Source organism: Salmo trutta, chromosome 13 (genome assembly GCF_901001165.1).
Source record: "Salmo trutta chromosome 13, fSalTru1.1, whole genome shotgun sequence".
NCBI lineage: Eukaryota > Metazoa > Chordata > Actinopteri > Salmoniformes > Salmonidae > Salmo > Salmo trutta.
In genome coordinates this window covers 51933231-52004282 of record NC_042969.1, presented here as the reverse complement: position 1 = coordinate 52004282, position 71052 = coordinate 51933231, and the positions used below count along the sequence as shown (strand labels likewise).

At 42.1% G+C, this 71052-nt stretch overlaps 4 protein-coding genes and 1 long non-coding RNA gene across 20 annotated transcripts; 4 read left to right on the top strand and 1 right to left on the bottom strand.

Annotated features, from left to right (window-relative positions):
- Positions 1 to 16889: 16889 nt before the first annotated feature.
- On the top strand, positions 16890 to 21376 carry LOC115205979 (NTPase KAP family P-loop domain-containing protein 1). Of its 7 annotated transcripts, XM_029772450.1 has the most exons (6): positions 16891 to 17043; positions 17345 to 17394; positions 18212 to 18253; positions 18358 to 18486; positions 18577 to 20342; positions 20929 to 21376. In XM_029772450.1, the coding sequence occupies exons 3-6, from the start codon at positions 18241 to 18243 to the stop codon at positions 21115 to 21117; spliced, it is 2097 nt and encodes a 698-aa protein (XP_029628310.1). In that variant the 5' UTR covers positions 16891 to 17043; positions 17345 to 17394; positions 18212 to 18240; the 3' UTR covers positions 21118 to 21376. The 7 variants fall into 7 exon arrangements, with proteins under 7 accessions (XP_029628307.1, XP_029628310.1, XP_029628313.1 ...); XM_029772447.1 differs by lacking the exon at positions 17345 to 17394 and having other exon boundaries at positions 16890 to 17043; XM_029772453.1 differs by lacking the exon at positions 17345 to 17394 and having other exon boundaries at positions 16891 to 17038.
- A 263-nt stretch (positions 21377 to 21639) lies between these two features.
- LOC115205981 (biogenesis of lysosome-related organelles complex 1 subunit 3-like) lies at positions 21640 to 22846 on the bottom strand. The gene is made up of 2 exons (XM_029772458.1): positions 22701 to 22846; positions 21640 to 22361 (listed from the first exon to the last, which is right to left on the bottom strand). The coding sequence occupies exon 2, from the start codon at positions 22346 to 22348 to the stop codon at positions 21749 to 21751; it is 600 nt and encodes a 199-aa protein (XP_029628318.1). The 5' UTR covers positions 22349 to 22361; positions 22701 to 22846; the 3' UTR covers positions 21640 to 21748.
- A 135-nt stretch (positions 22847 to 22981) lies between these two features.
- LOC115205980 (uncharacterized) lies at positions 22982 to 25813 on the top strand. Of its 4 annotated transcripts, none has more exons than XM_029772455.1 (4): positions 22982 to 23227; positions 24158 to 24627; positions 24745 to 25011; positions 25219 to 25813. In XM_029772455.1, the coding sequence occupies exons 2-4, from the start codon at positions 24216 to 24218 to the stop codon at positions 25740 to 25742; spliced, it is 1203 nt and encodes a 400-aa protein (XP_029628315.1). In that variant the 5' UTR covers positions 22982 to 23227; positions 24158 to 24215; the 3' UTR covers positions 25743 to 25813. The 4 variants fall into 4 exon arrangements, with proteins under 4 accessions (XP_029628315.1, XP_029628314.1, XP_029628316.1 ...); XM_029772454.1 differs by having other exon boundaries at positions 22982 to 23261; XM_029772456.1 differs by lacking the exon at positions 22982 to 23227 and adding an exon at positions 23275 to 23777.
- A 5005-nt stretch (positions 25814 to 30818) lies between these two features.
- LOC115205976 (mRNA decay activator protein ZFP36L1) lies at positions 30819 to 53074 on the top strand. 7 transcript variants are annotated; one of them, XR_003880716.1, is made up of 5 exons: positions 30819 to 30915; positions 31159 to 31250; positions 31398 to 31465; positions 38622 to 38805; positions 38978 to 40727. XR_003880716.1 is itself a non-coding variant. In XM_029772445.1 (4 exons), the coding sequence occupies exon 4, from the start codon at positions 50905 to 50907 to the stop codon at positions 51889 to 51891; it is 987 nt and encodes a 328-aa protein (XP_029628305.1). In that variant the 5' UTR covers positions 30819 to 30915; positions 31159 to 31250; positions 31398 to 31465; positions 50764 to 50904; the 3' UTR covers positions 51892 to 53074. The 7 variants fall into 7 exon arrangements, 3 of the variants coding, with proteins under 3 accessions (XP_029628305.1, XP_029628304.1, XP_029628303.1); XR_003880717.1 differs by lacking the exons at positions 38622 to 38805; positions 38978 to 40727 and adding an exon at positions 32518 to 33360; XR_003880719.1 differs by lacking the exons at positions 38622 to 38805; positions 38978 to 40727 and adding an exon at positions 31823 to 31860.
- Positions 53075 to 54091: 1017 nt separating this feature from the next.
- Positions 54092 to 58836, top strand: LOC115205977 (uncharacterized). The gene is made up of 2 exons (XR_003880720.1): positions 54092 to 54812; positions 58589 to 58836. It is a non-coding gene; the product is annotated as an uncharacterized LOC115205977 (long non-coding RNA).
- Positions 58837 to 71052: the final 12216 nt, after the last annotated feature.

Here is a 71052-nt window from a genome sequence, read left to right as displayed (position 1 = left end):
CATGCTGCCAAACATACCCTCGTAAAACTGACCATCCTACCGATCCTCGACTTCGGCGATGTCATTTACAAAATAGCCTCCAATACCCTACTCAATAAATTGGATGCAGTCTATCACAGTGCCATCCGTTTTGTCACCAACGCCCCATATGCTACCCACCACTGCGACCTGTACGCTGTCGTTGGCTGGCCCTCGCTTCATACTCGTCGCCAAACCCACTGGCTCCAGGTCATCTACAAGACCCTGCTAGGTAAAGTTCCCCCTTCTCTCAGCTCGCTGGTCACCATAGCAGCAGCCACCTGTAGCACGCGCTCCAGCAGGTATATCTCTCTGGTCACCCCCAAAGCCAATTCCTCCTTATGCCACCTCTCCTTCCAGTTCTCTGCTGCCAATGACTGGAAAGAACTACTAAAATCTCTAAAACTGGAAACGCTTGTCTCCCTCACTAGCTTTAAGCACCAGCTGTCAGAGCAGCTCACATATTACTGCACCTGTACATAGCCCATCTATAATTTAGCCCAAACAACTACCTCTTCCCCTACTGTATTTATTTATTTATTCATTTTGCTCCTTTGCACCCCATTATTTCTATTTCTACTTTGCACTTTCTTCCACTGCAAATCTACCATTCCAGTGTTTTACTTGCTATATTGTATTTACTTCGCCACCATTGCCTTTTTTGCCTTTACCTCCCTAATCTCACCTCATTTGCTCACTTTGTAGATAGACTTATTTTTCTACTATATTATTGATTGTATGTTTGTTTTACTCCATGTGTAACTCTGTGTTGTTGTATGTGTCAAACGGCTTGCTTTGTCTTGGCCAGGTCGCAATTGTAAATGAGAACTTGTTCTCAACTTGCCTACCTGGTTAAATAAAGGTGAAATAAAATAAAAATAAATCAATACAATTATGTTAGCACAGCTGAAAACTGTTGTTCTGATTAAAGAAGCAATAAACGGGCCTTCTTTAGAGTAGTTGAGTATCTGGAGCATCAGCATTTCTTCTGAAACTCATCAGTCTATTCTTGTCCTGAGAAATGAATGCTATTCCATTCGAGAAATTGCCAAGAAAATGAAGATCTCGTACAACGTTGTGTACTACTCCCTTCACAGAACAGCGCAAACTGGCACTAACCAGAATAGAAGGACGAGAGGGAGGCCCCGGTGCACAACTGAGCAAGAGGACAAGTACATTAGTGTGTCTAGTTTGAGAAACAGACACATCACAAGTCCTCAACTGGCAGCTTCATGAAATAGTTCCTGCAAAACACTAATCTCAATGTCAACAGCGAAGAGGCGACTCCAAGATGCTGGCCTTCTAGGCAGAGTTACAAAGAAAAGCATCCTGGAGTCATCTCTTCACTGTTCTTTTCTTTAAAAAACAAGGGCATTTCTAAGTGACCCCAAACTTTTGAACGGTAGTGTATATAAATAAAAACAAGATCAGGAAGTGGTGGGGGTGACATAATTGACACCACCCTGCCGTGCATCTGGCCCGCCCCATAGCTGTGGTGATAATTAGCAGGTGACTCAACACTACCCTGCGGCGATGACGTGGGACTCACGAGGCGTTGGAGATATGGTGTCGATCTTTTATTTTCCCCTCACTTTAATAGACCTGTAGAAAGTTTCTCAATTATTTTCTAGACATTAGAAAACTATGCATGAGTCTGCATAGGGAGTCTGTGAGTGACAAAGCCTGAGCCTCGGTGGACTACGCTGAAGTATTTATGTACAGGTGCTGTGGTTCTGAGTCTGCCCCTGGGATAATATTGTTATGTACAGTTTCAGGAAAAGTATGTTTCTCAGGGCCTGGGGGACTAGGGAATGTCAATGAGGGACTGGCAACTTCTCAACATGGAAATTGATCCACAGCTGTAGGTAGTAGACTGAAAGCTCCCAGTTGATCTGGCTCCACATCGTGAATGAAGTCTGTATATGTGCATTTCTGTCACTCGCTTTTCTGTCTTTCCCCCTTTTTCTACTTCCTCCTCTTTCCCGTTTTCCGTCTGTTTTCAGGAATCGGTACCATGGCCGATTCTATGTTGAATTATGTAGTTAGTAGTTATATTTCAATACCTCTGTATCTTGCTGTGGGGCACCAACTATAGATCAGTAAGTCTTGTAAGTCAAATATGTTTGGGGTTTTAGGCTGGGTTTCTGTATAAGCGCTTCTGATGTGTAAACATCTAATGATATAAAAATGGCTTAATAAATACATTTGATCTGATTTGTACATGTTGTTCTATAAATTATTAATTTGAGTTCGACCTTTCTCTGCTCACAAACATATTTTCTTTGAAGAAAGAAATCTCTTCTGGTCCATGGAATGTTTTCGTCTTCATTATACCTCATTGTGGTGTAATTAAGCAGGAGCTTGATACATTCTGTTTAGCCAACAATGCATGGTTATAGTATGCTTTGTTATGCTAACAGACCATATCTGGAAGTACAAACATGCTTGCTGCTTTCCCACAGTGCAGATGTGTGCACAAGTGCAGGCATATTACCTCTATTGTAGGAGAGTTAATTAGAATGCTTTAGTTCAGAAGCAGTCTCAGCAGTTTGAAGTAGAAAGGAAAACAACACGGCACAAGATTGTATAGAGATCAACATGTTTTAGTCATGGGTAAACTCATGACTAAAACGCACAACAAAAGCAATAAGGATCACTACTGCAGACTGCATTCTCAAGATAAAACCAAGCAGCTAAAAATGTAGTGGCGGCCTTGACGGGAGAGAAACATTTTAGTTTTAAAGTTAATTCCCTGCAATTCTACACATTTTGCCAAGGAGCTTAGAGAAAATGTTGCAGTTTTAAAGCAAGTTTTCTACAGTTCTACAGTTCTACACAGCCTTCCCTGTAGCTCAGTTGGTAGAGCATGGTGTTTGCAACACCAGGGTAGTGGGTTTGATTCCCACGGGGGGCCAGCACAGAAAAAAAATGTATGATATGTATGAAATTGTATGAAATGTATGCATTCACTACTGTAAGTCGCTCTGGATAAGAGCGTCTGCTAAATGACTAAAATGTAAAATGTAATAATATACTACAGTCTGAGACAATGTGACAGTATCAGATATGACAAGCCATCCAATAAGTGACTGATATATGTAAATGTGCCATACTCCCCTCAGGGTGGCAGGTAGCCTAGCGGTTAATTGCATTGGGCCAGTAACTGAGGTGTCGCTGGTTTGAATCCCTGAAAAATCTGTCTGTGCTCCTGAGCAAGGCACATAACCCTAATTTCTCCTGTAAGTCTCTCTGGATAAGAGTCTGCTAAATGTAACAACACAATTTCTATAGGCTCATGTTGAAGAATACAAGGTATAAATGTGTTATCCTACTTTGACCTGAATATATGAATGACTGACACATGGGGCCTCTCTACTGTATACTGTATGTCACCTCCTCTCATGCATATTGTCAGCTCAATGAACACCTTGTCTGGCCTCAGCCTGCCATTTCCTGACATGCTGTTCATTCTAATCATCTAGCCTACACCTCTGCCTCTCTTATAGGAGGAGAGGAGGTGACACATGAGGATCAGTCAGGCGAGGCAAGGAAGTGGATCCAGATCTACACCAGATGGATCCTGACAGGGGCATCACTGTGCCATCTGCAGAGTCTACAGTATATCTCCATGATGTGACCTGTTTGTGCCGGAGGCAAGGCAGCACAAGCAAGAAAAAAAGGTACTGAAAGGGGAATTCTTCCTTTCAAGGGAATCCTTTACAATACCAAATACGGAAAGGCTACAATTGAAGCTGACCCCTTTAGACGGGTTATAAGTGAGGCTGACACAGGGTTAAATGGGTTTCGGTCACTGGAAATGGCCAGTACAATTGCTGTTTTTGTCCCAGATGTTGAATTCTACCATTTTAATCTGGGAAAGAAATATTAGGCTACCAACATAAAAATATCAGATATTTTCTTTGTAATACACTGTTTTGTGATGTTATGAAGAGGGACAAATTGTTAATTGCTGAGTCCATTCACTGAATTCAAATAAAACTGTGTGATAGAATGATATTATGGGTTCTTGCTAGCTTTCCAATTGGCAATACTTTACAATGTCGCAAGGGGATGTTAGAGCATCAGCCATCTGCCATTGAACTAAGTGTGCCTTCGAGGTTGTGCCTGAAGCCTGCAGAGTACTGACACTTTGCCTCAGTAGCAGCATACCGTGTGGAAGTCTGGCGCCAGAGTCAACGCTGTCTGTACAGTGGAGCTCAGTGCCATAAACCATCACAGTGCCCTATAATGAGGGAAATGGACAGGGGAAATGGACACCTCATTAGTCCACGTCCTGCATCATTAATTTGAGCTTTTTGCCGGACTGAGATGAATGTCACGAATTAGCGTCATTAAAGCGTTGCTGTTATTCTCCATCACTGTGTAACCCGGACCCTAATTGAATCTAAAGGGGACTTCTAGGGCCCATTTAATTGTGGAGAGATGTTAAGAGAGGGTTATCATCAAACAGGTCTACATTAGTTTTTTATGTTAGTCTTTTTTCAAAAGAGGGATTAAGCTGAGGCTTACTGTGCCACTGCTTTTACAGTCAAGCAATTTCAGCGCAGGGTGATGAATGACTAGACTGATTCCAATGGCGAGAGGGACCATCAAACATGATCAGAATTTATGAGTCTGCATTTTAAATGAGATGTTTTTTCTTAATTTCATTGAGTACACTGTTCCTGTGATTTAAACTCTTGACACATTTCCTGGCATAGAGGATGTACAATTGAACATGTTAATATGCTTTTGAACGTTTGAGTAAAGTGCTGAAACATAGTCAAATGAAATGTTGAAAATAAGTAGCTCTAAAATGTAAATAATGAGACATGTCACCCAAAAACATGTTTAGATTTATACTGTGTTAAGTTTTATTTTAAACATTTACATTTTAGTCATTTAGCAGACACTCTTATCCAGAGCAATTAGGGTTAAGGACCTTGCTCAAGAGCACAGACAGATTTTTCACCTCGTCGGCTTGGGGATTCGAACCAGCAACCTTTTGGTTATTGGCCCAATGCTCTTAAATGCTAGGCTACCTGCCGTCCAAGAAACCAAGCAACCACAACCAAGCAACAACACTTTTATTTGGAAATGACCTGACGTTCTCTACAGAGCATAATAAAAGTGAACCAAACACCACAATCTGTTTATGGTTAAGAGAAAAATGAGTAATTTCCTTGAGTTATAATGTGCTGTAAATGTCAAAACCATTATGGCCATTTTACAGTAAATATTCTACAAATAAATAGCAGGTTCCACGCCCCAGGCCTGATATATGGTTTCTCTGTTTAATGCCACACATCAGTGTGAGAAGTATTGAGTACCTGTGTGGGTGTCAGGAAAGACAAAGCTTTCACAGCCAAGACCAAGTGAAACCTTGGCACCAATTGTTCATGAAAGCGGGCGAGTTCATATGGAGCAGACAATCATCTCCATTTCTTTCAAAAACCAATCAGGAAGGCAGGAACAACCTGCCTTTTGTGTTATAAAAGCTAATGCTTGATTAGCTTTGACACAACTAGCAAGTTTCTATCCAGGTTGGGTATGGTTTAATATCCGTTTGTGTAGAATGGTCTCTGACAACATTCAGGACTCTTCTTTCTGACTCCACTGTCATGGAGTGAAGTCTTACAGTGAATTCTTCGAAGCTTTGGTTTGTGAGATCCTTTCCTCAGGGGTAGTAGAGCAAACTACAACTACGTGTTGTTATCTAACTTTCATAGGTGCCTCGTCTTAGATTGCAAGGATCAATATAAGGACATGGCTCCATTTCTGAATATTTTATCAAGAGGCGGGTTGTACAATTCTAATCTGATGCTTATCAATTTTATACAAAGATGCCTGATTATCTAATGCTATATGAGTGTATATACAGTAGAAGTCTCACACACATTACATTCCTCTTACCATAGATAGAAATCTCAAGAGGCGCTCTCCTCTTCCTCAAAGCACCGGGTTGTTTCCATGGTGATAGAGCTGTCCCATGAAATCACGGCTGGGTGAAGAAGACAGGTCAATGGTGCCTGTGGCGTTTCAACAAGCACCCAGCATCGGTCTCACACACCTGTGCTGCTTGGAGGATGAGTAGGTCCCCAATTGGACAATGACTTGAAGAGGCTTCGCTTTGCATATAGCTCTCTAATGCTAGACAAAGTCCTGCAAAGGCCAATAAAGTGAGTTGAACTCCTTTATGTAACATATCAGTGGAAAAATGTGTGTGTCATATTTGCAATGCAAATGCTGCCTTTTGTGCAATGGCATGACAGTACATTGATCTTGGGTGTCTTTCGTGGGCCACCCAAAAGTACACAGAAAGCCTCTGTGAGGTTTGGTGCAAAGTTAGACAATGCGTTGTATCTTTTTCTCTCTAACCTAAAAATGCTACAATAAAATGGGTGATATATGATACTCATCTCTGTTTTTTGTGCGTCAGTATGCTGCAGGGAAGCCATATTTTTCTCCCTAGCTGTGGTCATTCCAGCTTGGTCAGGTATATTTTCACTGCACTCATCTCCCCTGCCGCAGAGAGTTTCCTTTCATTTGACCTCTCTGGCTCCTCTTTTACCCCACTGTTGCCATAACAACTATCCCACTGCGATTACTAGGAATGAGCAAGGTGCCCAGCCTGAGAAGGAGCCAGACGCAGCATCTCCAGACAGAAGTTCCCAGCGAGAGACACACGTAATTTTTATGACTTCTTCTCTTATGGGGATATTCTGGCTTGAGCCCAAGCCAGATGAGGAGTCAAAATTGGAATAAGGGTGTAGCTCAATGTGTCCCCAGGTAGAGAGATAATGTGGATGTGATTGATCCTGGCAGTCTTACAAGTCTGCACATATCAAGGTGATGGATTGGCAGCTCTCTGTCATGAGCTTTCCAAACACCATCACACTGGCCATGTAAACTGACCTCTGTTCAATCGAGTCGGTAGCTTGATAGTTCAATTGAGTTTAAACTGGTTTTGTTTTGTGTGTGGTGTGAATAGTGTTGACAGTTCCTGTGCAGCGGGGTCATGTCACATCCTCTTTGATGTGTCAAGTTAATTGGTTTTCTCCAAATACTTAAGTGGAAAACAAAAAAATGAGTTTGAAGCATCCTAACACCGCATTACCCTGTATCGAAAGATAAAAGTCAGTCAGAATATGTTTTCGCCAATCTCATATTCAAACACTCACTAAGCACATGTACATATGCAATATGAAGATGATTTGACTTCGTGAGTAGGGTTGCAAAGATACCGGTAATTTACCAAATTTTACCAAAGAATCTTCAGTAATTTTGGTAATTAACAGAAAATCTATGGAAACTTTGGTAATTTATACTTGAATAACTTTTAAAACATATTGGTGTCCATTTTTCCCATACGTTTCTAGTAGATAGACCATATAGTTCAAGAGGAAATAATCTAATTACTGAAAAAAAAGCATCTAATCAACAATGGCATTATTATCAATTACCTCTGCAACTCTCCCAACTATTGACATAACCCAGAAATGTTCCATACGCACAAAAAGCTTATTTGTTTCAATTGTTGTGCACAAATGTATCTACATCCCTGTTATTGAGCATTTCTCCATTGCCAAGATTATCCATCCACCTGACAGGTGTGGCATATCAAGGAGCTGATTAAACAGCATGATCATTACACAGGTGCACCTTGTGCTGGGGACAATAAAAGGTCACTCTAAAATGTGCTGTTTTGTCACACAACACAATGCCACAGATGTCTCAAGTTTTGAGGGATCGTGCAATTGGCATGCTGACTGCAGGAATGTCCACCAGAGTTGTTGCCATTGAATGTAATGCTAATTTCTCTACCATAAGCCGCCTCCAACATCCTTTTAGAGAATTTGGCAGTACATCCAACCAGCCTTACATCCACAGACCACGCATACTACGCTAGCCCAGGACCTCCACATTGGGCTTAATCACCTGCGGGATCGTCTTCGAGCAGCCACCCGGACAGCTGATGAAACTGTGGGTTTGCACAACTGAAGAGTTTTTGCACAAACTGTCTAAGGGAAGCTCATCTGCGTGCTTGTTTGGCGTCGTAAACGACTTCAGTGGGCAAATACTCACCTTCGATGGCTGCTGAAGGTGAGTATTTGAGTATTTGCCCACTGAAGTCATTTACGACGCCAAACATGCACGCAGATGAGCGGGTTACGGTATAGGCAGGCATAAGCTACGGATAAAAAACACAATTGCATTTTATTGATGGCAATTTGAATGCACAGAGATACCGTGATGAGATCCTAAGGCCTATTGTTATACCATTCATCCGCCGCCATCAGATCGTTTCAGCAAGATAATGCACAAGGATCTGTACACAATTCCTGGAAGCTGAAAATGTCCTAGTTCTTCCATGGCCTGCATACACACCAGACATGTCACCCATTGAGCATGTTTGGGATGCTCTGGATCGACGTGTATGACAGCGTGTTCCAGTTCCTGCCAATATCCAGGAACCTCGCAGAGCCATTGATGAGGAGTGGGACAACATTCCACAGGCCACAATCAACAGCCTGATCGACTCTATGGGAAGGAGATGTGCTGCATGAGGCAAATGGTAGTCACACCAGATACTGACCGGTTTTCTGATCAATACACCTACCTTTTTTTAAGGTATCTGTGACCAACAGATGCATATCTGTATTCCCAATTGACTGATTTCCTTATATAAACTGTAAATCAGGAAAATCTTTGAAATTGTTGCATATTGCGTTTCTATTTTTGTTCAGTGTATTTCACACATGATAAGGCCAAAGAGAGGGCTAGAGATAATTACAGACACCTATGATAATCTTAAGTACCCAAAAGGGCCACTGGATGTATTGTGATGGATTACATAAAATCCTTGAAATATACCAAAATTCTGGTAGTTTACTGGTAATCTTCCAGTAATATACCCTTCCTTTGCAAATTGCGACCCTATTCATCAGCAATTACATAATAAGGCAGGATTTCCATGATATTCTGATGAATGTTTATTCAATTCAACGCTCTTACAATATGACGTATTTCAAAAGCAGCTATTTTGATTTGTAGACCGATGCCACATACTGCACGTTGTAGTTTTGTTAGATGCTCGATCACTGCAGCAAGCATCACGTGGTCATTGGTCAGGACGCTGTTTCAAAGGATTGCATCATACGCTTTTTACATTAATACTTCATTGTAGTACATACCTCACCAAACACACCGCTGAGATGGCCCACCAAGAAACCAAAGGTGCCGGCTGTGGTTGTCTCTCTGGATAATGCATTAAATAACAATGACTTCGATGGGAGATATGCATCATATGATAACTTTCTCCAACAGCGCATTTAAAGGGCCAATCTGGAGTTGCTACATCCATTTTTGGTATTTTAAATGAATTATATATAGCCATTGATTCTTGAAGAATACCCCATCAGAATACTCCAAAGTCATTGTAAGCAAACACTTTATAGCTTCAAAACATGGTTAAAACTATCATTTTGAGCTCATGGATGGTCAGTCCTTACAGCCATAGCTCTGTCTTGGTATTTGAGAGTGGCTATATTTCTCAAGCCCCATCCCTCAGCTGTTTACCAAAACAAGTAGCGGGGTGACCGCTTTTTTTTTATTGTTTGGCCCTTTAAACTCAAAATCAATCTTATCTATACTACCCTTGAGCAACCCATTTTCTTGCATAACGTGTTATGTGCCGTTGAAAATGATATACAGCCGATAAGAGGAATGACTCCCTTTTCTCTAACTTTGATTGCTTGCAGTAATCGTGATTTATTTCACCACAACTTTGTCCTAAGTTAACCACTTGTATTTGTGTTTGCCATTTGATCCTGTTAAAATAGAGACTGTAATATAGCAGCTCCAAAATACTGTTTGAATGCACTTATACAAAGGCTGAGTGAAAGCAGTGGAGCAATCACCATGCTTTCCTATTATAAAGCAGTGCCTGTGTACGTAACCCCCGCATTGGGATTGATTGTGTTTCTAGCTCCCCAGTGGTTCCTGCATGCTAATTGTCATGTCAAGACGGTTACAAAATCCACCATTTCACCTAGTCATGGTTCACTTCAGATTCCCTCCTCTGTACAATGCAGGCACCCATAGCAACAGTCCAGAGAAGGCAGTGACAGGTCAAGAGAGCCCCCTACAGGCAAAAGGGAGAATAAGCACACATGTTTCTGAGTAAAATCTGAATCTGACCATGGAGCTATAGCCTTAACTCCTGATAGGCTAATACTGTAGATATATGCATTGTCAAACTGAAATGGTTGAGATTGGAAAGCCATACCTTTGCTTATGAGAGGCTGGGTGTGTATTTGATAGTATGATTGTACATAAGTTAATTGAGCTATTTGAACGTTATACAGATTGCCTCTTCAATACATGTAGAAACTCTACATGTAATTAAAATTCATAAAAACAGTGTGTTTGGGGGTGATGTAATTCATAACATTTATAATCCATGCAAATACAATCTTCAAATTTTGGAGAACACAGTGTGGGTATATGGAGCAGGTTAATCAATTGGCAAATATACTGTAAGCTAGAAGAAATGTATTGGTTGCTTCAACGGTCCCCCAGAGATATGTTCACTTGTAGTTCATATAGACCAGTGCAGATGTAGAATCATACATTATAAACAGTATGTACAGTTTATTATACCATACATTTTAACAAGGTTATTGACTGACATTGTCATAATACACAACAACTCCATAACACTTTGTTGAATCACATTGATTGTGAGATCAAGTTGGTATGGGAATACAATGCCTCCTTAAAAATGTCCACCTGTTGTAAGCTATTCATGTGACTTGTTTGCATTTGAATACAAAATGCACAAAATATACAGTTGAAGTCGGAAGTTTACATACACTTAGGTTGGAGTCATTAAAACTCGTTTTTCAACCACTCCACAAATTTCTTGTTAACAAACTATAGTTTTGGCAAGTCCATTAGGACATCTACTTTGTGCATGACACAAGTAACTTTTCCAACAACTGTTTACAGACAGATTATTTCACTTATAATTCACTGTATCACAAATCCAGTGGGTCAGAAGTTTACATACACTAAGTTGACTGTGCCTTTAAACAGCTTGGAAAATTCCAGAAAATGATGCCATGGCTTTAAAAGCTTCTGATAGGCTAATTGACATAATTTGAGTCAATTGGAGGTGTACCTGTGGATGTATTTCAAGGCCTACCTTCAAACTCACTGCCTCTTTACTTGACATTATGGGAAAATCAAAAGATATCAGCCAAGACCTCAGAAAACAAATTGTAGACCTCCACAAGTCTGGTTCATCCTTGGGAGCAATTTCCAAAAGCCTGAAGGTACCATGTTCATCTGTACAAACAATAGTACGCAAGTATAAACACCATGGGACCACGCAGCCTTCATACTGCTCAGGAAGGAGACGTACCAGAACAACAGCAAATGACCTTGTGAATATGCTGGAGGAAACAGGTACAAAAATATCTATATCCACAGTCAAACGAGTCCTATATCAACATAACCTGAAAGGCCGCTCAGCAAGGAAGAAGCCACTGCTCCAAAACCGCCTTAAAAAAGCCAGACTATGGTTTGCAACTGCACTTGTCGACAAAGATCGTACTTTTTGGAGAAATGTCCTCTGGTCTGATGAAACAAAAATAGAACGGTTTGGCCATAATGACCATCGTTATGTTTGGAGGAAAAAGGGGGAGGCTTGCAAGCCAAAGAACACAATCCCAACCGTGAAGCACGGGGTTGGCAGCATCATGTTGTGGGGTTGCTTTGCTGCAGGAGGGACTGGTGCACTTCACAAAATAGATGGCATCATGAGGAGGATAATTATGTGGATATATTGAAGCAACATGTCAAGACATCAGTCAGGAAGTTAAAGCTTGGTCGCAAATGGGTCTTCCAAATGGACAATGACCTCAAGCATACTTTGCAAGCAAAGTTGTGACAAAATGGCTTAAGGACAACAAAGTCAAGGTATTGGAGTGGCCATCACAAAGCCCTGACCTCAATCCTATAGATCATTTGTGGGCAGAACTGAAAAAGTGTGTGCGAATAAGGAGGCCTAGAAACCTGACTCAGTTACACCAGCTCTGTCAGGAGGAATGGGCCAAAATTCACCCAACTTATTGTGGGAAGCTTGTGGAAGGTTACCCAAAACGTTTGACCCAAGGTAAACAATTTAAAGGCAGTGCTACCAAATAGTAATTGAGTGTATGTAAACTTCTGACCCACTGGTAATGTGATGAAAGAAATTAAAGCTGAAATAAATCTCTCTCTCCACTATTATTCTGACACTTCACATTCTTAAAATAAAGTGGTGATCCTAACTGACCTAAGACAGGGAATTTTTAACAGGATTAAATGTCAGGAATAGTGAAAAACTCTGTTTAAATGCATTTGGCTAAGGTGTATGTAAACTTCCGACTTCAACTGTATAAATTAAAATGTTAAACATGGCAAGAAGTCAAAGAGCCACAAACACACTTTTAAAGATATATACTACCGTTCAAAAGTTTGGGGTCACTTAGAAATGTCCTTGTTTTTTTAAAGAAAAGCAAAACATTTTTGTCCATTAAAATAACATGGCAGCTTCATTAAATAGTACCCGCAAAACACCAGTCTCAACGTCAACAGTGAAGAGGCGACTCCGGGATGCTGGCCTTCTAGGCAGAGTTCCAATGTCCAGTGTCTTTTGCCCATATTCATCTTTTCTTTTTATTGGCCAGTCTGATATAGCTTTTTCTTTGCAACTCAGCCTAGAAGGCCAGCATCCTGGAGTTGCCTCTTCGCTGTTGACGTTGAGATTAGTGTTTTGCAGATAGTATTTAATGAAGCTGCCAGTTGAGGACTTGTGAGGCGTCTGTTTCTCAAACTAGACACACTAATGTACTTGTCCTCTTGCTCAGTTGTGCACCGGGGCCTCCCTCTCGTCTTTCAATTCTAGTTAGTGCCAGTTTGCGCTGTTCTGTGCTGGGAGTAGTACATAGCGTTGTACGAGATCATAATTTTTTTGCCAATTTCTTGAATAGAATAGCCTTTATTTCTCAGAACAAGGATAGACTGATGAGTTTCAGAAGAAAGTTCTTTGTTTCTGTCCATTTTGAGCCTGTAATCAAACCCACAAATGCTGATGCTCCAGATACTCAACTAGTCTAAAGAAGGCCAGTTTTATTGCTTCTTTAATTAGAACAAAAGTTTTCAGCTGTGCTAACATAATTGCAAAAGGGTTTTCTAATGATCAATTAGCCTTTTAAAATGATAAACTTGGATTAGCTAACACAACGTGCCATTTGAACACAGGAGTGATGGTTGCTGATAATGGGGCTTTGTACACCTATGTAGTTATTCCATAGAAAATCTGCTGTTTCCAGCTGCAATAGTCATTTACAACATTAACAATGTCTACACTGTATTTCTGATCATGTTATTTTAATGGACAAAAATATGCGCTTTTCTTTCAAAAACAAGGACAAGTGACCCCAAACGTTTGAACGGTAGTGTACATTTATCTATCGTGCATTAAAACCTCATTCATTTTCGTTGCATATTTATTTTCTCAATCATAGTTTTAAAAAAATCTATTTACCAGTGTGATGGCATTGGTGAAACAGCAGATCATGGAGGAACTGTGCTAGGGGCCACACTGCTCATTAGCAGTCCTCCTATCTGATTCTCATGAACTTTTCTTTCCCCTGCAAAGTGCCAGTAATGGAATTTAAATGAGTTTCCCAGCTGAATTAATTTACCAGCGATGAATGCATACTTCTGAAGGCAACTTTTGCAGGCGGAGGCTGGGAACTAGGGTTGTAAAGGGAGTGTATATTACTGCTTTACTTTCAATGTTTACCAGTAAACTTGAAGAATTTTGGTATCTTTCAAGGATTTTATGTAATCTAGCACCTAGCGACTCTTTTGGGTACTTTAGAATATCACAGGTGTCTGTAATGATCTCTGGCCCTCTCACTGGCCTTATCACATGTAAAATGTATGAAATATTTAAATAAGATGATTTTTTTTAAATATATGGAATGACAAAGCTGTAAAACATTCTCCTAAATATAGACCATCAACTTAGTGAATACCATTGGTGTTAATGAGGGTTTCAGTATGACATTCTTTATATATTTTTTACACTTTCATTTACTTGACTTATGTCAATATGTATTTGTTGTCAATGTTTTGGCATTGTTGCAGTTGAGAAAAAAGTAAATAGTTGGACGAGTTGCAGAGGTAATTGAAAATAATGCCATTGTTGATTAGAAGCTTTTTTCATTAATTCGTCTATTTCCTCTTGAACCATATGGTTTACACTACCAGTCAAAAGTTTTAAAACACCTACTCATTCAAGGGTTTTTCTTTAATTTTTACTATTTTCTACATTGCAAAATAATAGTGACGACATCAAAACTATGGAACACATATGGAAACAAGGTATAACTGAAAAAGTGTTAAACAAATCAAAATATATTTTAGATGTAAGATTATTCTAAGTAGCCACCCTTTGCCTTGATGACAGCTTTGCACACTCTTGGCATTATCTCAACCAGCTTCATGAGGTAGTCACCTGGAATGCATTTCAATTAACAGGTGTGCCTTCTTAAAAGTTATTTTGTGGAATTTATTTCCTTCTTAATGCGTTTGAGCCAATCAGTTGTGTTGTGACAAGGTAGGGAGGGTATACAGAAGATAGCCCTATTTGGTAAAAGACCAAGTCCATATTATGGCAAGAACAGCTCAAATTAGCATACAGAAACGACACTCCATCATTACTTTAAGACATGAAGGTCAGTCAATACAGAACATTTCAAGAAAGTTTCAAGTGCAGTAGCAAGTGCTATGATGAAACTGGCTCTCATCGGGAACACCACAGGAATGGAAGTCCCAAAGTTACCTCTGCTGCAAAGGTTGTGTTAATCAGAAATTGCAGCCCAAAATAATTGCTTCACAGAGTTCAACATCAACTGTTCAGAGGCTTGATTCACTGTGTGAATCAAACCTTCATGGTCAAATTTCTGCAAAGAAACTACTACTGAAGGACACAAATAAGAAGAAGAGACTTGCTTGGGCCAAGAAACACGAGCAATGGACATTAGACCAGTGGAGATTTGTCTCCAAATTGGAGATTTTTGGTTCCAACCGCAGTGTCTTTGTGAGACGTGGTGTGGGTGAACAGATGATCTCTGCATGTGTATTTCTCACCGTAGAGCATCGAGGAGGAGGTGTTATGGTGTGGGGGTGCTTTGCTGGTGACACTGTCTGTGATTTATTTAGAATTCAAGGCACACTTAACCAGCATGGCTACCACAGCATTCTGCAGCGATACTTGTTTTTCAACAGGACAATGACCCAACACACCTCCAGGCTGTGTAAGGGCTATTTCACCAAGGAGAATGATGGAGTGCTGCATCAGATGACCTGGCCTTCACATTACCCCGACCTCAACCAAATTGAGATGGTTTGGGACGAGTCGAGCCGCAGAGTGAAGGAACAGATATACAAAATGAATACTATATATGAATACATGTTTTAAAAGTTATTCAAGTATAAATTACCAAAGTCATGATAGATTGCCATAGATGTTCTGTTAATTACCAAAATTACTGAAGATTCAGGTAACTTTGGCAAATTACCCATAGCTTTTCCAACCTACTGAGAACACATTGCAGGCATGATGCAACATGTGAACAAGTGTATGTGGAGAAGGGAAATTAAATTGGGCAGCTCAAGGAGCGATGGCATGTTTTTAATCTCACAGATATCACCAGAAACCAGTTGATCAAATTTGTCAAAGGCAGTTAGTTGCACGCTGCATAAATTCTCCATACCTTCTGTCATATGTTAAAGTTTGATATCATTTGTAATGCAATGTATGATAAGTGTGGGTGAATGTATGGGTGTATTTCTTTATTAGGTACACCCATCTAGTACCGGGTCAAACCCCCCTTTGCCTCCAGAACAGCCTGAATTATTTGGGGCATGAAAACATAGTTCCATTGGTATCAAGGGACCTAACGTGTGCCAGGAAAATATTCCCCACACCATTACACCACCGCCACCAGCCTGTACCGTTGACACCAGTGAGCCATGGACTCATGCTGCTTATGACAAATCCTGACTCTGCCATCAGCTTGACGCGACAGTAACCGGGATTCCTGTTTGTGGCCCGCCTTTTAGCTAGCACGATTCTTGCATTTCTCCTTTGAACTTGCCATTCTCCTTCGCCCACAGCACTGCCGCTGACTGGATGTTTTTTGAGATACTGCATCCGCAGCACCTGGCACTGACAATCATACCATGCTCAAAGTTGCTTAGGTCACTCGTTTTACACATTCTAACGTTCGAACAAACAGTAACTGAATGCCTCGATGCCTGTCCGCCTGCTTTATATAGCAAGCCATGGCAACATGACTCACTGTCTGTAGGAGCGAACCATTTTCGTGAATGGGGTGGTGTACCTAATAAATTGAGTGTAGATAGGACACGCAGACCTATGTGTGTCTCTCTTAATTAACATGGAATGTGAAGGTGTCACATGTATCACAATGTACATTCTATATTTGACTCACAGAGTCCAGTGGGCCCCCACAGTGGTCTACAGCCGACAGACATACTGAATTCTGTATCATGATGGAGTTACGAGTCTATGGATTGGGGTACTGGGATTGTGTTCTTGCTTTCATTGGGAAAACACACAGAAGGAGATCCTACTTTCTGTAATAGGTGGGGTTGGTACCGGGTAGCTCTCACTCGGGAAGCCAACGTCCATTAGACCAAGAGGGAACCCCCGTGGGCCGATCAATTGGTCTCTGGCAGAGCTATCAAGTGTGACATTTCCATACATGGTTGACAAGGATAGTGTGCAAATGTCAATGCTATTTGAAGCTTTGCTAGAGAGTGGATATAATAAGGAAGGACATGAGGATCAGAGAGAGCAAAGCAAAGAAGACCAGTCGACATCTAGCATTCGTGAAGCACTCCTGTCCCGTTTCCCAAGGTCAAGAATCGTATAGATGTATGGTAATTGTTATGAATATTAATGCGTGGGGATGGAGTCATTAATATACCTATTATAAACTTACACATATTGTAATTTCCTTTGTTAGAATTAAACAGTCAAATATTGCTTTCTGGGCAATGGCCATTATCATTCAAAGAATACATTTTAATGTATATCTATAGGTCTGTAGTAAGACTCAAAACTCAAAGTCATCTGGAAAATTCCACACAATTCTGACTTTCATTCACATATGATCTGATAATGTGTCAGGTATATACGGTCAGGTCGTGTAAACAACACTAGTGTTATTGGTTTCAACAGAGGGTCAGTCTGTATGCTGACTTCAATGTAGTGAGACCCACACAGACACGGTAAGACTGAGTTGTACTTTCTTTTGAGGGCAAATGTCTAATCCAATGTTAATAAGTACATATGGAGGTAATGTTTTGTAAAACTAGCTGATAGGTTATACTCCATAGAAAGGTCATTGGAAAGGGCTGTCTGGTATTATTCATTAACCAAATATTGACATTTTATTTGTACTTTTGTTCAAGACTCTAAGGCAAAAAGAACAAGCAGGTGGATTTGTGTGGGAGGGTGTGTTTATTTTCATTACAGTAGAAATCTGTCATTATATAACTGGTAGCTGAAATGTATAATGAACCGTCAACACATATTTGAGGCAATTATTTTTGTGCAAACTCATGCTTTAAGTTATCGATACAACCAAAGGTCAGTTTATGGAGCAGCCAAGTTCTTCATCTTACTGACATGATTGAATATAACTTTTGGCTAACCCTGAATGTGCTCATTGAACTGCTGTACAACATCAAATATTTATTGAAAAGCTGTCTTAATGTTTATGATTATGTTCATTCCTCTCATTATATTTTGGTCATTTACTCTGTATGACTTTGGCCAGTGTTCGGAAAGTCCTGCATTTAACACATTATTGTTGAATAACTATTGAAACATCTCTAAAACAACATCAATACATAACCATCTATAATGAATTTTTATGAAATTACAAAATTCTTGGGGGAAAAAGGTTCAGCCAGCATTTTATTGACACTGCAGAATAATAACTAACCGTTACTGATAATTGGAGTTTAGATCGGTTGCAGTGATCATTAATCGAAATTATATTCTTGTACCGTATGAATGTTATAACCTGTTTTATTCCGTCAGAATTGACAAAGTATTGGAACCATAGACAAATGGATGGACAAGGTAAGTGGAAAGTTCGTAAATGTATCTGACATGTGTTTAGTGATACAGCTAATAACAGCTTTTATTGATTGCCATGTCTACCTCTACATTGGTCAAACAAAAAGGTGCCCTGTTGGATGATGTCTATGCATATGGACTGTCCAGAGCATTGATCAAAGTGGCACCTCCGGCCACTGTAGGTCTGTTCTCCCAGTGCCCCAGCCGCACTGAAACTCTACTGAAGAAGATCAAGAGTAAGTTTAACATTTAGGTTGACTTCACGTGACTTTAGATTTTTAGAACAAACAAAAAAACTAATTGTGTTGCTCTTTCTACATTCGCAGTTTACATGAACAGAGAGGCAGAGTGGAGAGAACAGAAGCACAAGCTGAAGCGACCTCCTCCAGCGTGGATTAGCTACTTGGCCCTCCTCCTCTCCATCATCTTCTTCCGTCCCGTGTGGAGGGAGAAAGAGGAGCGGAGGAGGAGAAGGGTACGGTGGATTTTTGTGCGCTTCAGTGCCTGGCACTTTGCAGGCAGTGATAAACTCTGGGCTGGGTTGGTGATCCGCCTCTTCAAGGCCATCCAGGCTGACTTTGGGGAACTTCCCCTGGGCCTCTATAGAGCCACCCAGCATCCCTACCCAAAGAAAGTCACAAGCGAAGGTGATGAGGTCAATTGGAAAGCCATAAAGCTGCTCTGCCTCCCCCTCTGGGTTGTAGTCCTAGCCGCTGTATTGTTCAGCATTGGCACATGTACCCTGCTCTACTTATATGGCTTTGAGCTCCAAACAAATGGCACACGCAGTTGGGTCACTGTGTTAGAATCGATGGCCATAGCAACACTGGGGCCTCCCGCAGTCTTCGCCCTGAGGACTATTCTGCGGACATCCAAGCACCTGCTCTACACCATGGGCAGCAGCATCCAGCACCAGATGAACAGCTCGGCCGTCAGCGACCAGATGGGCTTCATGAACAAGGTGAGGAAGGAGGTGGGCGTCATGGTGGACTTCATCCACTTCATGGAGGTGTTCGAGGGGAGGAGGATCCGTGTGGTGCTGGAGATCACCCACCTGGACCGCTGCAGCCCAGACAGGGTGGTCCGCACCCTGGAGGCTATGAACGTTCTGCTGGCGGGGGAGAATGTCCCGTTTGTGTCCATCCTAGCTGTAGACCCCAGAGTGGTGGTGGGCTGTGTGGAGAGCACCATGTGGTTCTGTGGGCTGACATCCAGCGGGTATGACTTTCTAAACAAGATGGTCACCCTGCCCTTCTCAGTGCCTGAGATGTCCCCCGACTCCAAATGCAGAGCTTTTAAAACCCTCGCTGACAGCTATCTAGAGCCTGACTGGGAATGTATTAAGAGAGGAAAACAAAGAGCTGGGAATTTCTCTGCATTTGAAAAATGCAGGCTTGATGACAGCCTTGTGCCCTTCATTGGAAAGGGCAAAAGCGAGACTGAGCTACTAGAAAATGGCATCCATTGGGAAATCTGGGCCAAGAAAATCAAGGCGCTAACAAATGAGGCATTACACGCCATATATACCAAATACAGCCCTCTTCATGTTTATCTTATGGGAAACCATGTGCATATGAGAAGGATAATAAACTCTGTACGGGTGACAGTCATCGTCATGGATGCTATGAATTATGGGGGCTTCTCCAAAGCTAAAGACCTTGCTGCCTGGGTGGTGATGGCCAACCTCTGGCCCTGCCGCCTGAGCTGGATCCTGCAATGCTCAGAGGACAGCCAGCAGAGGGCTGACACTGATGACGCTGATGGTGCTATCAACCAGGCCAAGACCTTATGGGAGGTGTTCAGTGAGACCAGTCTGGAGCTCCACATGCTCAGAGATCGTCTGGAGACCGTTCTAGAGCAGGATGGAGACCCTGAGCTGTTTGAGAGGTTCCTTAAGGTGGACTTCCAGTTTACTCTGAAGGATGTTGATCTGTTCAGATTGTGTACAGTCAACCTGGACCAATCCATTAAAGAAAAACTGGCTTGGGTTAGAGGGGGACACAGCCTTAGAGACAGAACCAAGTCAAATGCCATCTGCCCACTGCGGATTGGAACAGTTATCAGTACGAGCACAGAGGACATCTGCAAAGAGGTTAGTTCAAAATAAGAATCTTTATACTGATTTAATTATTTTATGATAAGACACTTGTATATCATGGAGGTCAGTATAGAGTGTCATGTATACATACTTATGGTATTTACACAACTCATTTAGATAAGTCCATTAGTGCCTTAAAATAATTGCGTAATGTTACTTTTGTATCAGACAGATCAGTCACAACAGAATCCAATGCCCCCGTAAGACAGTTTCCCTCAGTTCGCTGCTACAGAGAATCAACTCGATGAAGCGTCTCTGGTTTATGGGCGTAGCAGTGAGATCAGACATGCACTTGTTAAAACAGGGAAAATGCCAAGTCATTGACCTTGAAATAAGCTGTTTCAGGAGGGTAGTATGCTAATAGCCCTCAGCTCACAAGCATTGTATTCATAACAGCAGCACAGCATAGGGTAGTCCCATGCAAGCCATCTCCAATGATGGAACTTCCCACACACCAGAATATTTGCCATGAACCCCCGTTGGCCCATTAGAATAAGTAAATGACGACCAACAATGTCTAATGACACCATTTAAAATATATATCAATGTGTCTCAATGTCATGTCTGCATTGTTCTCTAGATGGACAAGCTGAACATTCCAGTGAAATATCAGCAGCTGCTGACAGAGAAACAACTCGATGGAGCGTCTCTGGTGTATGGGCGCAGCAGTGAGATCAGACATGCCCTTCAGATGACCTTGGGAGAATGGATTGCTTTCAGCTCGCACTTCCTGGAAGCCAAGCCGGATGCTCAACCTCACGCGACATGACAGTGACTCTTCAAAACCATTGACCGATCAAACCCTCTGGATTCAAAATGATCTTTAATTTTATAACACTTTTTATATCTTTGGGATGATTACACTGTATAGGGATGGAATGCATGTTAAAGTTTTGAAACTGTTCCTTCAATGTTCGCTGAAGTAGAAGCCTATTGCAGTTCAATGACTGACTTGTGAATACAGCAATGCACAATGAATGTCCTAGGATTCATTTTGTTAATAAATGAGGATTCTGTAGCTTCGTCAACTCTAGGCCTAGACAAAAATGACCACAGCAGTCCCATCACTTCCGGTGTTTTGCTTACACCACAAAAGTGGGCCGTGCACTAGGCCTACGACAGGGTTTGGCACTTTGGAAAATACAGTGCTTAACAAGACGTGTTATATGGTTGTGAATGTGAACAGCTAAACACTTTCTTGTATGATCAAGATCAATAGGCATCCTTTGCGATGACCAACTACAATGAATAAGCCATCTGAATATTATCAGAACAACATGGAGCAGCAATAGTATAATGGCATGCATCATTTATTCACCTAATGCAAATAATACTCCAGCCTGTTGTTTAGCCTACATAAGACATATGAAAACATTGAACGAGGAACATCATAAGGAACATCATTGTCCGGGAATAGGGGTAGTGGGAGAGGATGGGATGGTAATATCGGGGAGCAGATAACAGCTGGTGATAATGTCCATTTTCTCTGAGACAGACTTGAGGTCCTCCAGAATGAGTCGGATGCTGTGGGAGGCGTTGATGATGCCGTTCTGGGAGATGTTCAGGTGTGTCGTGGCCATGCGGATCTCCTTTGTGGCATTACCATACACCTGTTTGATGGTCTGGGACACATCGGTGCACAGACGTGCATTGCTCTCGTGTAATTTCTGCTGGAGTAAAGTGTTGTAGTAGAGCCCACTGTGCTCAGGCTTAGAAACAACCCTCTCCTCTACCACGGACTGAATGTCAGAGTTATCTCTGATCACAAGCAGAGGAGTTAAGTCCTTGCGTAATATTTGTGGGTTTTCAGAGCTTGCAGCAATGACACATTTCCGTGCTTTCTCAACCTCCCCCTCACTGTCAGTCTCAGATGCTTCCCCTGGTACCTTTTGCCCTCCGGCAGTTGAATGTGGAGAGAGGGAGGTGATGTATACCTCATCATCTGAGTCGGTCTCTGACGCCTCTCCTTGCACCACTATCTGGTATTTGTCACTTGCCATTCCACCACACCACCTAAATACACAAGAGAACAGTGAAGGCCTACATCTTATGAGGAAGCATAGTTTCAATGTTACAGGGGGGCATTGTTTAATGGAACTGTTATGATGATTCCTGGCTGCCCATCGGAATGTGCCTCCCCCCACATTTGAGCGCTAGCCCAAAACATTTTTAGCACGAGATGATACGCAACGAAATACATGCCCCACCCCTGTTGAATAACATTTGTTATAGAGTTGAACTCAAATTTAACTCATTGACATGTTATGTTAATCTACGTTAAATCAATTCACCAAATCGAATACAGATAGCTATCCTGCTATTATTGGAAAAATGTAAAACTAATTGTCATACCTCCACAGTCGTGCAAAAAAAAGAATCACATGAGCACACGGAAGTAGCCGGAAATCGCTCACTCACGGGGGTTGGCCCAAACTAAGTACTGCACAAATTCACAAATTACAACCAGATGCCTGTTAAATCCGTTCAAATTGAACATTTTGATGGTGTGTAGATCTGAGAATTTGCGCAGCTCCTCACACACACTGACCTTCGTGAGTTTGCAGTAAGATTTTTGACCAATCACAGTAGAGACCGAAGGACATGTGACATTCGAAACGTCGCTCATATACAGTCATTGGCCGTGTTCGAGAGCATCAAATTCGTGATGTATCATGGGTAAATAGTGACAGACTGACGGATCTACAAATAATAATGAGTGGTTATTTATGATGCACGGTGATTTGTAGATCAATCAATCGGCAGTTTCCTCCGCTGTCGGCTGCAATTTCGAACAAGACCATTGATGTCAACAAACCCCATGTGATCGTGCGACGCGAGCAAGCTTCCTCCGACGCAGCGTAAAATATATCGAGATGAAGGTATGAAGTGCAATCTGTAGCAGTAGCAGTAACAGTAAGCGCTATTTTATGGTTATTAACTTAGAACAATAGTTTGTGTATGTAAACAATATTGGCCGCAGAGTTCTGTAGGAAATTACATTCTTCATCGTTAGCGTTCGCCGGTGATGGCCTCTGCAACCACCCAGCTGAGTCCACGGCCACTGTCAGCAGTTGGCACACTCACTGCACCTGTCAACTAGCCAGTGATAGCTAGTTAGGTTGTCAGTGGTCAGACTGTTGATGGCCACTTAGCTAGTTTTAAATTAATCTCGTATGGTGTGGTTGTCAGTAATATCCAGGAGCAATTTTATTTCAAGTAATTCACTGTTGTACCAAAAGGGAAGACTATTGCATATGTCTTTTTTTTTGGTAGAAGAAAGCGTTATACAGTACTCCTGTTTGGCTGCATAAATTCACATTGTAAGCGTACTACTGAGCTCATCATGTCTCATCTGAGTGGAATTGACGTGGGAAAGTCGTGATTTGCTGTTGGGTGAACTTCAAAGGGACTGGAGAAGAAACTGTCACTGTAATATTGTGTGAATGTTGTAATGAACATCTCTGGAGTGGTTTATGTCACAATTTATTCCTTTCATTTATATCCAGTGTCTATTTTGGATGCTGTCGTGACTCATTTATTCTCCCATAGTGAGGTTGTCCTATACCTTTGATAAAAACACCAATGTTCCCGTCTTGAATACAACTTTATTATAATGCAACATGGATGCTGCTCTTTGATGCATATTGCTACAAAATTTTATTTGAATAGAAAGTCTTAACATTTAATTCAAGGTAATTTTATCATAATCATTTGACTACCTCAGTCTACCTCTAATGTATAGAAATGACATTAGCCTATGGTGTAGTACTTCAACCTCTTTCCATGTGTTCTTGTTTACTTCCAACCAGGAGGAGCCCAAGGGGCTGCTACCAGCACAGGTACACCCAGTGAGAAGAGGCAGAGACCATGGACCTGAGTGAGAGGAGGCCCAACAAGTGGTGGACAGAGTCGGACACCTTCGCCATGCTGGCCCTCATCGAGCAGCTGGACCTAGTGCATGAGCTGGATAAGAAGCGTCAGCGCAACGACTCACACTTCCGCCACCTGCGCTACAGCCTGGCCAAGCGGGACATCCACTTCACTGTCAACCAGATACGCAACCGCTGGAAGAGCCTCAAGCACAAGTACCGCAAGATCAAGACGGCAGGATACCGTAGCCCCGCAGCACGCCTGTCCGCCATCGAGTCATTCCGTTACTTCCGTATGCTGGACCGCATGCTGGCCAGGAGGGCTCGGGTGGGGGCCCCAGAGCAAGGCACTGCAGATGGACACAATATGGTGGTGTTAACCCACTCGAACCTGGAGGATCATACTGATGGTACTACTTTCTGGCTTTAGGATTTTTATACCTTTTAATATTTGCCATTAAAGAATTGTAAAGAAGTGGTTGCTTTGCATTGGCCTGTGCTGCTCACTCTTCTCTCTCTCTTCCCAGGTGATGTTGCTCAGCCTGACTCTGTGGCCCCTTGGCAGGAGAGTCTGGCTCCAGCTCTAGAGGGGGAAGGAGACGAGACTAACGCCATCCCAGAAGAGGCCAACATCAGCACTTCGGGCTGGGCCCTGAAGTCAGAAGAGATTATGACTTTGGGTCTATCTGGAGAGTATCTTTACCCAGTGAAAAGTGAGCCACATTCAGTGCCCTCTTTACATGATGGGGAAGGAGCTAGTGATCCCACTAGCTGCAGTCCAGAAGAACAAACTGGTGAGTGCTTTTATAACTGATGAGTTTAGAGTGGCTACATGACCACCTATATTCTATGTCATTAATGTGCTCTTTGTAACTAATATCATGTAATGAATATGTTGGAATTTTACTTTGTATTCATCAATTGTTTAGAGCTTTGGATAATAGATATTACAGCAATAACCTAAAACATATACAAGTTGTCCTGCTGTTCATTCTCTACAGGCACTTGTGAGGACACCAGCACCCTGATCCTCCAGCAGCTCACCATCCTGAACCATCAGCTAGGGGAACAGCTCGCTGAGCAAAGGGCCTTCCACTGCAGCATGCTGGGTATGATGGACCGACAGATAGAGGTCCTGGAGCAGCTCTCTAACTTCTCCACAGACCGCCAGGTCAAGATCGAACCCGACGACAGTGACACTCCTATCAGCCAGCAGGTCCACAACTCCCTGGTGCGCATCCTTAGAGGAGTGGAACAGGTCCAAACCCAGGGACACCAGCCGTGCTCATGTAAGGCCTCCCCCTCACAGCCTACATCTCCCTCCTGGACGGTCTCTCTGTTGGAGGTCCACAAAGGATCACCCTCCAGGGATGGGAACTCAACTAGTGACACATCCAACCCTCAGCCCATGGGCGGCCTGAACCTCAAGGACCATCCCCCTCAGAGCAGCTTTCCCCTTCCCAACAGAAGGGTGATCTGCTTAACGGACTCTCAAACAAGTGCCAGCACAAGTGAGTGCTCTTGAAGCTTCATAGTGGAATGTACAGTAGTGGAACATACAGTGCTCTGACAGAGGAGAGCACTCTTAGAAAAAAAGGGTTCCAAAAGAGTTCTTCAGCTGTCCCCATAGGAGAACCCTTTTAGGTTCTAGGTAGAACCCTTTTAGGTTCTAGGTAGAACCCTTTTAGGTTCCGGGTAGAACCCTTTTAGGTTCCGGGTAGAACCCTTTTAGGTTCCGGGTAGAACCATTTTAGGTAGAACCCTTTTAGGTTCCAGGTAGAACCCTTTTAGGTTCCAGGTAGAACTCTGTGAAAAGGGTTCTACCTGGAATCAAAAAGGGTTCTTCAAAGGGTTATCCAATGGGGACAGCCAAAGAACCCTTTTAGGTTGTAGATATAACCTTTTTTTTTGAGAAGAAAAATATATGGGTGCTTACATTTATGAGGGACTTGTCCTTTTGAGAATGTCTTGGAATAAAAAAAAACATTTTTATTTTTTTACAACTTCCCTCTTTCGTTTAGTTTTGTCATGTCCAAATGTTTTAATGTGCAGAAGTAAATCATGTTTTAATCAAGAGAATTTTGACAAACCATTGCGCAGAGGTTTATTTAATCTAGTCAAGAAGAGAAATTCCAACCTGCCAGTTTTCATCCACTGAGACTTGCTAGATTCCCCAAATTATGTTGAAATGTATGTTTCCTTACTAGGAAAAAGCACACTTTCATGTAATGGTGTTTGATTAACTCATGCAAATTTATGTGGAAGCTGGGCAAGCAAAGGCTTTATCCAAATGTATCCTCTTCCCTAAATATTCCCTTTCCTAAGCATATAGGATATTTTGTGTAACTACATTTCTACTATGAAGACTTGTTTAGAAAAGGCCCTTTGTAGAACTCGATTTGCACAGCCGTTTGCATAGTCCTGGATACACATGGCTGCTTTAATTTAGGCTAATTATTGTGTTTTACTTTGCTTTAGCTTTGCTGAAGATGAGAGGTACTGTAGTGTGTAAGTGCAATATGGTAATGAAGTCTACATTTGCAATCTCACAAGAGACTCATTCATCCAACATGTTTATTTTGATTTTGAGATCGCTTCATTTGTGTCCTAGAATTGGATTACTACATACTGGCAGTACTGCAATTAGGCATGTTTTGCTTGTAATGTGTTACCTGGATGCAATTTAAGACGGCCCATTTATTCAAACTTTCAATTTACTTAAAGATAGGGTATCATCAAGATACTGTAGACTCGCATACAGAGAATATATTTTGTATTTTTTTCAACTATTTACAAAACTGGAAATGCTGTATTAATACTGTATGCTTATAATTTAACTTAAAGCTGTTTTTATCTCAATATTAAATCATTTCTGGGTAACAATTTAGTACCTTACTGTGATTGTTATAAATTAAAATGGTCAAAAGAAACAAAAATAGCTTCTTAGCAAAGGGCAATTTCTTAAGTAATAATTTTGCTTGGAATGTCTGGGAGTGGTCTGAGTGGGGAGAGGAAAACTGAAAATTAGATGTTATTGGCAGAGAGGTTTGGAACTTGGGCTGCATTCAGTACGCTTTTACAATCTGGAACATTCAATTGAATGAAAACGATGCTGTACTGAACGACCAGTCGAAAAACAGGGAGGGGCTGGGGAACGCTGTCAACATGGCCACTGCCCATTAAATGCGTCACTCATTGCTTCAAGCCACACCTCACCACACCCACCAAACGGGAACAAACGTACCTCAAAGTCTGTTCAAGAACGTTTTAGGGAAACGTGTCGTTCAGTACAAACCGTTCCGCAACTTAGCAAACGTTCAAGTGAACTGAACGCACCTTTGGTCTATGAACTCATTTCAGTGGTGGAAGTCTAAAAGTATTTGGTTTTAAAGTACTTAAGCATCAAAACTAAATGTAATTGCTAAAATATAAAGTAAAAGTTGAAATAATTTAAAATTCCTTATATTAAGCAAACCAGACGGCACCATTATCATGTTTTTTAAATTTACAGATAGCCAGGGGCACATTCCAACCCTCAGACTTCATTTACAAATGAAGCAGTTGCATTTAGTGAGTCTGCCAGATCAGAGACACTAGCGATGACCAGGGATGTTCTCTTGATAAGTGTGTTTATTGGACCATGATCCTGTCCTGCTAAGCATTCAAAATGTCCTTCTGTGTGTCAGGGAAAATGTATGGAGTAAAAAGTACATTATTTGCTTTAGTAATGTAGTATAGTAAAAGTTGTCAAAACATATAAGTAGTAAAGTACAGATACCTCAAAAAACTACTTAAGTAGTACTTAAAATTATTTTTACTTCAGTACTTTACACCACTGACTAATTTATCGCATGGTGATGTCACCATGGAAGGCCAAAACTCCATCCCACCAAAACAGGCTGAAATTTCAGTCGTCCTTTTCAAAGAGCTATTACACTAAAATCATTATCATAATTTTCTCAATTTCACATTATTATGCCAACCTCATAGTGTGGAAATATACAGTGCATTCGGAAAGTATTCAGACCCCTTCCCCTTTTCCACATTTTGTTATGTTACGGCCTTATTTTAAAATTGATAAAATTAATTGTTTTCCTCATCAATCTACACACAATACCACATTATGACAAAGCGAAAACAGGTTTTTAGAAATTCTTGCAAATGTATTACCAATAAATAACAGAAATACCTTATTTACATAAGAATTCACACCCTTTGCTATGAGACTTGAAATTGAGCTCAGGTGCATCCTGTTTTCATTGATCATCCTTGTGATGTTTCTACAACTTGATTGGAGTCCACCTGTGGTACATTCAATTGATTGGTCATGATTTGGAAAGGCACACACCTGTCTATATAAGGTTCCATAGTTGTCAGAGCAAAAACCAAGCCATGAGGTTGAAGGAATTGTCTGTAGAATCCCAGAGACAGGATTGTGTCGAGGCACAGATCTGGGGAAGAGTACCAAAAAAATTCTGCAGCATTGAAGGTCCCCAAGAACACAGTGGCCATCATTCTGAAATGGAATAAGTTTGGAACAACCAAGACTCTTCCTAGAGCTGGCCGCCCGGCCAAATTGAGCATTCGGGGGCGAAGGGCCTTGGTCAGGGAGTTGGCCAAGAACCCGATGGTCACTCTGACAGAGCTCCAGAGTGCCTCTGGATATGGGAGAACCTTCCAGAAGGACAAACATCTCTGTAGCACTCCACCAATCAGGCCTTTATGGTAGAGTGGATAGATGGAATCCACTTGTCAGTAAAAGGCACATGACAGCCTTCTTGGAGTTTGCCCCAAGGCACCTGAAGCCTCTCAGACCATGAGAAACAAGCTTCTCTGGTCTGATGAAACCAATATTGAACTCTTTGGCCTGAATGCCAAGCGTCATGTCTGGAGGAAACCTGGCACCATCCTGATGGTGAAGCATGGTGGTGGCAGCATCATGCTGTGGGGATGTGTTTTAGAGGCAGGGACTGGGAGACTAGTCAGAATCGAGGGAAAGATGAACGAAGCAAAGTACAGAGAGATCCTTAATGAAAACCTGCTTCAGAGCACTGAGGACCTTAGGCCGGAGTGAAGGTTCACCATCCAACAGGACAACATCCTAAGCACGCAGCCAAGACAATGCAGGAGTGGCTTCAGGACAAGTCTCTGAATGTCTTTGAACCTGATCGAACATCTCTGGAGAGACCTGAAAAATAGCTGTATGCGAGTCTACAGTATCTTGATGATACCCTATCTTTAAGTAAATTGAAAGTTTGAATAAATGGGCCGTCTTAAATTGCATCCAGGTAACACATTACAAGCAAAACCTGACAGACCTTGAGAGGATCTGCAGAGAAGATTGGGAGAAACTCTCCAAATACAGTTGTGTCAAGCTTGTAGCGTCATACCCAAGAAGACGCGAGGCTGTAATCACTGCCAAAAGTGCTTCAAAAAAGTTCTGAGTAAAGGGTCTGAATACTTATGTGAATGTGATATTTCAGTTTTTTTAAGCGTAGTAAATTTGCAAAAATATCTAAACCTGTTTTTACTTGGTCAATATGTGGTGTTGTGTGTAGATTAATGACAAAAAAAAACTATTTTATCAATTTTAGAATAAGACTGTAACATAACAATATGTGGAAAAAGTCAAGGAGTCTGAATACAATGTATATAAGACACAGGTAAATCACATGTCTGACCTCACTGGGAATTTAAGACAATTTTCCACCTCTCTCCAAAAGTCATTTTAATACATGACTTCCAGCTTCAATCAGAATTTGTATTAAGTCCATTGATATTGAGTTATATAGTGTAACGTATTTGATGCACCTCGACATTAAACCTAATCCAAGTGAGTACAATACAAAGAGGCATACTTATGATAATAGTCTTATTTATGGACTGAAACGTCTGTGACCATGTCATTGATACTATTGTATTTTTAAAAGTGAAGAATTAAACATACAATGTAATGGAAGGACTGTTTTAAAAAATATATATATTCATTGCAAATCTGATTAGCAGTTTTAGCCATTTTGGAATTAGAAATGCATGTTGCCATGCCTACTTCAAAAGGAAAATATGATGCACATTTACTTCAAATGCAGTCTTTTTTGCAGGACAATTATTTGTGCGCCCTTTTTCAGACTCAGATACTCCAAGATCTCCAAACTGTTTTGTAGTATACTCTAATAATGCTAAGCAATACCAGAGGCCTGAATATATTTTTTACCATAGCATTGAAGCGGTAACAAAAGGTAGCCTAAAACGAGAAGATATTCAACAAAACATAAATTGTTTATTTTTACGGTTTGTGAAAATGTGAATTAGAGAGTGAAACATTTGCGTTAGAGAATTAAACCTGTCAATTTAAAAGGAAATGCATTGAGATTATGTGAATATGAATTTGAGAATTTCACATAAACTCGGAAGGGTGTGAGCAGGATGAAGAAAATAACTGTTTGTATTGTTGTCCTAGCTGGTGACCCTATTAATAAATTAAGAGTTTCTGATCATATTTTCTTCTGAAGTTAACACTAAATAAAAATGTTTTGCCTTTTCACTTGTAATCAGTCATCCAAGCCAACCATTTGTGTCCTTCGACACGCCTAAGCAAAGTTGTGCCTCCTTCGCAGTTTCCGTAATCAGGAAGTAACTCTTTGTTTACATCGTGGGCAAGTTAGGGGAAAATACCTCAAACCAGAGCTGTACAATAGGTATTTTGTTGGATTTACATGCGTTACCAATATATGATCATATTGATTGCACATAGATAGCAAATGATATTGTAACTCAGAAGAAAGCATTGCCCGTAGTATCAAGCACTAATTTAGCTAACGTTAGCTGGATGTTGTCCCCCAATGTACCAGGATCATTTAGCTAGCATGTTGTATTCGTTTGTCAGTCAGCTAGAGAACCGTGCCTAGCTTTTTGTATTAAGAGTAACATTTTAATTTCAGACATGGCCGACGACATACTCTTTGAGTTCCTACACCTGGAGATGGTGTCCCATATTTACAAAGACCAAGCCTCAAGAGGGGAAATGGACAAGGTAACGTTAGGTTAAGCTCGTAACGTCACACATGACAGCCACCTGACATACCCACCCACAATTGTTTGAAAGATTGGTTATCATCAAACGGTGTGTTTGTTGTATCCATTATTGTCTCATCGAACAATTTATGTTTTCTTTCCACAGGATAGGGCCTCTTGTGTGTTCACTCTAGAAGGCATGGGCTTCAGAGTAGGACAGGGGCTTAGAGAAAGGTAGGACAACAGTTTTCCCTATTGCATATGCCCAGTTGTACTGTATTTCAGTTTGACCTAAGTTCCACCTTTAAGTACTTTAGTATCAGTTTACCTGACTGAAATGTTGTTAAATGGCATGCTCAATATACAACACCATTCAAAAGTTGGAACACACCTACGCATTCCAGGGTTTTAATTTATTTTTGCTATTTTCTACATTGCAGAATAATAGTGAAGACATCAAAACTATGACATAACACACATGGAATCATGTAGTAACCAAAAAAGTGTTAAACAAATCAAAATATATTTTAGATTCTTCAAAGCCTTTGCCTTGATGACAGCTTTTCACACTCTTGGCATTCTCTCAACCAGCTTCGCCTGGAATGCTTTTCCAACAGTCTTGAAGGAGTATCCACATATGCTGAGCACTTGTTGAATGCTTTTCCTTCACTCTGCGGTCCAACTGATCCCAAACCATCTCAATTGGTTTGAGGTCGGGTGATCTGATGCAACACTCCAACACTCTCCTTGGTCAAATAGCCCTTACATAGCCCGGAGGTGTGTTGGGTCATTGTCCTGTTGAAAAACAAATGATAGTCCCACTAAGCGCAAACCAGACGGGATGGCGTATCACTGCAGAATGCTGTGGTATCCATGCTGGTTAAGTGTGCCTTGACTTCTAAATAAATCTCTGACTGTCACCAGCAAAGCACCCCCACACCTCCCCCTCCATGCTTCATGGTGGGAACAACACATGCGGAGATCATCCTTTCACCTACTCTGCGTCTCACAAAGACGGCGGTTGAAATCAAATTTCGCAAATTTGGACTCATCAGACCAAAGGATAGATTTCCATTGCTCGGGTTTCTTGGCCCAAGAAAGTCTTCTTCTTATTGGTGTCCTTTAGTCGTGGTTACTTTGCAGAAATTCGACCATGAAGGCCCGATTCGCACAGTCTCCTCTGAACAGTTGATGTTGAGATGTGTCTGTTACTTGAAGTCTGTGAAGCACTTACTTGGGCTGCACTTTCTGAGGCTGGTAACTAATGAACTTATCCTCTGGTGCAGAGGTATCTCTGGGTCTTCATTTCCTGTTGTGGTCCTCATGAGAGCCAGGATCATCATAGCACTTGTTCGTTTTTGTGACTGTACTTGAAGAAATGCAGTCACCAGATATCGGTTTCTGTTTTTAATTGTCTCTGATTATTTTGTATCCTAACATCTGTTTCCTGTCTTTGTATATTAACTAGAATTCATCTTCAGTTTGACAGTTGTGAAGGTATTGCAGTTAGTCTGTTATAGGTATCATCTCAGTTCTTGAGAGAAATCAAGACGAATTGCATTTTTATTATGAAATGATTTTCATATTTATCCCATGTCATTTCATTGGCTCTTTGTTGACTGTATTTGCTAAATCAACAACAAATAGTTGTTGGCAAAATAACCTTTTTTGCCACTAGAGGGTAGTCTCTGCAAAATACTCTTCTCGGCAGCATGCCTGTGAATTGTGTCTGAGTGCATTTTGAAAAGAGAGCCCAGTTGAACATTATAGCAGTGATATCCAGGTCTCAAGTTGACTCTTTCAAACTTTGTGAATAATGTTATTATCTTGGGATATGATCTGTCTGCTTTACCCTGCACCAAAAGCAATACATTTAAGACCGGGATTGAAAATGTTGTTTGTACAAAATAATACTTTAAAGGGGCAATCTGCAGTTGCTACATCATTTTTGTACTTGTGAATGATATGTACCTATTGATTATTTAAGAATATAATTTATAAATGCCTCAGAGCTTAGTTCAACTGTTGTACCCCTTACAGAACCCAAAATATAAGCTTAATTTACCCCAATGTTTGTAAATAAAGTAAACGTAAACAAACATAATAAAGCCTCAACTTGGTTAAAACTATCATTTGGTATGGTCAGTCCTTGCATCCATAGCTTTATCTATGATTTTCAGTGGTTACATTTCTCCAGCCCATCCCTCAGCTTTTTACCAAAATGGCCTGGGAGTACACTTTGTTATTATTACAACTACTGATTGCCGCTTTAAAACACTATTTGAAACATATTTGATCCAGTTTGGTAATACTTCCTGAAACAGGAAGTTACCTCATCTCTTACTGTTCCATGTGAATGTTTTATGGATTGAAATACATAATTCTGTTCTGTTTACGATCAGTGCCTCAGGCTCTAGAAAGGCTCTGTGTTCAGCTTTCAACATTTCAAAGGGAGAGCCACCTACAGCCAAAACCTCTGTTTTTGTATGAAATTGTGCTTCAGTTTTTATTTTTTATTTAACTAGGCAAGTCAGTATAGAAAAATGATTATTTACAATGATGGCCTACCCCGGCCAAACCCTAACCCAGACGACGCTGGGCCAATTCTACGTCGCTATATGGGACTCCCAATCACGGCCGGTTGTGATACAGCCTGGAATCAAACCAGAGGCTGTAGTGGCGCCTCTAGCACTGAGATGCAGTGCCTTAGAACGCTGTGCCACTCAGGAGCCCCAACAGGACATGATTGATCTATTTGGCACAAAACTTTGATTGTAAAAATGGCATATTGTTAAATACAGAGCAGCAGAATTAGGCTAGGTTAGATAAATCCTCTTCTAGTTTTTACTTGTCCGGGGACTTTTAAGAGGAAGGAGGATGTATGTAGGCTATGTGACTGGAGTGTGTCCCAGATATCCATTCCCTTGTGATCTTGGCTTCATTCATTTTGACATCAAGCAGAATATTTTACAGTACAAAGCCATTCAGTATTCAACATGGAAACCTCTCCCTACCTCTGATGATAGGTTTTATACCCTTTTCAAAGACCCTGTCCTCTTCCTGATTTTGACATATCAGTCAAGTCAGGTTTATTAGTGTTCTCTAAAAACAAGCTTTATTAGACTGATACATCTGTTATGTAATTCTCTGTAAGATTTTGGCTTTGGTTCACGTTACTTGGTAATGTCCTACCTTGCCCTTTTTAAGGAAAGGAATTCTTAGGATAAAAGGATTTGTCAGTACCTCCAAAACCAAAACTTGTATTGCTCCCCTCAACATAGCCAAAGGTTGATCATTCCTTCACCTTAACGCGTCTTAAATCGCCGTATCCAAGCACATAGTCCACCGCGCCACACCGGCGCCTTCTCTTAAACGCCTTTTTTTCCCTTTGATGAAAAGAAACAAATACAGAATGCTTTAGCTTTAAACTAAGATACACAAAGGAGAACGTAGGGCAAGACTACCCGGGGTGAGCCATTCACCGGCTCTCTTTGTGGAGAACTTTTACTTTGCCACAGGGAGAAGTAAATAAATGCTCTGAGCCAGATCTCCAGCTGTCTCACTTCTCCTTTCTAAAGCCATAAAAAAAGAGGCTGGAGCGAGGTGGTGTCTACTCCCCCATTCTAAAGCAGAGAATTAACTATGGCCAACTTCAAACGCCCCGTCTGGTCTGAATGTATGTTCAAGTCAACATCCTCCAGTTCCACCTCTTCATTTCTTGTCCTTCCATTCCTTTCTTTTCCTTCTGATGCAGTTCTCTGTTTTATTTTGGGGGGGTTTCCCAAGCATAACCATCTGTGCTGGAGCGCTTTCTTCCCTCAAATGTTTTTTTCTTTTCTTCCTGTGTTGTGTACTGTTTCTGTTATTTCTACCATATAGAGTTGGTTGTAGTGAATGTATTTCAGATTTCTTTCTCCAGGAAACCGGTTCAAAGACCTATGCAATTATTACTACCATGATTGTTGTACTATGCGTATCTGTACTTTAATAGCTGAATGGTCTTTAATTGTATGTTTTTTTTTCTCCAAATAAAGATCATTGTTTGAACTCTTCAATATATTCATCATGTCCTCTGTGAAAGAAGTGGCACACTGTCTTCTGATGTAGAAGTTAGACTGATTCAACATGCAGAAAGCTAGGAGGCTGGCAGTGAGCCAAGTGTAATACGCAGTGACCCTCCGTTGTCAGTATTGCGTTGTGATATTTTCAGAATGAACTTCTGTAACGTTTGCAACACTGATACCGAACTCTTCTTTTCTGACCATGAAAGGGAGTCCTGAGAGAAGTGAAAGGAAAACATAAAAAAGAAAGGGAAGAGTATATGAATTGCTAACAAAAACATTGTGCGTGTCGTAACATTTACACAACAAAGTCAAAGGGACAGAGACGATCTGGCTAACAGCATAAGGATCCTCTTCCCCAAACTCCAGTAAAATGGTCTCTGTCTCCAGAGCTTGATTGTGCTGGAGCAGTAAGCTTGTGGATTAGAGTGGGCAGGGAGCCAGCTGCTACCCTGCATAGCGCTGCATGGCGTTCCCAGGCCTTCCCTGCATCACAATGTAATCAATAAAGTTACAAGAGGGGAAAAGGGGACTCTTTAGTTGTCCCACCACCCCTCCTCCTGCATCTCTCCCCACCCCCCCAGACCCAGCCCGTGGAAAACACTCTCCTCATCATTCTCCTTTTCTCCTTCCTTTCTCCTCCCCCTCCTTCATCAGTAACCTCTTCACACACACACTCATTTATCGTTCGAATTTGGATGATTTAATCTAAGTATGGGAACCGGAGCCCTGAAAACCGTCTGCAGCTGGGGAGTGAATGAGTGAACAACGTACTTCTGACACAAAAGCAGCCCCCCTTCCTACACCCACTGCCCCATAGCTGCTGGCTTTACTGATTTGTGCTGCTGTCACAAGTTCTCTCAAGAATCCACTCTTTGCTCATGGCAAAAGAGAGATGAAGAGAATATTTTTTTTTGCTCATGAGTTGCATCTTTATTCAATTAATCAACTGTAAATATTTAACAGATACTCATATCTATATGAGTTTCATTTTTTTAAAGTTCAAAATGTTGAAAGCTACATCAGAGAGACTAATTTTGCAGAGTAGTTTACAGTATGCAGAAAGATTTCTGTTCTTCAAACAGCTTAACTGTGTTATCCTGTTTGCAGCGTAGAGGGCTATAACCTCCGTCATTGCTCCAGGTTTACCTCAAACTGTTTGACATTTGCGCTCTCCAAATTATTTTCCACCCATTGTTTCTCCAATAAATCTTCCAGAAGGTTGGAATGAGGGAATGGGTGGTGGGTGAGTATGGGGTCCATGTCTCCAGGAAAGTAACAATAACTTTTAATTTACCACTCTTTCCTCAAAAGGGAAGATATGACCGTTTTTTTGTGGGTGAGAGAGGAAATCTGGCTACAATACCAGGACGTCTGGGGAACTTTTTTCTCTTTTGCCATTAGTGAAAGGATTACAATTTTTTTTTGTAAGAGCTTGTGGCTAATCACTTCCCCCAGATAAAGCCCCTCTCTTGATTAATAGACAGGCAGAGGAGGTTATCAAGGGGATAGGAAGGCAGGTCTTTGAAGGGGGGGGGAAGGGTGGTTGCTACCTGACCACTGAGCTTTGGAAAAGATTGTGTGGACTGGGGTTAGTGTGGCAGTTCACTAATCAAAGGGTTGTGTTGCCGTTACAAAAACCTGTCCAGCCAAAGCCTGTGTTGTCAGACATCACTTCAGGCTATTCAAATGGGTAGATTGGTCTCTAGATTATTTGGGAATTCCATTGCTAAATTCAGTTAAAACAGTATTAACCAATCCCAACACTGATCCCCCCACAGCAAATCTTGATCACCTGATGCATTTTGGGCCAACCAGTCACATGTAGGCTACTAAACTGATTCAAGCTAATGGGATTGTTTTGCCTTTACACAAGCTGAAAAGCTAATAGTGCCACTGCTAGGAATTGACAAAAAGAGTTGTTTAGAATCACATTGTTTTCCTGAATCTTAGCTCTCGCACTATAAAGTTATCGTCTTCATCGCCATGAGCCGCATGGGTTTGTTTACGTTGAACTGGGGTGGGGTCGCGTTAGAATCCCCCGGATTAAAGAGCACCTTTCTTTCAAATAACCTTTATAAGCCCCACTTTCTCAACTCCCGGACTGCAGTCACACACACACCCTCCCTGACCTGACTCTGGTGCCAAGGTAATGCAGGCAGACCTTGTGGGTTTTGGGTTTCACAGAGCTCAGGGCTAATTTAATGGATTGTTTGGACAAATCAGACACTTTCCTTTGTCACACTTGTTTTCGTCCTTCAGGAAGACAATGCCCCAAATGCCAATGGCTAAGAAAGCTATGTCCAACTGGTATTTCATTAGAATGCCCATTTGGAACCGCCACAATTAGTTTAGCCTGCATGTATGCTGTGCTGTTGGGGAGGGATGTCTCAAGGCACTACAATGGTGACTTATGAGGTTTGACATTACTGGCTCGAGGAGGCTATGTCGTTAACTATTCATTAAACACAAAGGCAGATAACAAAACAAACTATCTCCCTCACCTTTCCCACCACAACATAATGAATTGTCTAATCCTTGGGACCAAATCTATTTACTCTACCTACATTACTTGATATAACATTCGTTAAAGCTCTTAGTGGTTGAAAGTCATTTAACAGCAACCTGGACTTTCTGCTTTTCATCCCCTACCTACTTGTCAGCACGGATTGAATGTGAGATTGTGTTGTACATGTACATAGCACTTTAATCAATCACCTCACCAAACCTACATGTACATATTACCTCAATCAATCACCCCAACTACCTCGTACCCCAGGTCACTGACTCGGTACCGGTACTCCTTGTATATGGGGTGGCAGGTAGCCTAGTGGTTAGATTGTTGGACTAGTAACCGAAAAGTTGCAAGATCAGATCCCCGAGCTGACAAGGTAAAAATCTGTCGTTCTACCCCTGAACAAGGCAGTTCCTAGGCCGTCATTGAAAATAAGAATTTGTTCTTAACTGACTTGCCTAGTTAAATAAAGGTAAAAAATAAAATTAGTCTTTAAATAGGCTCATTATTTTATTGGGTTACTATTTTCTTATCTATTTGTTAATTTTGATATTTTTTAACTGCGTCGTTGGGAAAGGGCTCGTAAGTAAGCATTTCATGGGAAAGTCTACACTTGTTGTATTCGGCACATGTGAAAAATACAATTTGATTTGAAGTACTGTTAGTGTAATGGAATGTACAGGATGTATAGTATACTATATCTGGCCTCAGTGTGTCTGCAGCTTGAAAACATTCTATAGTGTCTTGGTAAATTCTCATACTATTTGTTGCCTAACTTGCCAGCTCTGACCTACAGTATATTGATTTTCCACAGGCCATAGCCACCATGGTGCACTGCGACAGGCCCTCCCCTCACCAGAGTACTCACTGGGTCATGAGGGCTATGGGGGCACACGCTGCCCTCGGGATCAAACCTTTAGATGGACAGATTAAAAAGGAGAGATTGGGTGGTTCTGCCCTCTCACCTTCCAAACCAGCTCATCATGACAGATATACAGGTGTGTGGGCTTGCTCAACCTTTAAAAGCAACAGTTTGATTTAAATCATGAGAATAAATATTTGTGTATAACCACCAAATGTCATTTTTTCTCTCTCTGCCTAATACAAAGTTATCGCACTGCTGTATGCATTTAATTTGCTTCAACATTGTTGTTTGTGTTTTGTTTGCAGAGCAGCACAACAACAGACACCTTCCCTGTCTCTTCTCATCTCAGAACTGACACAGTCCTCAATAGAAAGCCACATCTCCTGAACCCATAGAAGAGTTACTCTTGCTTATCCTTCAATGTTTACCTAATGTCAGTGGTAATCCGGGCATTCGTGGCCAGTCGACCCCATCGAGTCCTTCACAGCTGTCTCACCCTATGTCATCGCTGCTGGGATCCAATGGGCTACCCCCAAAAATAATGCCCCCTTTGTCCAACCCCTTTACCTCCTCCTCTCCCCCACCCCTCCCACCTCCACCCATTTGGCCTCTCCCTGGTTACAGAGCATTTGTTTGCCTGTCTTTGGCTCTAATGGATGCTTTTTGCCTTCCATCTCTCTCCCTGACTGGCCTTGTACCTTTGCCCCTTTGTGCGGGAGCGCCACAGCACTTTTAGTGTTTAATTGAATCAACAGGATTGCTGTTACAAGGAACGGAATGGCAGGGTGGGGGAAGGCCAACGGTGGGGAAGAGGCCACCTGTGCGGTACCTGCTGAGCATGCCTGATGGGTGTCAGGGCCTCTTCATTGGGCTAAATTAAGCCTGTGTGTATTTTGCTAACTCTAATGGGACCCAGATGGATAGAGGAGGCTGACTGTTTTTCTAGTGTAGGGTGAGCAAGGAGAAGGATCCACTGGTGAACTCATTATCATGACCCGAGTGGGTTTTTTCCCTTCTGGCCACACTGATTAATCCTGGGAAATGAAGGTAAACATAGAAAATATGTGACCGAATTACGATCTGTATTTGTCATTAGGAGTAATTGAGGATAGAATGAAATTTAACAATCTGTTTTTGAGTGTTAATGGAAAGTTTGAATAACTATTGACTTTCCTTTGTGAAAGTAATATTACGACCCTTCAGTAGCAACACTTCACATTATGCTTTAGGAAATAAAGCATATCATGACATACTCACCAACATGAAACAACATGAAATTTGTGCAACAATAAGTGTGGCTGCTATAAAAATATTTTTCCCATAGGATCAGCCATGCTTGGCTTTAACAGTGAGGGGATACGGAACCAAACAACACTCTCAACAACAAGTAGGCCAACAAAGCAACTTAAACAAACATCGAATCAAACAGACACAGCTGAGAGACCATAAAACCATGATTTTCATGAAGGCCTGGCAGAAACCTGGAAGTTGGGAAATGGTTAGCCAGCTAGCAGCCTGTTGATGCCTAATCATCTCAACATGTTCTGACCCAGAGCCCATCTGCCTTACCTCTGCCTGGGGGGGGTGGCTGGAGGTTTGGGTGGAGCGCACACCTCCCCCTCCACCACCTCCCCATCCGCCTCTCTCTCAATACCCTCAGGATTCACAAATCAGCCCAGTAACCTGGTTATTTGTCAAGTGGCCTTAAGGAGGAATAAACAACAGAGCCTAAAGAGAGGGTGAGGTGTGGGACTGTTTTAGATTTTGGAGTTGTTCAAATGGTGGCCTACGTAGTGCTGGGGGTAGAGCAACACAGGATTGTGGGGGAGGGGATCTGTCTCTTTTTCTAAGCATCCCCTCAGCCATACATTTTGTATATAGGCTTTTTTAGACATTGTTATTGCGGGAAAGTGATGCTGACGGAATACAAACTGTGGTGCTTTGCGGAAAAGTGCTGAAATACTACAAGGAAATTCCCTCAGTCTGAGATGCAGATAAAGAAATATAACTCTCTCTGTCTCTCTCACTAATTACTATAATAAATGGTCAAACGTCTTTATGAAAGAACAGTCTGTGTTCTCTCATGGCAGTATGACATCTGATTCCTCCCCCAGCCCCCCATGTGATTGTACTGATAACAGGGAACTCTGAAATGTCATATCACTCTAACCTGGTTTTCTCTGCCATCCATTTCCTCTCTGAACTAGCCAAGCCATTTTGCTCCCCCGTGGAAGGACATTGCCGCGATCATCCCCCTCTTCAAAGGGGGAGATACTCTAAACCCAAACTGCTACAGACCTATATCTATCCCACCCTGCCTTTCTAAGGTCTTCAAAAGCCAAGTTAACAAACAGATTACCGACCATTTCGAATCCCACCGTACCTTCTCCGCTATGCAATCTGGTTTCAGAGCTGGTTATGGGTGTACCTCAGCCACGCTCAAGGTCCTAAACGATATCACAACCGCCATCGATAAGAGACATTACTGTGCAGCCGTATTCATCGACCTGGCCAAGGCTTTCGACTCTGTCAATCACCACAGTCTTATTGGCAGACAAAACAGCCTTGGTTTCTCAAATGACTGCCTCGCCTGGTTCACCAACTACTACTCTGATAGAGTTCAGTGTGTCAAATCGGAGGGCCTGTTGGCTGGACCTCTGGCAGTCTATGGGGGTGCCACAGGGTTAAATTCTTGGGCCGACACTCTTCTCTGTATACATCAATGATGTCGCTCTTGCTGCTGGTGATTCTCTGATCCACCTCTATGCAGACAACACCATTCTGCATATTTCTGGCCCTTTGGACACTGTATTAACTAACCTCTAGACAAGCTTCAATGCCATACAACTCTCCTTCCATTGCCTCCAACTGCTCTTAAATGCAAGTTAAACTAAATGCATGCTCTTCAACCGATCGCTGCCCGTACCTGCCCACCCGTCCAGCATCACTACTCTGGACGGTTCTGACTTAGAATATGTGAACAACTACAAATACCTAGGTGTCTGGTTAGACTGTAAACTCTCCTTCCAGACTCACATTAAGCATCTCCAATCGAAAATTAAATCTAGAATCAGCTTCCTATTTTGCAACAAAGCATCCTTCACTCATGCTGCCAAACATACCCTTGTAAAACTGACCATCCTACCGATACTCGACTTTGGCACTGTCATTTACAAAATAGCCTCCAACACTCTACTCAACAAATTGGATGCAGTGCCATCCGTTTTGTCACCAAAGCCCCATATACTACCCATCACTGCGACCTGTATGCTCTCGTTGGCTGGCTCTCGCTTCATATTCGTCGCCAAACCCGCTGGCTCCAGGTCATCTACAAGTCTCTGCTAGGTAAAGCCCCGCCTTATCTCAGTCACCATAGCAGCACACACCTGTAGCACGGGCTCCAGCAGGTATATCTCACTAGTCACCCCCAAAGCCAATTCCTACTTTGGCCGCCTTTCCTTCCAGTTCTCTGCTGCCAATGACTGGAACGAACTGCAAAAATCACTGAAGCTGGAGACTCATATCTCCCTCACTAGCTTTAAGCACCAGCTGTAAGAGCAGCTCACAGATCACTGCACCTGTACATAGCCCATCTGTCATATAGCCCATCCAACTACCTCATACCCATACTGTATTTATTTATCTTGCTCCTTTGCACCCCAGTATCTCTACTTGCACATTCATCTTCTGCACATCAATCACTCCAGTGTTTAATTGGTATATTGTAATTACTTCACCACCATGGCCTATTTATTGCCTTACCTCCCTTATCTTACCTCGTTTGCACACACTGTATATAGATTTTTTTCTACTGTATTATTGCCTGTATGTTTGTTTATTCCATGTGTAACTCTGTGTTGTTGTATGTGTCGAACTGCTTTGCTTTATTCTTGGCCAGGTCGCAGTTGTAAATGAGAACTTGTTCTCAACTAGCTTACGTGGTTAAATAAAGGTGAAATCAAAAAATTATAATGCAAAAAATACCAAGCACTAAGAGGTAGTTTTAGAAAAGCTTTACAATTGGGAGCGATGGGTGATAGGAAACACACAAAAATTGTGTCCCTGCCATTTAGGATTAACTTGCGTATCTATATCTCATACATTCCATCGGTACATCCTGCATTCTTTCTGGTTGACTGACAGTAATAGTATTCCATTTCAAGCCTCATACTAATACCTTATCACAACGGAAATTGATAAACATTTTATGGTAAAAAAATCTTTGTATCCCATCTAATCAGTATTGATTATATTCCTCCAAAAAAATAGAGGAAAAATCCAAGACACCCAATTAGTTACTTTTACAAAAAAACGACATTTCATTTGATACAACCCCATTTCCTTCAGCGTGAATACAGGTAACTGCCAAAATAAAGGAAAAACCAACATAAAATGTCTTAATAGGGATTTAGGCCACCATGGGTCGCCAGAACAGCTTCAATGCACCTTGGCATAGATTCTACAAGTGTCTGGAACTCTACGGGAGGGATGTGACACCATTCTCCAACAAGAAATGACATCAGTTATTATTTTGTTGATGGTGGAAAACGGTGTCTCATGCGCCGCTCCAGAATCTCCCATAAGTGTCAAAATGGGTTGAGATCTGGTGACTGACTGACACACACACACACCCTTTAACCCCACTATGCTTCGTTGAGACCCCTCTTTCAAAGTCACTGACATTTTTTCTTCTAGCCATGGAAGTCAAAATAATGGGCAACTGGGCATTTTTATGCATGACCCTAAGCATGATGGGATGTTAATTGCACCTCTCTGATTCAGAGGGGTTGGGTTAAATGCAGAAGACACATTTCGGTTGAATGCATATCAGTTGTGCAACTGACTAGGTACTAGGTACCCCCTTTCCCTAATTGACTCAGGAACCACACCTGTGTGGAAGCACCTGCTTTCAATATACTTTGCATCCCTCGTTTACTCGAAGTGTTTCCTTTATTTTGACAGTTACCTGTACATTCAGAGTCATTAACAACTTTTGTTCTATACCATTTCTTCACAATTCTATACCATCTATTTCCCTCATTGAGCATGAGCCTCAGCCCAGTACTGTAGCTGGATTATTTCCTTTAGAAGAGGAGCCCCTCTGCAGAGCAGTGGTGGTGGAGGTGGACTCTTTGTTCATGTGAAGGATTATCACAATCACTGTGCTCAGGCATGCACAGTCAGTCGCTCCTCAGCCGGCAGGCCAGCCCTAATTAGAGCAAGCCCTAAAGTTTATTATGATTGGACGGCCATGGTGAAAGGGAAGGAGCAGGAGACTGAAAGAGAGGTGGAGGAAGGGACGTGAGGGGGCTTGTTCACTGCGAGCAGATGTTCAGCAGCGTCCAAATAACTCCCGGGCCTTCAGAAGATCCCTCACCGGCATAGCTGTGCAGCACCCTCGAGCTGCATTCAATGGGGTTTTGTACAGCAGGACGTGTTTTTTTTTATTTTCTCTCCCTCCCTCCACCCCTTCCTCCCCTCTCCCATCTCCCATTATGCACCCACATTTCCATGCTTTTGAATGGCCATTAAAGAGTGGCCATAAAGGGGGCCAGCAGGGGCAGCCTTTGAAAGCATATCTGCCTGATGTGAGGTAAGATAGGGCCCCCGGCGGGGAGCGGGACAGAGCGGACGGCGTATGGAACACAAGGGCCTTCCTGTGGGTTCAGCGCTGGAAAATAGAAAACAGGCCCTCTGAGAAATGAAGAAAAGCACCCTCTCCCCTCTCATATCTAAAGATTAAAAGAAAAGGTTTTCCCACTCTCACTCTACCTCTCCATTCTCCCATGAGTAAGGGGTTTGTGGCGAGGTTGTTGCAGCTGGTGTATGTCAACATATTAAAGCCAAGGCTCAAATGATATACTGACTCCTCACGAGTAACTGAACATGTCCACAAAAATGAAGAGGTCAGTATTGTCACTAAATGATTTTCAGTAATCTAAAAAGCATCACTTGATTAAAACGTTGCTCTGAAATCATACTCTATTCGATATTTATACATTTTCCTGCCATTACTGCAGATTGCGTTGTGGGAAAGTGTTTCATGCCCTTTCTGGTCCCTTTGCTATACTAGGCCTTTAACAACCGAGCTGACCCCTTGGATCGAGTTGCCAAGTACATGCCATTTGGACCCCTCGCCATGACCTGCCATTCCCTAATGCTCTTTCAAAAACTCCACTTTTGTGAAGAGAGCATGCTGAGTAGTTTAAGGCCCAAATGCCTCATGTGGTTTTGCAATTATATCTGGCTACACAAATCCAGTGAGAAGGACCACCAGAAATCAATCTTCCTCCATCCTCCCTTGTGCTTTATCTCACTGCCTGCACTGGATGGCACATCCTCTAACAACAAACCAGAGTGATTCTTGATAACTCATCCATAACCCCTGGACAAACTTTGGAGTATTGCCAATTGTTCATTATCTTGTAAATGGTTGTGGTTTTCTGGAGACCCGATCTGTCGGTCAAGCCGTTTGTTTGTGTCAGGGTAACCAGACTCCTCTCTGCTCCAGGGCTGTGGCTGATTAAAGTACACCCCCCCCCCCCCATATCCCCTCAGCCTGTTCAGTGTCACACACACTCATGCTCACAAACATAGACACACTTATACAAACACACACCAATACCTTGGCAAGAGAGGTTTGTGGTGGGGAGGGTTTTACCTGTCATTCTGTCCTGACAGAGTGAATACCTCCCCTCAGGATGAGAGATTGTTTTGGCTTGTCTTAAGTAGAGGTGTATCACCTGCTATTGGCATCCCCTCAGGATCTCTCTGGCAGTTAACACTATCCACAGTTAACGCTACGCACTACTCTCTTACAGAAGAATATAGGTCTTTAGACACACTGCTAACATTAGAACCCATAAAATAGTACAATTGGTTGTCATCAAATCTTTGGCATAGCCATTTACAGTATTTCTACCCAATCCGACATAGAAACCATTGTTCACTCACAGCATTATGCTACAGTATTTTAACTATTGCTTTGGCTATCTGAGCACAAGCTGGTTCTCCAGTGTTCAGGCACAGCTGTATGGTGTCGAACAGTGGACATCAGTGTGCATGTGACACGTAATAACACGCAGTGGGGTTCATCACCTGCAAATGAAATCACAACTTATTTACTTCGGAGAGGACAAACAAATGGGACGACCCGCTGTCACAGGGCTGTGTGCTAATGGCCCAGAGCAGAAGATCATGGGAGCTAGCCTGAAAGAGTGAAAGAGTGACTGATTCCAGGCCCAGACTGTTGTTGTTTGTCTCATCAGCAAGGAAGTAGGACTGCGACTTGAGATAGGCCTCACAGACCAATATGAAGGAAACACACCAAAGGGCCTAGGGACGCACTAGAAAGAGCTGCCAGAGTATAGAACTGACTGAGGGTCTGTCATGTCCAACATATTTGGTACAGAATATTCAAGATTTCCAGGAACATACTGAAGTAATAAGGCCCGAGGGGGTATGGTATATGGCCAATATACCACGGCTAAGAGCTGTTCTTATGCACAACGCACCGCAGAGTGGTTTATTGGCCATATACTATACCCCCTCAGGCCTTATTGCTTATGTATGTTCCTGGAAATCTTGAATATTCTGTACCAATTAAGTTGGACATGACAGTCCCTCAGTCAATATACCACGATTAAGGGCTGTATCCAGGCACTCTGTGGTGCGTTGTGCCTAAGAACAGCCCTTAGCCATGGTATATTGGCTATATACCAGAAATCCCAGAGGTGCCTTTTTGCTATTATAAACTGGTTAACAACATAACACACGACGCAGTGTGGAGTGCCTGGATATAGCCTTTAGCCGTGGTATAACATGGCTTTCAGCCAATAGGCATTCAGGGTTCAAACCACCCAGTTTATAATGTCTGATATACCATGGCTTTCCGCCAATCAGCATCCATGACCCAAACTACCCAGTTTATAAAGAGAAAAAAACCTGGCCATTTTGCATCACAACTGTGGAAAGTATTTTTCGAGTAGATTAATCATGTATATTGGTGGGTATTACATTTAAAATATTTTTTATTAAACCTTTATTTAACTAGGCAAGTCAGTTAAGAACACATTCTTGTTTACAATGACGGCCTACCCCGACCAAACCCTAACCACATCCCACAGGTATGCACTCTCTCACACACACACGCACACACACCACCATCACTCAGGAGAAGATGTTTGGGACTGGGCTCTTCAGTGCCTCCTGACACTGTTGTTTAGCCCTCTCCCCACTAAACAATCACCCTTCACCCCCAATACCCCTCCCCCAGTCCCTTCCAGTGAAACCACTCCCCTTCACATCTTCAATGGGGGAGGAAGGCATTGTTAGCCCAAAAACATCTTACTCATTATGCACCAAAGCCCTATTAACCAAGCTGACCTGAAAGAGGCAAGGATGCACATCCACCTCTTCTCCCGGCCTTCTCTTCCTAGCCACACAAAACTCACCCACTCCCCCTGCTTTTGGACAACATTGCATCAAACATAGAAGCCCTTAATGCTCCGCTTAAACTCACAGATTGATGTTTACCACACTCTAATGGTCTTTAGACCAAATGGTTTGGAGGTCTTGTCTGTGAGGTGTTTGCATTTGTCATGGTCCACATAATCTATTCTACAGCTAGCACAGTGGTCAGGGCTGTTCCCTTAAGCCCTATGTTTTTCGGTCCTCTTTAAATGGAAACCAAAGGTATGGGTTATTTCACTGTGATTATAGAACAACAAATTCATTTTTGAACGGTTAAAATATTGCAGAATCACAATTTTCTTCTGCTTTCTATTTGCATCTGGCTCCAGAATTTGAATTTGTCTTACCAAGGCACATCACAGTAGACATTGATAACGTACAAAAAATCTTTAATAACACATTATACTTGAAAGCATTACATTAAATTATAGTAATGAGGTTTCATTTCTTAATTGTTGTGACAAATGAATTATTTGTTGTGTCTTTCAAAGTTGTTTTTACAATTGATACTGGGGGGATGGATAGAGGAGCCTGTTTTGAAACTCTGCTATAGTTTCCTTCATCTCACAAAGAGGACCTTTGATTAAAATGTGCTGCTGTTTCGAGAGGGCACAAACCATTGAGCTTTGGGCATAACCAAAACAAAGCTTTTCTTTCGGCATTGTCCTGAGCTCAAGTTATTTTACTGAAAGACCTTAAGTGCATGGACATAAGACCTAAGTCAGCTTGTTCACAAGTGCCCTTGTGTCTCCAAAAACCCCTTTGGCCTAACTTAACCCTCTGTCTACCCCCATTCCTCCTCAGTCTTTTTTCCTTTCCCTCAACAAGGTGCGATGCTCAATAAAGCAAAAGGAGACCATAATGTGAACCAACAAGTTGTCACTGACTACATACAAAGAGAGATTGGGACAATGGGATAAGACTCAAATTGATAGAATCCTGCAACAGTTTCTTAGTGTTGAACATCCAGGATCACATACTATATGTCTGCCAAACATCCCCTGGACCATCTCCACTCACGCTGCGTCTGGTAGGTTTTTAGTCTGCAGTCCCTGACCGTGCTACCTCTAAACGAAAGTCCTCAGTGCTGGCTGGACCCAACATGTGACTACGTCACCCCTGCCTGCCTTCCGTCACCTCCAGGCATCATTGGCTTTAATGTCTGTATCTCTGGCCTGGGGGTGAAAACATTCAACACCTTCCACCTCTGAAATCAAAGGCCTTTCTCCAGGAGGTCTGTCGTCTCTGTATGTTTGAACTCCAGTGGCTGATGCTACTGGTGGGCTCTGCCTGGTCTAGCCAACACTCTTTTATCTGACCAGGACATAACTCCCCCGTGATCTTGACATCAAGGTACTTCAAGATCCTCCTCCCATATGGACACACACTCAGAACGGGTTTGATGTTTTAATTTGGTGAGCCTTGAAGATGAAACTATATCTTCATGTGTGGTATGAGATTTCCATAAGTTAATAATGTGGGCTACAGACTCCACAAGTGAGAAGGTTTGTGACCATATAGCATGGGCTCCCGAGTGGCGCAGTGGTCTAAGGCACTGCATCGCAGTGCAAGAGGCATTACTACAGTCCCTGGTTTGAATCCAGACTGTATCACATCCGGCCGTGATTGGGAGTACCATAGGGCGGTTCACAATTGGTCCAGCGTCATCCGGGTTTGGCTGGGATAACCTGTCATTTTAAATAAGAATGTGTTCTTAACTGACTTACCTAGTTAAAAAACGGTTTAAAAAGCATTGCCATGTTGGCCAATGTGGCCATGCATTTGAATGAGCATGTTATGGACACAACTTGGTGTTGGATTCATTACATTTGTTCTTGGATGGTATGCAGAATGCTGATATTTTACATGACATACTGTTGCTCATTGCAATGCACTGACATTGGTTTGAATTGCTACATTGCTATTGCATCCTATCATCTGCTCATTCATATTTATGTGAGGAGAAAAGCGCACTACCTTCATCATCTTGTCCAATTTGACCATGAATAATTATGTGCTTGTGGCTTCTGTCTTCATCAAACTACAACATATATCTGGCGTCTTTTGAAATTATATTCACTCAAAATGAAAATGTATGAAAACAAGTCGCGATTTGGATTGTATGAGTGAGAGAAATGTTATGTTGTCCAATATTGTCCATCAATCGATGTTCATCAAAATGTTATTTGTTGTTGTGATGTGCTGTTTTGCCTGACTGGCATGCATCCAACGACTAGGCTGCACGGTGCGCCATACAGAGCGATGAGAGTTGGTGCGGGGGTGTGGCTATCGTATACAGTGTAGCGTTAAAACCACACGTGGACCAACACACGATTTGCAGTTCGTACAGAAAAGTTTGAAAAGTTTGACAACTGGAGCGAACAAACTTTCCCGTGTGTCCAAGATGGAACCCCATCTCAAGAAAATGCCATACGCGCTTAATAAATTTCTTGATTTGGAAGAGGTTATGTGCAAGGTAATTTGATGATTTTATACCATAAAGATAGCTACTTAGATAGCCAGCAAACGAGGACTCGTGTTTGGCAGCAAGTCTATGTTGCACAAATCAACGGATGCCTTTTCAATTTCAAAATCCTGCATTATATATGCATAGTTTTGCTATATACCTAATTAGTTGAACTTGCCAACCAGTCGATTTCGAATGAATACCGGTAGTGAGTGAATTTGCAATGCTGCATTTTGGAACTGCAATATGGAGCCAATTGTTTTCAATTTGCAAGTTCAGTCGTCAGCTAGTGGTGTGGTACCTTTTGGTTCGTGATATCATGTTTGTTAGCTAGCTATGTTTTATTAGAAAATATGGCAGACAGTTTGCGTCTAACTTACAAATCAATGCGTATAGTCGTGCAACTGCTGGTGACGCTGAGCAAATGCATGTTGTCATTAATTGGTGTGCGTTAATAAGAACTTGTTTCACTAGAAGTGACTCAAACTATTTGTGGTTAACGTTTTAACGCTAGCTCGATTGCTCTTCAACTAAACATATGTTTCCAAAATAGAATTGAAGCTTTCAATGCACAAGCTAAATGTGGAGTGCTGATTTTATCCATGTGTAGATTAACCAACGTGCATTTGAATTAGTTTTTGTGCGCGCTTCAAAAGGGTATTAGCTAGCTATAGTGACGATGTGCTGTTAACTTACTAAAGTAACTGAATCCAAGCAACTAGCTGGAGGTAATAGCAAAACTGAGAAGTTGCATTAGCTAAAGTCACCCACAGTAGCCTTTCTTGCACAAACAATTGGCCATTTGCAAAGTAAATCTTATAGCACCTAACTAGATGGTCGACTGAGTTGAACTATGCTGTTACTTTGGGCATTTGAAAGTATCATTCATGCAAAGTTTGGCATACTCATGTTAGGCCTTTGGACAGAATAGAAGTCTCAGTTTATTGACGTGCTAAGTTCACCTTGGTTTTGCTATTTCCTGTCATTGTTTTTATGTAGAAGTGGGTCCTCCAGATGAAGTTAACATGAGATACTGTTCTTGGCTTGACTAGTTTTCTTTAGACAACAGACCGTGTTATCGTTTTGTTTTGAAAATGTATATGTATGTATAACATTGTTTTTTTTCTCCTTTTCTTACTGTCTATCCAGCAGCTTCTGAGCCTGGATCTCCGGGACGCATCCAATCAGTCAACATTCCCAGTGAGACCTGTTGGTTACAATAAGCCCTGGACCCTTTGTTCCCTCTCTGCATCTAGCTCTGCCCTCTCTACTCACTCCACAGAAAGTGCAACCATGACCTCCAGCCACTGGGGGCAGAACACAGATGCTTCACTCCCATCAAGATTGAAGATGTCATTCTGGGCTGAGCGCTCGGTCAGCATGGTGGAGCCCAGCACGTGCACCCTGGGCTGGGCCTCTACAGAGCCTAAACAGCCCCCAGCCTCCCCTACTGGTGGCCCTGTCTCTGGGTCTCCCACCTCCTCACGCTATAAGACTGAACTCTGCCGCACCTTTGCTGAGAGTGGCATCTGTAAGTATGGGGGGAAGTGCCAGTTTGCCCACGGCTTTGATGAGATACGTGACCTCAACAGACACCCCAAGTACAAGACGGAGCCTTGTCGCACCTTCCACACCATTGGCTTCTGTCCTTACGGCATCCGCTGCCACTTTGTTCATAACAATGAGGACGACCTGGGCCCTGGTCCTGCCAGACCTGGGCCTGGTCCCCAAACCCCCCGCACCAGACGACCCCCTTTACTTAGGCAGAGCTTCAGCTTCGGAGGCTTCCCCTCCGCCCCTCCACAGCCCCTGGAGCACTCCCTCCCCCACCCCTTCCTCCTCGTGCCTTCAGTCTCCCCTCCCACCTCAGCTGACATCACCGACCTGCTCTCCCACGCCTTCTCCGAGGTGGACTGTGTCTTTGAGCCAGCCCATGAACTCCAGTCTCAGTTTCTTCCCTCTCCTGACTCAGGCTGTTCCCTCTGTGGGTTGTCCCCTGTGCCTTCCCCCTCCCAGAACCCCTGTACCTTATCAGAGGGCTGCAGCCTGCAGCAGAGCCAGAGTCCCCCCTGTGGGCCTGCTCTCAGGGCCAGGAGCCTCTCCTATACCTCCCTATCTGACCACGAGGGTGGGTGTGGCAGCTCAGCCAGCAGCCTCAGTGGGTCTGACTCTTCTGGTCCAGATGGGTCTGGTCGGCGACTGCCTATCTTCAGCCAGCTCTCAGTGCCTGACGAGGGCTTCAGCAGCGAGTGCTGCAGCGGCACTAGCTTCTTCCTCTAGGTAGGATGGTCTCCTCAAACCTTCCCGAACCACTCAGTGACGTCTTGTCCATTGAAAGACTTGCGTATTTTTTTTTTAAAGCACCGTGAATGCATACTATTGTGTACCTAATGTATTGTACGGGCCGATGCTTGACACAGAAATGTGCTACAGTTAAGCTCAAGCGAAATTAAGCTGTACAAGTTGACAGCAAGGCAAGGTGCCAGAGTTGCATTGCACTGACTGTTTTGGAGAGAGAAAAATGGTGTAATCAGTGTTATTGCCCCTGGAAGTCCTCCATTCCTGCCACCTGCAGTTGTAAGAAGTGAACTAGTCATGTAAATGACAGTTTGAGAAGCAATTCATGAATCTTAGAATGTTAAAAAAGCCAAAGACAAGGACACAATGCATCTCTGCCAAGTTAGATTTCCCCCTATGAATGTTGGTTGACTATTGTGACATTTTCTTTATTGTACACTGTTCTTCTGACTGGGCTTAAGAAATTGACCTTTTCCAAAAACCCACTTTAGTTATTTTAATGACTTCAGTGCCTGTAAACTTTTAGTTTTTTGTTATTGTTGGAAACTGCAAATTTCACTGTTAGTTGCAGGGGAACCTTGGATTTTTTTTCTTCTATTTTATATCAAAGCTTAAATTGGTTTCATAACTTAGCAAGGTGGCTTGTGAGAATTAATAATTTTTTTCTCACTTGTTTCTGTAATCTCTGCAAATGTTTGAAGTTGTATGTAGACGTTCTGAAGACGCACCAAGAGTACAGTGTGTATCCCTTGTGTGGTAGACTGCATGTAATCCCTGATTAGCAGAAAAATACATGTAAATTGCAAAGTGATATGATTAAACTGGGTTGCCATTGAAATCTGATTCTATTGAGTTGGACCTAAACGGCACCTGGTTCAGTAGATTGAATTGTAGTGTCTTTCTAGAAGTCCTTGGAGATCTAATGGTAGATGGTTTGTATCCGAGATGTTTTGGTAGTTGGTTCTGAGAGCGGATGCTTTTTTTTGCATTCCATTGTATTTAAATACCTTTTTGACCAACATGTTTCAAGCTTCTTTAGTGTTAATGGAGAATCTTTAGTAAATTAAGTTTAATTTATTTTAATGTATTTATAGAACTTTTTGAGTTTGTATTAAGTTTAATATATATTTTGTTGTTGTACTGGAAATAAACTTTTTTTAAACAATGTTTGTTTAATCTTACATTAATTGTATTTACTCTGTCTTCAAGGTGGTTGGGGGAATCTGCCCACAATGGTTGCATCTGTGAAATGCAGCACTACATTTACAAAGACTGAATTTGTCACGGAGCCATCAGTGTTTTTGCATAATGTCGACCATATTCCCAAATGAACATATCTCTTCAAATTCTGATGAGTCACTCCAAATAACTTGTGTATAGCTTGTGTAGTGGCACATTGAGAAACTTTTGGTTTGTTTGCCTATAGCGTCCTGTCGCACTAACCTAGTTATAACACAGCTACACTGATTTCTTTGGAACTTTTGTTTCAATGTAAAGCAGGTCAATAGAGACACTACCCACAGGTTAATCTAGGCTACTGTAACGGGACTACTCTCTTCTATAGTTAGTCCTTTGTTATTCAGAGTGTGTTGGGAGTTCAGTGTGTGGGGGGGGTAGCCAAGCGGATCAGATTTCATATGGAGATAAGATGGCTTTTGTTTCATCCCTAATCTTTACCCCCTCTGCTCACTCCCTGCATAGCAATACAACTGAATGCCTTCACATGACAGCTGACGCCTGGCCAAACCACTGCTGTGTCGTTTGCGTGGCTGTTTATTTTTAAAGATGGCAAAAAGCTAATAGTAGCTCAATGTGAAACGGAGTGACACACAATCTCTATACTTGAGTTACTCTAGGAGCAGTTAGCTTCCATCTCCCTTTTTCTCAATGACGAGACAACTACTTTACCATGTCAAATGAATATCCCATAAGTTTTCCCCCTTTTTAATATGTTGATCAGTTGCCCTCTATCTCCAGTGAGATTCATGGGTCATCGCAACGACAAAGAATCGGAGCATAATAAAACGAAAACTGAACCCATAGCACCGTTAGCGGGTCAGTAATGAGAAACTGATAGTTCATCATTCCCTTGTCAGCGTGACAATGGGATGGGGTGGCTTCCATTGAGGAAGGCGTGGCCGGGAATGGGTTAAAAATGTTGACTGTTCTCCTTTGTTGGACGGGGATTCTCCCACGTCGAGCCCAGTGACTTTGTACAAAGACGGGCGCATTCTCACACAGCCACGGATCATCTGGTGGACCGAGCAGATGGCTACATTCACCGGGACCACGGGTCAAACATATGGTCCTGGATAGAAAGGAATATATTTTAGAGCGAGGGAGGGAAGGGAGGTTAATGTGTCCATGCCTCAGCACTAGGAAGGGTGAGGGGAAAGGGTCTAAACATGAATTAATACAGAAAGTTTTCCAGTGGCTCATCCCGAAAGGCCTGGTGTAACCTTGTGGGTGCTGCTGTTTTTTTGTTGCCGGGAAAAGTTTTTTTCTGTTACGGCTACTTTACTTTTGGTGTTTCATTGCGGGAAAAGTCTCCTTGTCACAATAGTAAAGTTACTTGGAACACATTGACGTGCGCTGAAACGTCTGCATATTTACAAGCCATGGAAGTGCTTTACCTGTTATATTTTTACTCAGACTATTTTCCACTGTTCTCAGCATGTCTGTGTTTATGTATGTTTGATCAGAACGATTTCCACAAAACAGTTCACCCAGTTGTAACCCAACTCGTTTATTTTTGTTCTACCATGTTATTTTTAGTGCTGCATTGATATTGATTACTACATTGTTGGGTTCGGCGCTTGCAAGAAAGGCATTTCATTGTACTCTTTATTTATTTTTATTATTCTTTGCACATAAAATAGCAGTAAGGATCTTCGCCACCAGAGGTCAGTAAAGGCTTGTTTAGTCTGATCTGCACTGCTGCTGATTCTGCTGTGCCTTAGCCCTAAAAGAGAAAATCGACTGCATCTAGGGGTCAGCATTTATATGTTCACCAATGCAACGCCTACACTTACTGTTGTGTTATATAAATGATATATGAAATATATATATATATATATATATATATATATATATATATATATATAAATGATATATGAAAATTTGCTTACATGGTTCAGTGAAATTTACATGTCCACAAGAGTATGTTTTTGATTTATGGGGATATTTTGCATATGGATAGTATTCCTGTTAACTCTTGATCTGTTTATGGCACATTCTGCTATTTTAAATATCTAAAAGGGAACTATTTTTGTAAATCATGTTGAAAGAATATATAATGTTGAAATTACTCACAACCCAACACTTTTGTACGTACTCTCTAGAGTCGCACAGTTCCTCTTTATAACAATACATACACTCCACCAATGGAATTCACGAAAGGGTAAAGCATGACTGGTACTAAAGCAACACCTGGGCTCTGAGTTTTAGCCATATATGTATTTTTGCTACTTCCTGTCCTGTCACTTCCCATCACATGATTGGTCAGTATGGCAGCGGTTGATGATCCTCTGAGCCCTGTCCAGTTGGTGCCAGCCTGGCGCTCACAGACCCCATCGCCTTAGTTTCACTTCCTCTTCCTGCTCTGCTCACTTCCCCTCACGGACACGCACTGCAGGCTCACAAAAGAGGAAGTGATCTCGGTCATCGCCATAGTTCAGCCAAAGATGGTGGATAAATGAAGATAGTTCACTCAGGCTGTATCCCCGCAAAAAAAATGTCAGTTCCTGTCTTCTTAAAGGGTGGCTCTCCCATAGACACCAACGCGATAGCAGCTGGGTCTGGTCTACTTAATTCATTGACTTCCATTGAAACAGAAAAAATGAGGGAGTGGGATGTCTCGCTTTGTCTTCCGTCTCTGGCTCAGCTAATTGCAATGTCTTGGTTTTATAGACCAAGAGGATATACAGGCTTCGCAGCGAAATGCTGTTTTAGACCATCAGTCAACACACTGTAGTTATGGCTGGAGGTTAGAGTCGTCTGTCTCTTTCTAAGTTGTCCTTTTGTGTTATTCCTGTATTCCCAACCAAATACCAGAGGCACCTCCCAAGTTAGTTTGTGTGCCGGATGTCAATAAGTGTGGCCTTTTTCTGCACCTTGAAAATAATGTAACAGGGTAGGAACTAAAGTTAAGTCAGTTTTTCCCCTGGGACTTTAATTAGTGGTGAACACGTAAACAAATCATGCCTTAGACCACTTCAGGTGAGAACTTTCACCTGAATGTCAAATGTAGAGTATGTGTTGTTGATGGACAAGTCCATTATTTGAATGAGGACAACCATTTGAGAGAGGAAATATTTGGTGTGTGGTCAATTGTACTGAGAAGGTATGGGTTGAATTTGGTTATAAGTGTTTATTTAAGTTTGACAAATTCACAGATGTTTATTTAAAATGTATGCCAATGCAGTCTTTGGAGAGACTCAGATGGGGGTCCCAGCAGTGGTTTGAATCCAACTTCTTAACTTTCAAATAATTTCTGGGTAACAATTAAGTACCTTACTGTAATTGGTTTCAATTAAAGTGGTAAAAAAATAAACTAAAATTGCTTCTTAGCAAAGAGCAATTTCTTAAGCAAAAATTTTGCCAGGGGAAACTGAAAACTAGGTGTTATTGACAGAGGTTTGTAAACTATCTTTCTTATTGGTCTAATGACTAATTTACCTCCTGGTGATGTCACCAGGCAGGCCAAAACTTCATCCCATCAAAACAGGAAGACATTTCCGGCTGCCTTTTCAAACAGCTCTTACACTAAATGGGCATTATCATTATCTTTCAAAATTTCGCAGTAATATTCCAACCTCATAGTGTGGAAATATATACTGCTCAAAAAAATAAAGGGAACACTTAAACAACACATCCTAGATCTGAATGAAATAAATAATCTTATTAAATTCTTTTTTCTTTACATAGTTGAATGTGCTGACAACAAAATCACACAAAAATAATCAATGGAAATCCAATTTATCAACCCATGGAGGTCTGGATTTGGAGTCACACTCAATATTAAAGTGGAAAATCACACTACAGGCTGATCCAACTTTGATGTAATGTCCTTAAAACAAGTCAAAATGAGGCTCAGTAGTGTGTGTGGCCTCCACGTGCCTGCATGACCTCCCTACAACGCCTGGGCATGCTCCTGATGAGGTGGCGGATGGTCTCCTGAGAGATCTCCTCCCAGACCTGGACTAAAGCATCCGCCAACTCCTGGACAGTCTGTGGTGCAACGTGGCGTTGGTGGATGGAGCGAGACATGATGTCCCAGATGTGCTCAATTGGATTCAGGTCTGGGGAACGGGCGGGCCAGTCCATAGCATCAATGCCTTCCTCTTGCAGGAACTGCTGACACACTCCAGCCACATGAGGTCTAGCATTGTCTTGCATTAGGAGGAACCCAGGGCCAACCACACCAGTGTATGGTCTCACAAGGGGTCTAAGGATCTCATCTCGGTACCTAATGGCAGTCAGGCTACCTCTGGCGAGCACATGGAGGGCTGTGCGGCCCCCCAAAGAAATGCCACCCCACACCATGACTGACCCACCGCCAAACCGGTCATGCTGGAGGATGTTGCAGGCAGCAGAACGTTCTCCACGGCGTCTCCAGACTCTGTCACGTCTATCACATGCTCAGTGTGAACCTGCTTTCATCTGTGAAGAGCACAGGGCGCCAGTGGCGAATTTGCCAATCTTGGTGTTCTCTGGCAAATGCCAAACGTCCTGCACGGTGTTGGGCTGTAAGCACAACCCCCACCTGTGGACGTCGGGCCCTCATACTACCCTCATGGAGTCTGTTTCTGACCGTTTGAGCAGACACATGCACATTTGTGGCCTGCTGGAGGTCATTTTGCAGGGCTCTGGCAGTGCTTCTCCTGCTCCTTCTTGCACAAAGGTGGAGGTAGCGGTCCTGCTGCTGGGTTGTTGCCCTCCTAGGGCCTCCTCCACGTCTCCTGATGTACTGGCCTGTCTCCTGGTAGCGCCTCCATGCTCTGGACACTACGCTGACAGACACAGCAAACCTTGCCACAGCTCGCATTGATGTGCCATCCTGGATGAGCTGCACTACCTGAGCCACTTGTGTGGGTTGTAGACTTCGTCTCATGCTACCACTAGAGTGAAAGCACCGCCAGCATTCAAAAGTGACCAAAACATCAGCCAGGAAGCATAGGAACTGAGAAGTGGTCTGTGGTCCCCACCTGCAGAACCACTCCTTTATTGGGGGTTTCTTGCTAATTGCCTATAATTTCCACCTGTTGTCTATTCCATTTGCACAACAGCATGTGAAATTTATTGTCAATCAGTGTTGCTTCCTAAGTGGACAGTTTGATTTCACAGAAGTGTGATTGACTTGGAGTTACATTGTGTTGTTTAAGTGTTCCCTTTATTTTTTTGAGCAGTGTATATAAAACACAGGAAATCACGTTTTTGACTGCACTGGGCCTTTAAAGGGATACTCCACTCAAAAAACATATTTCATATTTTTTTCTTAGTCCACACTTGATACAGTCCTAAAATGTTTTGCTGTCAAGTTTTCACGATATTGGACTTTCAAGAAGCAAAGTGTCAACGGCCACATCACCATATTGTGTATTTATATTGCTATTACTATATTATTTACTGTTTATGTTTAAAATAGAGTGGCTAACTGGGTTCTCTCTTCTTTCATCAGAACTTGTCACTGTTTTTGGTAACCCAAAGGAAACCTGATGAAGAACTGTGGACATGAGATGAAGGACAGTGGCCTGTCATGGAAAAACATCCCAAAAAAGTCTAAATATCAGCAGCAGTGGCGCTTTCTTGTGAAAGCCTTATGTTCCATATAGGAACAAAGAAGATTAAGGATCTATACAGAGACGGTGTCCCGTCCGCAGGACGGTTGAGCTAACGTATGCTAATGTGATTAGATAAGAAACAAAACAAAAAATCCTAGGACATAGACATATCTGATATGTGTAGAAAGCTTAAATTCTTGTTAATCTAACTGCACTGTCCAATTTACAGTAGCTATTACATTGAAAGAATACCATGCTATTGTTTGAGGAGAGAGCACAATTATGAACTTGAAAATGTATGAATAAACCAATTAGGCACATTTGGGCAGTCTTGATTAAACATTTTGAATAGATATGCAAGAATTCACTGGATCACTCTAAAACTTTGTTCTTGCGGTGCTGCCATCTAGAGGCCAAAGTCTAAATTGCGCCTGGGCTAGAATAATGAATTATGCTAGAATAATTAATTATGCCCAATCGCTTGCATTTCGAAGATGACGGTACAAAAAAATACTGTTGTTTTTTTCTTTGTATTATCTTTTACCAGATCTAATGTGTTATATTCTCCTACATTCCTTTCACATTTCCACAAACAGTTGTTTTTTTCTATGTATTATCTTTTACCAGATCTAATGTGTTTTATTCTCCTACATTCGTTTCACATTTCCACAAACTTCAAAGTGTTTCCTTTCAAATGGTATCAAGAATATGCATATCCTTGCTTCAGGGCCTGAGCTACAGGCAGTTAGATTTGGGTGTGTAATTTTAGGTGAAAAATGAAAAAAAAGGGGCGGATCCTTAAGAGGTTTTAAGTAAGTATGTTTTTCGTAATGTTCTCAGGCCTGAAAAAATGGAATGTTTAATCTTTCATTGCAAATCCATATTGCTGAATAATTCCCAAGACTAAGATTGCTACAATGAGTGTTTTCACTGTAACCAAGTAGAGAGAGCACAAATACTTCATTTTCAAGGAATATAATTTCCAAGGAAAATCTAGTCGGTATTCTCAGTTATCTGGTTGACATGTTCATTTATCAATATCAGCTGAAGGATCTGGAAAACGGGCCTGTTGAAACAGAGAGACAATGGAAATGTTTTTCCCACCGGACGCTACGATGCTCCACTTGAATTGATAAGTGAGTGAAGCTTCCTGGGTGACGCAAACCTTTTTTTGGAAACATTTGCAGTTTCGGGCCATGGACTCTACAAGGTGTCAAGTGTTCCAGAGGGATACTGGCCCATGATGACTCCAATGCTTTCCACAGTTGTATCAAGTTGGCTGGATGTCCTTTGGGTGGTGAACCATTCTTGATACACACGGGAAACTGTTGAGCGTGAAAAACCCAGCAGCGTTGCAGTTCTTAACACAAACCGGTGTGCCTGGCACCTCTTCATACCCTGTTCAAAGGCACTTAAATCTTTTGTCTTGCACATTCCCCCTCTGAATGGCCCACATACACAATCCATGTCTCAATTGTGTAACAAATTCATGATTTGAAATATCCTCACATTATGGTCAACTTTCAATCCATGACCTGTGCGGTACTTGAAAACATTTCCTGAATTTACAGGAGTTGACTTTCACCTTGCCCACGTAGTTTGCGCTAAGAGATGCAGCTAGGGATAGGGTAAGGTGTGTGTTTGTGTGTGTGTGTATTCTTGCATGAAAGTGTGCGTGTGTGAGGAGATTATGAGAGCGGGGGCTCGAGAGCGGGGGCTCACAGGGCAGCTCTGTTCTGAATGGCCATCTTTGTGGTTCTCTCATGCTAGCTCCATTTCCCACAGGCCTCTTAGAGTTTACATCTCTCTGGTGACGGTGGGGTTGGAGCGGGAGCAGTGGGGAAAGCTCAGCTTTTCTTTCTGTTTTTGTGGCTCTGACTCTTCTTACTACATGTGTGGATTTGTCCCATTGCTGCAGGCACTCTGACAAGAGAAAAAAAAAATCACAATTTTGTTACCTAAATGCTTCTAAAAACACGTGTGGGTTTTGCAACACACGTTGTTGTCAGTTAGATTTATCCCTGAGTCAGTTCAAACTCTCCCACATTGCTTTTTCCCAGTTGTGTAAGATATGTCTGTACACAGTAACCTGGGTATATGTGAGGATTTTGTCAACATGCCCTTTTGTAAAGGGGCGAATTTCAGATTTGGGAGGATGGTACATTTTGTGCCACACTGTTTATATATGAAAAGAGGATAAACAGTTTGGTGAACCTTATCCTCTAGTGTAATTTGTTAGAGTTTACTATAGAGGTGGCCAATGTATTTTGTAAAGCAAGTGGCTGATAGCACAAACTCTTGAAGTTTCCCACTGGGCACAGACTTCAGTTCAACATCTAGTTTTGATTTGAATTTGGTTGAGTTGTCAACTAATGTGAATTCAACGTGAAATCAACCAAACGTTTCACCCTGTCATTGGATTTAGGTTAAAAGTTAGGTGAAAAAAAAATACGAAATTCCCTTACGTTGATTACTTTTTTCAAATCCAATCAGTTTTCCACGTTGATCCGGCGTCATCACAATAAATGTTTTGATTTAAATGAAGTGGAAACAACATTGATTCAACCAGTTTTTACCCAGTGGGTTATTTGGTTAGAATGTGGGTGAATGTGTTCTCTTGGGTAGGGGGCCGGATGAAAAACGTAGCCAAATTAAACTGCCTACTACTCGGGCCCAGAAACTAGAATATGCATATTATTAGTGGATTTGGATAGAAACCACTCAGAAGTTTCTAAAACTGTTTTAATGATGTCTGTGAGTATAACAGAACTCATATGGCAGACAAAAACCTGAGAAAAATCCAACCAGGAAGTTGAAAATCTGAGGCTGTAGTTTTTTTAAATTAATTCCCTTTCCAAACTACAGTGATTTAGGGGTAATTTTGAACTTCCTAAGGCTTCCACTAGATGTCAACAGTCTTTAGAAAGTTGTTTGAGGCTTCTATGGGGAATTTTGAGGGAATAACAGCCGGTTCAAGCAGTGGACTATATGAGGTCATGTAGTTACTTCATGCGCGTTCACACATGGCTAGCATTTTTTATTTTTATTCTGTAATGAATACGCTATTGTCCGGTTGGAATATTATCGATTATTTATGTTAAAAACACCCTAAGGATTGATTGTAAACGTCGTTTGGCATGTTTCTACAAACAGTAATTGAACTTTTGAGCTTATCGTCTATTGATTTGCGCTCCCGCATCGTGCCTTTGGAATAGTGTTCTGGACGCGCCAACAAAACTGAGGTATTTGGACATAAATTATGGACTTTATCGAACAAATGAACAGTTCTTGTGGAAGTGGGAGTCCTGCGAGTGCATTCCGCCGAGGATCAGCAAAGGTAAGGAAAGATTTTTAACACTAATTTAGAGTTTTGTTGATGCCAGAACTTGGCGGGTAACTGTATAGCTTGCATTGATGGCTGAACTCTGTACTCAGAATATTGAACAATGTGCTTTCTCCGTAAAGTTATTTTGAAATCTGACACAGCGGTTGCATTAAGAAGTAGTATATCTGTAATTCTTTAAATAATTGTTATATATTTTGTCAACGTTTATGATGATTATTTCTGTAAATTAATGTGCACATTCACCGGAAGTTTTGGGAGGCAAACATTTTCTGAACATCATGCGCCAATGTAAAATGCTGTTTTTGGATATAAATATGAACTTGATCGAACAAAACATACATGTATTGTGTAACATGATGTCCTATGAGTGTCATCTGATGAAGATCGTCAAAGGTTAGTGCTTAATTTTATCTGTATTTCTGTTTTTTGTGATGCCTCTCCATGCTAGGAAAATGGCTGTGTGGCTTTTCTTGTTTAGGTGGTGTCCTAACATAATCTAATGTTTTGCTTTCGCTGTAAAGCCTTTTTGAAATCGGACAATGTGGTTGCATTAAGGAGAAGTGTATCTTTAAAATGGTGTAAAATAGTCGTATGTTTGAGAAATTTGAATTATGAGATTTTGGTCGTTTTGAATTTGCCGCCCTGCTATTTCACTGGCTGTTGGGAGTGTGTCCCGCAGGTGGGACGGTCACGTCCCACATACCCAAGAGAGTTTAAAAAAAAAGTAAAACTCCAATGATAACAAAAGATAGGGTGGTTCAAGCCTGAGAACATTTGTGAAATCTTGAAGACATTGCCCAGATATTTGACGTGTGCTTCAACTCTTTTCAAATCTTTCATCCTAGTTTACGCACTGCATCAAATATTTTTATGAATCTACCAAACTCCTTTATCGGGCAATGTTTGTTACCTTGGAGAAATAAAGTGGCAGCGGTTGGATGTGTGGAATGGTGAATGTGAGTGTTTTCAGATGTGTGTGTGGACAAATGTTGCTTTAATATTTCAGTAAAGCCCTTATTTAGAGATGGCAGACCTTTAACTTGGGCTCCTGGACTTACAGTCCTTACATGGCTATCTGAATGACTTGGACGATGATACATTTATGAACTAATAGATACCAAATGTATATCCATTTTGCAGCAACCTTTCATAGTCATGACAGTATGTGATGATGTATTGTGTCAAAAACAATTGTATCTTAGAGATTTCTCCAGCACAGGGAAACCACCTAGTTCATTGCGAAGCTCGCCTGGGTTGTGTAAGCCAGTGATGTAAGTCTAACACTGCCTAGCAATGGCAATAACGCTTGGCTGGGCAGACGTGTTGTTTGGACAGGAGTGTGTCTCTGTATAAACTGAAACATGTCAAAGAGTCATTTAGCACTGAGCTCTACTGCTGATCCGACTCCTTAGTAGCAATCTAGGTCATGATGTTTAGTGACAAAACAGCGATTTTGGAAACAGGAGGGGCACTATCGGCCAAGCTCAGTGTCTACTGCTGCCATTGCAAACCTGACAGCAGGTCATGGTTTTAGCTAACCCACCTGTAAAATAACAGACCTACAGTGCCTTTGGAAAGTATTCAGACCCCTTGACTTTTTCCACATTGTGTTACGTTACAGCCTTATTCTAAAATTGATTATATTTAAAAAGAAATCCTCAGCCATACATCATAATGACAAAGCGAAAACAGGTAAAAAAAAATACACTGCTCAAAAAAATAAAGGGAACACTTAAACAACACAATGTAACTCCAGGTCAATCACACTTCTGTGAAATCAAACTGTCCACTTCGGAAGCAACACTGATTGACAATATATTTCACATGCTGTTGTGCAAATGGAATAGACAACAGGTGGAAATTATAGGCAATTAGCAAGACACCCCCAATAAAGGAGTGGTTCTGCAGGTGGGGACCACAGACCACTTCTCAGTTCCTATGCTTCCTGGCTGATGTTTTGGTCACTTTTGAATACTGGCGGTGCTTTCACTCTAGTGGTAACATGAGACAGAGTCTACAACCCACACAAGTGGCTCAGGTAGTGCAGCTCATCCAGGATGGCACATCAATGCGAGCTGTGGCAAGAAGGTTTGCTGTGTCTGTCAGCGTAGTGTCCAGAGCATGGAGACGCTACCAGGAGACAGGCCAGTACATCAGGAGACGTGGAGGAGGCCGTAGGCGGGCAACAACCCAGCAGCAGGACCGCTACCTCCGCCTTTGTGCAAGGAGGAACAGGAGAAGCACTGCCAGAGTCCTGCAAAATGACCTCCAGCAGGCCACAAATGTGCATGTGTCTGCTCAAACGGTCAGAAACAGACTCCATGAGGGTGGTATGAGGGCCCGACGTCCACAGGTGGGGGTTGTGCTTACAGCCCAACACCGTGCAGGATGTTTGGCATTTGCCAGAGAACACCAAGATTGGCAAATTTGCCACTGGCGCCCTGTGCTCTTCACAGATGAAAGCAGGTTCACACTGAGCACGTGACAGACGTGACAGAGTCTGGAGATGCCGTGGAGAACGTTCTGCTGCCTGCAACATCCTCCAGCATGACCGGTTTGGTGGTGGGTCAATCATGGTGTGGGGTGGCATTTCTTTGGGGGGCCGCACAGCCCTCCATGTGCTCGCCAGAGGTAGCCTGACTGCCATTAGGTACCGAGATGAGATCCTCAGACCCCTTGTGAGACCATATGCTGGTGCGGTTGGCCCTGGGTTCCTCCTAATGCAAGACATTTGGTTTTCCACTTTAATTTTGAGTGTGACTCCAAATCCAAACCTCCATGGGTTGATAAATTGGATTTCCATTGATTATTTTTGAGTGATTTTGTTGTCAGCACATTCAACTATGTAAAGAAAAAAGTATTTAATAAGATTATTTCTTTCATTCAGATCTAGGATGTGTTGTTTAAGTGTTCCCTTTATTTTTTTGAGCAGTATATTTTGCTATGGGACTTGAAATTAAGCTCAGATGCATCCTGTTTCCATTGATCATCTTTGAGATTTTTTACAACTTGATTGGAGTCCAACTCTGGTAAATTCAATTGATTGGACATGATTTGGAAAGACACACGCCTGTCTATATCAGGTCTCACAGTTGACAGTGCATGTCAGAGCAAAACCAAGCCATGAGGTTGAAAGATTGTCCGTAGAGCTCAGAGACATGATTGTGTCGAGGCACAGATCAGTGGAAGGGTTACCAAAATAATATCTGCAGCATTGAAGGTCCCCAAGAACACAGTGGCCTCCATCATTCTTAAATGGAAGACGTTTGGAACCACCAATACTCTTCCTACAGCTGGCCGCCTGGCCAAACTGAGCAATCGAGGGAGAAGGGCCTTTGTCAGGGAGGTGACCAAGAATCCAATGGTCACTCTGACAGAGCTCTAGAGTTCCTCTGTGGAGATGGGAGAACCTTCCAGAAGGACAACCTTCTCCGCAGCACTCCTCCAATCAGGCCTTTACGGTAAATCTCTAAAACTGGAAACACTTACCTCCCTCACTAGCTTTAAGCACCAGCTGTCAGAGCAGCTCACAGATTACTGCACCTGTACATAGCCCATCTATAATTTAGCCCAAACAACTACCTCTTCCCCTACTGTATTTATTTATTTATTTTGCTCCTTTGCTCCCCATTATTTCTATTTCTACTTTCTACTTTCTTCCACTGCAAATCTACCATTCCAGTGTTTTACTTGCTATATTGTATTTACTTCGCTACCATGGCCTTTTTTTGCCTTTACCTCCCTTATCTCACCTCATTTGCTCACTTTGTATATAGACTTATTTTTCTACTTTATTATTGACTGTTTTACTCCGTGTGTAACTCTGTGTTGTTGTATGTGTCAAACTGCTTGCTTTATCTTGGCCAAGTCGCAATTGTAAATGAGAACTTGTTCTCAACTTGCCTACCTGCTTAAATAAAGGTGAAATAAAATAAATCAATAAAAGAGTGGCCAGACGGAAGCCACTCCTCAGTAAAAGGCACATGACAGCCCTCTTGGAGTTTGCCAAAAGGCACGTAAAAGACTCTCAGACCATGACAAACATAATTCTTTGGTCTGATGAAACCAAGTATGAACTCTTTGGCCTGAATGCCATGCGTCACGTCTGGAGGAAACCTGGCACCATCCGTATGGTGAAGCATGGTGGTAGCAGCATCATGCTGTGGGGATGTTATTCAGGTGAACAGAGAAAAGTACAGAGAGATCCTTGATGAACCTGCTCCAGAGTGTTCAGGACCTCAGACTGGGTCGATGGTTCACCTTGCAGCAGGACAACGACCTCAAGTACACAGCCAAGACAATGCAGGAGTGGCTTCGGGACAAGCCTTTGAATGTCCCTGAGTGGCCCAACCAGTGCCCGGACTCGAACCCGATTGAACATCTCTGGAGAGACCTGAAAATAGCTGTGCAGCAACGCTCCTGATTCAACCTGACAGAGCTTGGGAGGCTCTGCAGAGAAGAATGGAAGAAACTCCCCAAATACATGTGTGCCAAGCCTGTAGCGTCATACCCAAGAAGACTCAATGCTGTAATCGCTGCCAAAGGTGCTTCAACCAAGTACTGAGTAAAGGGTCTGAGTAGTTATGTCAATGGAATATTTAAGATATTTTTAATACATTTACAAACAATTCTAAAAAACATTTTTTGCTTTGTAATTATGGGGTATTGTGTGTAGTTTGATGAGGAACAAAAACAATTGTATTCCTTTTATATGTAAAAAGTCAAGGGGTCTGAATACTTTCCGAATGCTCTGTATGTCACAGGTTGTGACAGCACTTGTGCGTGCGCAACAGGTCGATTATTTGCTTTGCAATGTGTTCAATGGGTGTATGCAATGCTGGGTAACTGTACAAAATATTGAGCGTGATCATGGATATTGATATACAATCATGTTGGTTGACATCTTTCTCCATTTCTTTTTCCCTTCGAAAGAGGATTTACTATCTTTGTCTCGAGTCCCTTACTAAGTATCGCCATTAACCATGTATTCTCATGTATTATTGAAACAGAATGGACAATTACAATGGAACATCTTCGTTGAGAGAACAGCCTTCAGACATGTGATCATTGTCTCCCCATACCTAACATAGAACTGTCTGCCCCATGGGACAAACATCTTAATTTAACAAGATCTTTAGTAACTCTTGAAAAAGGGAGCCAATAGCTAATTCAATTAGTATTGAGGGATGTCTTCGTGTCATGGCAAATTTGCCGTGTGACACGCAAGTAGGCCAAGACTTAAACTGAGTAATTATGTGTTCGCTAACGATAGACATTTGATAAACATCACATAATCACAGTGCAAGAGGTACAAAACAGGAGTACTGAATAACAAACTGGAAGCTTAACTTGACTGTCCCACATTTTGAACAATAACCTACAATACACAAAACAGCCAGTGATTATCTTTAATAGTTTATGATGTGTACAGTCTACACTAACAATGGTTTTGTCCTGGTTATTTCTGTATTGAGAACCGAGATACCCAAGTCTATTAATTCCAGGTAAATCCCCCTAACACTCCAACCCTTGTGTGTGTGTGTCGGGAACATTGTTTTTGGGCTACACTGTTTCCTGTAATCACTTCCTTCAAAGGTTCCCCTCTCACTGCCAGCTAACAGTTCTCTGGCCTGTAAAATAACCTTGTGCCCAACGGAACACCACTTTATCAGATGAATATCTGAATCAGAGATGGATAGTCTCATTGACAGTTGGTGGCATTGAGGGGTTTTGAGCAATATCTTGTCCTCAGGCTTGAGATCAGGTTACCGTAAGCAGCTTAGTAAAGAATATATTCTCACTTAACCATTTGAATGATTACGGGGGTTTGCTGAAAATAATATTTTTTCAGAATAAAGAAGTTGCTACAAGAACACGCTGCAACATCGTCTCGTATAGAGGTGACTCATTTGTGAAAAGTGCGTGGCACATATTTTTTGTTAATTTCTATAGAATTACAAACCATATTGTGAAATGGGTAAACCATCCATTGAAGCAAGCCCATCCTTCACCCCTTTTCACTCCTTCCTCTGATTATTTTCCTTGTTCCTGCTGGTTCAAAAGGAGGAGCTTGTCTCCCCAGCAGACCAAAGCATGTCTGTTCCCCTGCTGCACCCTACAGCTCTCCATCCGTCACCCCCAGGCTGTAGAATGCGTCATTCAGCTTCACACCCAACACAACTCCCATCCTGTCCCCCTGCTAGCTCTACTAGACTGCACTTGATTCCCAGAATGGATATGAGACTGAGAATATGAAGAAGAAAAAAAACATGAGAATGCATGTATTGTGGTGTAACAGTGTTATACACTGAGTGTACAAAACATTAGGAACACCTGCTCTTTCCATGACATAGACTGACCAGATGAATCCAGGTGAAAGTTAGGATCCATTATTGATGTTATTAGTTAAAATCCACTTCAATCAGTGTAGATGAAGGGGAGGAGACAGGTTAAAGAAGGATTTTTAAACCTTGAGACAATTGAGACATGGATTGTGTATGTGTGTCATTCAGAGGGTGAATGGTCAGGACAAAACATTTAAGTGCCTTTGAACGGGTTATGGTAGTAGGTGCCAGGCGCACCGGTTTGTGTCAAGAACTGCAACGCTCCTGGGTTTTCCAAGCTCAACAGTTTACCGTGTGTATCAAAAATGGTCCACCACCCCAAAGGACATCCAGCCAACTTGACGCAGCTGTGGGAAGCATTGGAGTCAACATGGGCCAGCATCCCTGTGTAATGCTTTTCGACACCTTGTAGAGTCCATTCCTGACATATTGAGGCTGTTCTGAGGGGAAAAGCGGGTGCAACTCAATATTAGGGAGGTGTTCTTAGTTGTTTGTCCCCTTTTCTTAAGGTCCTAGGCATCTTGATTGGATGAGGGCAAAAAATATTTAATATCTGTTCAACTCTCTTCACAAACGAGCATTATTGGTCATGTCAGTCTTCTCCCAGGCAATAATAGATTTTTCTAATATCTATTGCCCTATTTGTTGCCCAGTCAAGTCCTCCAGTATTACCATAGAAAATGAAACTTTCACAAAAACAGCTCAATTTTTGTCTCCTGTACTCAGTTTGGTTCTAGCTAGAACAGTTTGGCCTACATCAGCAGAGTAACCAAACGCTTAAATAAAGAAATGAGTAGACGAGTCGAGCGTTACCGTGGACACACAACGGGTAGTAGCAGTTCAACTCGTAATGTCTGGGAGAGGTTGGCTTACTGCCAGAACCAATGTTGACGCTAAAAGTGTATCTTGTACTTATCAAAATTTGGCAACCCTCACAGTCTCCATGTAAACTTGTTTTACTTTCCTACGGCTAATGTGGAAGATTTTTATCTGTCTGCCTGAATGGCTGCAGGGCAATGAGCATTCCAAAATGTGTTACGGTTGTCTTTCTGTTATTTTTATGCAACAGGTTGAAACATCGAAACCATTTCTTTGCAGACACTTTTTTGCCTGAAACTATTTCCCAATATTTTTTTACTTTATAGAACCTTTATTTAACTAGGCAAGTCAGTTAAGAACAAATTCAATGACGGCCTACCCCGGCCAAACCCTAACGACGCTGGGCCAACCGTGCGCCGCCCTATGAAACTCCCAATCACGGCCGGTTGTGATACAGCCCAGGATCAAACCAGCATCTTTAGTGACGCCTCTAGCACTAAGATGCAGTGCCTTAGACCTCTGCGCCACTCGGGAGCCCAAGATTTCCCAAGATTTAATGCCTTGAACCGAGAAGCTCAGGGGCAAAAAGCGCTTACTCCAAAAAAATGTGTATAATAATGTTATAAAAATTCTAGAACATTGCATAAAAATACAACTTTATGGCATAGCTGAAGCAATTAAATTATATTACAAGTTTTCTCCCTACACTGCCCTTGAGTAAAACTAATATCATCCAATTATCAATATCATGCACCAATAATCTGAGACTCTTTTCCCAAAATTGTTTTCAAATCAATGTTCAAGTAACTTCTTATGATACACAAGAAGTAGCCATCTTTTCTCATAGGCCAGCACCACTTGTATGTTTTAAGTAAAAGCCTTTGACCATGACTGCGTGGCCAAACACAACTCCAACACCATCATTAAGTTTGTTGACAACACAACAGTTGTACTCCTGATCATCGACAACGATGAGACAGCATATAGGGAGGAGGTCAGAGAACTGGCCTTGTGGTCCCAGGACAACAACCTCTCCCTCAATGTGAGCAAGACAAAGGAGCTGATCGTGGACTACAGGAAAAGGTGGGCCGAACAGGCCCCCATTAACATCAACGGGGCTGTAGTGGAGCGGGTCGAGAGTTTCAAGTTCCTTGGTGTCCACATCACCAACAAACTATCATGGTCTAAACACACTAAGACAGTTGTGAAGAGGGCACGACAAAACCTTTTCCCCATCAGGAGACTGAAAAGATTTGGCATGGGTCCCCAGATCCTCAAAAAATTCTACAGCTGCACCATCGAGAGCATCACCGCCTGGTATGGCAACTGCTCGGCATCTGACCGTAAGGCGCTACAGAGGGTAGTACGTACGGCCCAGTACATCACTGGGGCCAAGCTTCCTGCAATCCAGGACCTATATACTAGGTGGTGTCAGAGGAAAGCCCATAAAATTGTCAGAGACTCCAGTCACCCAAGTCATAGACTGTTTTCTCTGCTACCGCACGGCAAGCGGTACCGGAGCGCCAAGACTACGACCAAAAGGTTCCTCAACAGCTTCTACCCCCAAGCCATAAGACTGCTGAACATTTAATCAAATGGCCACCTGACTATTACATTGACCCCCCCATTTGTTTTGTGCACTGCTGCTACTCGCTGTTTATTATCTATGCATAGTCACTTCACCCCTACCTACATGTACAAATTACCTCAACTAACCTGTACCCCCGCACACTGACTAGGTACCGGTACCCCATGTAAATAGCCTCGTTATTGTGTTATTTTTTATTATTTTACATTTTTTACTTTAGTTTATTTGGTCAATATTTTCTTAACTCTTCTTGAACTGCACTGT

What these genes read in the sequence shown, in the direction of transcription:
- LOC115205979 (XM_029772446.1), top strand. Translation starts at nt 18,181, where the DNA reads ATGAATGTTATAACCTGTTTTATTCCGTCAGAATTGACAAAGTATTGG. An exon ending in TCTACTGAAGAAGATCAAGA is followed by an intron (nt 18,487 to 18,576) that starts GTAAGTTTAACA and finishes CTACATTCGCAG; the next exon opens with TTTACATGAACAGAGAGGCA. An exon ending in CAGAGGACATCTGCAAAGAG is followed by an intron (nt 20,343 to 20,928) that starts GTTAGTTCAAAA and finishes ATTGTTCTCTAG; the next exon opens with ATGGACAAGCTGAACATTCC.
- LOC115205981 (XM_029772458.1), bottom strand. Translation starts at nt 22,348, where the DNA reads ATGGCAAGTGACAAATACCAGATAGTGGTGCAAGGAGAGGCGTCAGAG.
- LOC115205980 (XM_029772455.1), top strand. Translation starts at nt 24,216, where the DNA reads ATGGACCTGAGTGAGAGGAGGCCCAACAAGTGGTGGACAGAGTCGGAC. An exon ending in CCTGGAGGATCATACTGATG is followed by an intron (nt 24,628 to 24,744) that starts GTACTACTTTCT and finishes CTCTCTTCCCAG; the next exon opens with GTGATGTTGCTCAGCCTGAC. An exon ending in CAGTCCAGAAGAACAAACTG is followed by an intron (nt 25,012 to 25,218) that starts GTGAGTGCTTTT and finishes CATTCTCTACAG; the next exon opens with GCACTTGTGAGGACACCAGC.
- LOC115205976 (XM_029772443.1), top strand. Translation starts at nt 49,549, where the DNA reads ATGGAACCCCATCTCAAGAAAATGCCATACGCGCTTAATAAATTTCTT. An exon ending in TGGAAGAGGTTATGTGCAAG is followed by an intron (nt 49,621 to 50,760) that starts GTAATTTGATGA and finishes CTGTCTATCCAG; the next exon opens with CAGCTTCTGAGCCTGGATCT.